At 41.1% G+C, this 72,089-nt stretch overlaps 1 protein-coding gene and 1 pseudogene across 1 annotated transcript; one reads left to right on the top strand and one right to left on the bottom strand.

Moving 5' to 3' along the window:
* Positions 1-1,767: 1,767 nt before the first annotated feature.
* On the bottom strand, positions 1,768-3,864 carry LOC132649908 (PWWP domain-containing DNA repair factor 4-like; annotated as a pseudogene).
* A 43,525-nt stretch (positions 3,865-47,389) lies between these two features.
* Positions 47,390-49,486, top strand: LOC132649907 (PWWP domain-containing DNA repair factor 4-like). The gene has a single exon (XM_060374690.1). The coding sequence runs from the start codon at positions 47,390-47,392 to the stop codon at positions 49,484-49,486; it is 2,097 nt and encodes a 698-aa protein (XP_060230673.1).
* Positions 49,487-72,089: the final 22,603 nt, after the last annotated feature.

Below are 72,089 nucleotides of genomic sequence, written 5' to 3'. Positions count from 1 at the left end.
GTACATTGTCATTTTTATTTGCACCTGAACGTGAAGCCAGAATACATTAGAAGTCTTCCTCATTTTCTGTCCACGTTAAGGTTTTTTTATGTTGTTTTATTATTGTTTCTACAAGATCTCTCACAGAACAAGAAGCTTGCCAATGCAGCTATACTGGCTGGTTGGCAAGCCTCAGTGTTCTTGTCTTTGTCCCCCCACTACTGGGAATACAAGCATCTGTGTCATTCTTGCACTTTTGCACAGGGAACAGCCCACTGGATGCACAAAGGAATGGCACTAATTAGTATCAAGGCCTAATGTTCACCATTCTCCAGTGCAACAGGAAGGGAACAGGTATCATGTATTCAGGGACATAGGCTGGAGGACAAATGGACATTTACAGGGATTTGGCAGAAAACTAGGAGACAGTGCACTCAGGTACTTATACAGTTGTACTTCGTGGTCTAAAGAGGGACTGATTCATGTGTACCTAGAATACACATCAAGGACTATGATCCAAGAGGGGGAAACAGGACAGTCTGGGAGGTATGGCAAGCCTGCTTCTCATCAATGCACCCAACTTGTCAGTGACTCCAAGGAATGAAAGGCCGCTCTCCCCTTTCTGGCCAACACCAGAAGTCTTTGATCTCAGGAATGTGAGAAAAGCAGAGATAGTAGTGTCTGCTGCTGCAGACAGTCAGCCCATGAGATTGGCAGACCTTTCTCATTAAGAGAAAGTAGTCTCTGTGGGACTGGAGAATGGCTGAGAATATAAAGTGTATCCTGCATGGGGTGAAAACATGAGTTCACCATCCAGTACTCATTTAAAAGAAAATATATGGACAGGCCTGTTTAATCTGTGCACTGGGGTGACAGAAACAGGAGGATAGAAAGAGCTGCCTGGATACCCCTTCTAGCACAATCAGTGAGCAACAGGTTCAATCAGAGATCCTGTCTCAAAAAGCAGAGAGAATAAGTGAAGAGACACCAGGTTTTGACCTATGACATCTACACACTTGTGCACACATACAGAAAGAGAGGGAGGAAGGCAGGGAGGGAAAGAGAGAGAAAGGGAAGAAGGAGGTTGCAGAAAGATGAGAGAGAGAAAGAGTAGAGAGGGAAGAATAGAGAGAGGGAGGGAGAGAGAGAGAAAGAGGGAGAGAGAAGCTGTAAGGTGCAATACACTATGTTCTTCAAAATCAGAATATCTCCAGGATCACATTCACTTCCTTTCTCTGACTTAAACCAACTGCCTCAGTACACATGTCTGTTCCTTTTCTTCATTGTGAGTGAGTGAAGAAGGGAGCAATGGAGAAATTAGTGGAAGCTAAGGTGGCCCCATCCATAGCACCCTAGAGAAACAAGGACAGGAATTGTGGGGAAGTCAGAGACAGGGTGTCGTCAGGAACATGATGTGCTGGCTGGGTACGTGGGGAAACTGCAGAGAGGGCAAGGCTATGTCTAGCTAGCCAATGCTCCACTCAGCGCTGGAAAGGTTCTAGGGAGGTGCAACCACAGGACATGGGCACACCTAGGCACAGGCCAAAGAGGGCTGGCCTGGCCTGAAGCTAACAGAATCTGTCTGTCTGTACAGCCCATCTAGACATCTGCACTGTCAAGCAGTAAAGAAAATATTTATTTCAAGGTGGGGAAAGAAACACTCAGCGAGCTGTTGTCTCAGTGCCCAAAGTACACCCCACAGTCTCCCAGATGTTCCTCTTTGGAGTTGCTTCCGGTCTCCTCTCTTGGGAGTTGCAGGGGTGATGGCTCATAGCAGTGAGCACCCTTCTAAGGAATGGGTGCATGAGGGGCCCTGGCAGCCCAAGTACTGGCTGCTGACCTCTTCCGGGCTGCCTTTAAGAGGTTCTTTTCAAAGAGCTCTTTCTCACGGTAGTGCACTGGTGGGCCATGCAGGTACTTCTCTTCTGCCTCCTTGTAGCTGAGCTCATCCAGGGCAGCGATGGAGCAGATGATTGCTTCTGGAAGAAGAACCTCCATGGTAAACCGCACTTTATCTCCTCTAGTCAGGGAGAGCAGAGCCTCATCTGCTTCCTTGCATATTTCTTGCAAATGCCTGGCCACAAGATGCAACTGGTCATCATCCTCCAGGTAGGTCTCAATACAGACGACTTCCCCCCTTGATTTCCAAAGATTGTCCACCCACCTGGACGGTTTTCTGCCCTGCACAATCTCCCGCAGGTGCTGGTCGGCCCCCTTTCTCTTCACTATGAAGTCCACGAGCTTCTGGTTGGCTCTGTCCCAAGCAGCCCTCATACGGTCAGGCAGAAGTTTCTTGAGGGGCCCTTTCCCACCCGGGGCAGTCTCCTCTTCCCAATCTTCCAGGTCTACATAGCTCACCTTAGGGAAATCAATGTGCAGGTCTCCTTGCTGGACGGCCCTCCTTAGCGGGTAACTGACTTGGGCGGTATAATAGTCCATAAAGGAGCCCAGGTAGGCGCCACTGGCCAGGCCCTCTCTGTAGTGGTCGATCACTGTGAGGCACCAGCTGATGCCCTGGCTGTACACTCTGCTGGCTCTTCTTATGAGTGATATTTTTTCTCCACAGTCCAGATGTTTCAACTTCTGGAGAGGGACACAGACACCCTTGTGCTCAAACTGCATGTTAGCTTCCATCAACAGCACCCTCGCCATCTTGTCATTTTGGCTGACACTCTTTACCACTGCTGGCCAGAAAGGAAGGTCTTGAAATTTGAACCAGACCAACATTCCTCGTTCAATGGTATTCTGTTGCTGGGCAGAAGCCACCTTGGCAGCTTGGCCTGCTTCTTGAATATTGGAACCCCGGTTCTTGAACCTGGTCTTAGTCACCTTTGAGTGAGCACAAGGTTCCTGTTCTGGCACCCTACAATGTGGACTCGGCACATGGATCTTCCTTTTCCTGCTAGCAATGCGGAAATATCTTCGCAACCTCTGGACTGGAGGCATGCAAGCTGCCGATGCCCAGTTTGCAGCTGGTTTCAGGGTGCCCGGGCCATGGTCCTCCTTGTTCTCAGGGATGGCAGTCTTCCTTTGGACTCCAGTAGCCTGGGTGTGTATGTCAGCAAAACGTGCTTGTTGCTTGAGGGCTTTGGGCGAGGACCAGATGCACCTCAGTGACCCAGAGGCAACCTGCTGCTCTTTCTTAGCCTGGACACTCTGTGTGGAGGCCGGGGCAGTCAAAGATGTGGGCTTGGAGGTCTTCAGCTTTTTCCTCCATGCATTACCACCAGAATTTCCTTCAGGCGTTGGGTGACGTAGTCGTACTCTGAGGCCTCTTAGGACATTCTGTTTCATCTCAAAGTGTGGAGGCCCAACAGCAGTGTGTGCCTGGGCTTTTCCACCTTTCACTGTGGGCACTTTCTGTGAGCCCATTGGCAACGCAGGACCCAGGGGTTGTCCCTGCTTTCCAGGACTCCTCTGGGAGAGCTCTTGGCCTTTCTGGTTTTGCTTTTGGAAGCACAGGCGCACACGCAGCCGAAAGCGAGGACGTCATTTGGAGTTGGCCTGCTCTTTTGGAACCTTTTGAGGAGCTGTTCTTGTGCTGGTTCTTTGGCCACCTTTCCTTCCACCTTGCAAACAGCCTCCCTCCCCCAGGATATCGAGAGCCACCTTGAGGGCTCTTCTGTATGCTCTGGTCTGCTTTGGTGAGCCATTGCCCTGTGACTCCTGCCCTGCCATGGAGGCAAGGTTCACAATTTCAGACTTGGTTAGTGGCCTTGCTTTGGTGCTCCTCACTCTTGTCTTCTCCCCCATAGGCAAGATTTGCACCTCCAGGAAAGGTGCCCCTCTCCTCTTACTATGGGCTGATGTCCTGGGTCTGGACAACACCCTTGCAGGCCACAGCTGACCCTTCCAGCCACACAGCACATACTCTGCAGAGTTCATGATGACAGTACTGTGGGTCTGTGCTGATCACTACAGGATGAGCACCTTGGTTATGGTGGGCACAGTGACTGCCTGGCAGTTGTCTCTGGCCAGGCTCTCTTGCCTGTGCTACTGGCCTCCTTCCAGATTCTGGTGGAGGAGCTGGAGCTGACTTCCCTCAGGGTTATGTGGGCTTCCCCTGCATGGTGGGAGAAGGAAGCAGAGTTGCATTAGGAAGGAAATAAATAGGCTTTAGCCAGCATGGACACATCAACGTGGTCAGGTGAGGCAAGGGTAATCAAGGGAGCTCACAAAGCCTGTTCTACAGATGTGGGAGAAGATATGCAAAAGGTCCAGAGCAGATGGGAAACAGTTGTAATAATGTTGTTCCCCACCCCAAATCTGGAGTGTTTAACTTTGTCCCAGAGAGGTGGATGTCATTAAAAGGGCTGTGCATTTTCTTGCCCACCCTGGGATTCTTTTGCCAAGGAAGCCTCATTGTTCTCTTTGCTATGGAGCTAGTCCTGCTCTGCCAACCCCAGGATGGCTATGGACAACCTAGTGCATGAGTGTTCCATTCTTGTGTGATTCTAAGTTGAACAGCAAGTCGGTGGGGAACTCTTCATGGTGATTCGCATAACATGGTAAGAGAAAATGGCTGTTTTCATAGCTTCTGGCTACCCCACCAGCCCACCACCAATCTTTCAGCTTAGTTCTGTTTCCATTGTGGACCTCACTATGGCATCAAGTGTCTACAGGGCACACTTGGCGAGATCCCCAAAGAGAAGGTACTTCTTCACTAAACAGACATGCTTACTAATTAATTGGAAGACTCAGTGATTTCAGATGGCAAGCAACAGGGTTATATGACATGACAGGGAGACAAGTGTCTCTGTTGGAACTGTGCACCCTCCTGCTGCAATGTCAAGCCTATGGTAGACCCTGCACACCCATATCTGCCTGTGATGAGCACTATTCATCCAAGAGAGTACGACCAATGACCTCTCCTGTCTCCAATCTCTGTGCCCTAATGTTAATCCATAAAGTCTTAGACAGGAAATTAAAGTAGGTACTTGATGATATGGATGGTCACATGTCCATCCCTAGGTCTCCTGATATTCAATCTCATCTGTATTGTAGCTCTCCTCTTCATGTTCCTCCATATTGAGCCTCTCAATAGCCCTTTCCCCTTAGGCTTCTCAGTGTAATCTCAATCCTTTTTTCTCCTCTCTGTCCATTTTTGTCGATCCCTCTGCCTCTCTGTGTGTGTGTTCATGGTGGTAGCTAATCTGCTCTTGACAGCTTCTTCCTTGAGTCAGCCAGTTTCCTATCAGCAGTGTGCATGTCACCCATGCCTGATCCTCAAGAGGCTGTGCTTGCTCAGAAGAACTACAACACAGAGGAAGAACTGTGAAGGGCTCACATGCCAACCATGTTCACTGCTCATTCTAGGATGCAAATTTGATTCGTGACATTACCAGGGCACCATGAGACAAAGTGAGGCAGAACACTGTGAACTTAGGGCTCCTGTGACACAGATGTTCTTGGGAACTCACATTACAACAGGTTCCCTCTGTGAGTGTGGCCATACAGAGCATAGGGACCCCAGATCTTATACTAGGAATTCCTTAGCTTACAGAAGTAGGGGGTGGAGAGCAATGACATTCTCCTCAATTCCTCAGTCCTTTCCTTCCTACCCCTGTATCCATGAAATGCGGTGGTACACACTAGCCCACTTTCACAATGTAAATGTGTAGTATCTCTCCTCTTGCATTCCCTTCCAAGCCTTACTGAATTCAAATCAGATCTCACAGTGCATAAAGTGGCTATCTACATAAAAGAGGCTAGATGTTTCTCAGGCCACACCTGCTGGATGATGCAATAATAAATGTGGAAGTATGGAGTTCAATTTAGAGATCACCAACAGGTACCCTTCCTCTGATGAGGCTGTGTCATCTAACATGGTTAGCAGGCTTCCTCTGATTCAGCTCCTTTGGAATCCTAGACCCTGGGACACAGATGTCTCCTGAGAACACAGAGGAAAATATAACTCCCTCAGGTACCTTAGGCTGTCTTCTGCTGGATCTTCCTTGAACTGGCCCTCTGGCCAGGTTGACTGAGCACCATCAGGTCCAAACACGTCCCCACCATCCAGGCACCATGACTCATAGTGTGCCCTTAGAAACCTCAGATATGTGAGTTATACTTACAAAATGCACCCTTTTTACACTGCACAGGCCTGCACAATGTTCAGCTTCCCTCAGGCAGTACATTCTCAGACTCACATACTTCAGTTAGAAATCATATCTGGAAATACAAAGTGTGTGTTCAAGCCCACAAACCATGCTATTCAGGCATCATCTGTAACCCAGACATAGAGAGATGTGCATGCACTCATATCAGTCCACACTCCCGCACCCACACCCCCAATGTGTAATCTGTCTTTGTATGTCTGTTGCTCCAGGGCATATAAAAGTCCTTGCCCTTCCTACAGACTGCTTAAATGTTATCACTATTGCCACCTGCCTCCACTGTTTCAGGCATCACCTGCCTCCAGACCACTACTTTCAACCAATGGTTTGCTGAAATTTCTGTGATAGTTACCTTTCTGGCAAAAACAGTGCTACTCTTTTCCAGAGGCACAAAGAGAAGAGGTAGAATACTGAAATCCCTGTCTCAGCACATGCTTCAGCCCTGGGACCAAAGGCCTTTGATCAAGAACTTGCACATAATTGCTGTATGTGAAGTCTATTCACATTTTCTCCAAATGGGAACAATGGCTTCCCTTCCTGTGGCAAGACAGACACATGGGTTAAAGGAAGTCTGATGAGAGGGTGCAAGAAGGGTACTGTGTATATTGGTCACACACAGGACCAGAGATACACAGAGGGATCCTGATGTGCTGGTGGGTCATGGGGAAACCATGACTGAACACTCTGTAATTCCCAGCTGGTTCTTTTTTATTTTATTTTATTTTTTTACTATTAATTACACTTTATTCATTTTGTATTCCCCCATAAGCCCCTCCCTCCTCCCCTCCTGATCCCACCCTCCCTCCCCCTTCCTCATGCATGCCCTTCCCCAAGTCCACTGATAGGGAGGTCCTCTTCTCCTTCCTTTAACCCAACTCAGAGCACTGTAAAGTCTCAGACACAGACACATACTAATGCCTGTTGTGGGAACAAAGTCTGGCCTCTCCTCGGGTATTCATGACACCTGATGTTTTACCTCAGTCTGCCCAAATGCCATTAGTAGCCAGTATTAGAGGCAGCTATCTTTTGTAGGCCCTTCTTACTTCCAGTGGCAGATATCCAGGCCCAGGGTCTCACCACTTCCTATAAACAATCTTCCAATGAAACTGCAGGTCAGCACCCACCTCCCACTCATAAGCCTCCACCCCAGCCCCAAAGGGAGGCCCAGATACACCTCTGCCTTAAATGCCTTCCAACTTCTATCTAAGACAACAAACACCACAACTATCTAGGCATTAAGGTGCTGCCACACAGATGCAGTCATTCTGTCAAGCACACAAGTGACAATCATCGCCAAAGAGAGAAAAGGTATCAATTTACATGTGTTGGGGAACTCTGCTTTCAAGGCCTGAAGTGATAAAGCTGGCACCAAAGGGTTGTCACCTGAGGACAAAGAGACAAGGCAGGGTCCTTTGGGCTTCACTTCAAACAGTAGTAGTGACAACAACTCCTGTCCCATGAACAAGCACACAGGCTCCCAAGGCACACCCAGAGGTTCAGCTCACAGAGTCACTCAGGTTGGCTGAAGGCACCTACCTACATGATTCCTGTGGTTGTCTACTGATCTCACCTCTCCAGTCTGTGAGTATCCTTCACAAATGCATCTGTAACCAGGAAAGAATGGCTTGTCCTCGTTGTCATGGCAACCACAGTGTCATAGAAAAAGTTCTCACCAAGTAGTCAATTCTCTGTGGAAACTAGGAAGTACTAATCCACCCAGGAGGCTGACTGTTCACATACATCTCTGCCACCTAGTTCCCCCACCGACCCCTGCAGCTGCAGGCGTGAAAGAAAATAAGCATGCACACACTATAGAAGATGTCTCTGTCACCCCAGGGTACAGGGCCTTTAAGCACAGAGGCTCTGGGAGAAGGCAAGAGAAGAGATGGCAGCTGCCAATGTATTTCAGTTGTCCACACAAGAGAGGACTCAGAAACAGTTAGTGTAGTATCTGCTTGTAGAAAATGAATTCAAGAGCTGAAATACTTATCTGGTGCTCTTATGGAAAAACTATCTGTTATTTTAAAGGGATGAATTATAACTAGAATCGTTAAGGACATTTTAGTGTAGGTAGTATTCGCATTTGATGTTTTTTACAAACCTTGCCTTTGAGCAGGTAAGCTATTTATAAGCATCATTGTTATAAGAAAGTCTTATGAATTTCAAATCATATATCTTGAGGAATTTGGCTTGTATCAACATGGGAAACAATGAATAAATCTTTGATACTTATAATGTTTCAAGACACTAAATCATTTTCAACTTACTGTTACACTTCTTTTTCAACTTAGAGTTACACTTCTTTATGTGACTGTGGTTAATTTGTACCTGAGGCTGATTGGAGCACTGACTTCTAATTCTCAACCATTTCTTCTGTTAGCTTGTTCAACATAGCTCAGTCACAAATCAGCAAAGTAATAAAATGATTTGACTTTTATATCTGGAAGCAGGGTGTGGAAAGACCACCACTACTCTGCACTTCTTGTCTGAAAAGATGAATTACTTTCCTTCTCTGCTCATCCCGAAGAAAAGCTCTTGTACTTTAGAACCAGAGAGTCTGTGTTAAAATAGCGGGTTAAGCATCTTTTGTTAGTTTAAATTTAATGCCACTTACTAAGATTTTCACCAAGAAAATAGATATAATATACTACAGAAACAGCTCCTCGTTACCTAAGTTCTAAGCAGCTGCTTAACTTGTATTCTTTCGCTTTCCATGACAACAGGCTTTATATTGTGTTCTGGTCAGAATTTAAATTGATGAATTAAAAGGAAATCTCAACAACTGGAACATACATATTAGAATTTTTCCAGTAGGTCTTTATAATTTTTAATGATAAATTAACTCATCTGACATTCCAATTAACTTCACGATGGTCAAGACAATTTGAAATCTGAAATATGAAGAGCGTTTTCAATTGCATTCTACAGTACATTTTGTCTTTTTTCTGTTGGTAGGTAAGTGTTCTGATCAGACATTGAAAACTATTTATCTGTACTTTGTTCCAAGAAGATTAGAAAAATGGTTAACACAAAGTGTTTTCTCTGCATGTGTAGTATGTAAATGGTTTCACAATGCTTTTTGGGTTTTTCTGCTTCAGGACGCCACTAGAGAAAACAAGTCAGCAATTCACTGTCAAAACACATGCGGATGCTTTGTGGAGTAAAAATAGCCAGCATTTTAATTATGCATGATTTTTGAATACTGGTGATAGAAAATGATTTTTTTTGTTAAAAAAATTATACATGAACACTATGTTTACATTAATTCTCTTCCTTACATCCCTCTCCCTTCCAACTCATACTGTGATACTCTTTATAATTTATGAACTCTACTTATTAGTAAAACTATTTATCTGTCTATCTATCTATCTATCTATCTATCTATCTATCTATCTATCTTCCTATGTATATGCCTATCATCTATCTGTCTACATATTTGTCTTTCTATAATTGTACATATACATGTACACAAACACAAAATTCAATTAGTGTTCATTGTATAAACATGTCTTGGGAAAAATGCATTTGTTTTTTTCAGTTCCACCCAAGAAAATTTTGTTTACTACCCCAGCTTTTTGATGATAATATTTACTTATTTAAAACATTTTCTCTAATAATCCTGAATACATAAGCACAGTTGCTTGTACATTCTCCTTAAAATTATGCAAAACCAGAGTTTTCTAACAGAGTTCATATTCCTTGGACTTTCACAGTCTAGAAATATATTTTCTAAAGTCTAGAAAATACTTTTTATTGTATTTTTGTTTGTCTACATTGCAACTGTTGGGGGCAACATGATAATTGTGGTGACTACTGTCTGTAGCCCAGGACTTATAGATTGTTCCATGTACTCCTTCTTGGCATTCTTGTCCCTAGTGGATGCATTCTTCTCTTCAGTCACCATACCAAAGCTTGTGTACTCCCTATATGAGAAGAAACCTATCTCCTTTGAAGGATGCATGATGCAGCTCTTTGCTGAACACTCCCTTGCAGCAGTAGAAATGATTGTATTGACAGCCATGACCTATGGCCACTATGTAGCAACTTGTAAGCCCTTGTAGTATCTTTCCATCATGAACGGGAAAGTCTGTGACACACAGATGGAGATAGAATAGACAGGAGGATTCTTCATTTTATCATGCAAATTATTTTTGCTTTGCAAGTTACACTTCTATGGACTCAATGTCATTGATCACTTCATTTGTGATTTATTCCCATTACTGAAACTTGCCTGAACTAATACACATAGCTTCAGCCTTTTGGTGGTTGCCGAGAGTGGGTCTATCTGCATAATAATCTTTTCTATTTTGCTTGTATCCTAAGGTGTCATCCTGTGCTCTCTGAAAGCCTACAGTTGTGAAGGGCAATGGAAAACTGTCTCTACCTGTGGGTTCCACATTGCAGTTGTGATTTTGTTCTTTGTCCCATGCTTATTTGTATATGCACACCTAGCCCTCTGCTTTCTCCTCTGATAAAATGGTGGCGATATTTTACAACATTCTAACTCCCTTGTTCAATTTTATTATTTGCACTTTTAGAAATAAGGATATGAAAAATGCCCTGAAGAAAGCCTGGAAGAGATTCATGGTGGTTTCTGATGGAAAGTGAGAGATAAAACGATATCAGTAAAAAGCCCAAAATGATTTTGATAAAAAAGATTCTGTATTCTCCTTTTTATTGAATAAGTCATCTCTGTCACTAGCAGTACATCAGAAAGGGTCAGAAATGAAGTGTTCATGTTATTTTGCATACCAGTTCTTATCTGGCAACTCACACTTTTCAAATGTTTACTAGGGAGATTTGAAATTTGTCCTTGCTTAAATTGTAGTAATTTGAGAGAAAAATGGAAAGAAAATTTATGTATCTAGTTATTTACTTATTTATTGCACCCTGTGTATGAATTCATAGCTATTTACAATTTGAATGACTCCTGGAAATAACCAACGTTCAGGAAACACAGAAAGCAGAAGATTCTCAAAAAACTCTGTTGTAGATGTTTCTGTGTCATGTGATGTCAGCCTTTAGTCTGAGCTTATCACAGCAGGTGTATGTTATAAGCACCATGTTGAATTTATTGAGGGATATAATTTGGTTAAATCAACTGTTTATGTTCCTCTAGTGACAGATGAAATGCTTTTTCATACTGATTTGGTATGGGAATGGACTGGGGAAGACTCCATAAGGAAATCAGCAGTGATTATTTTTTATTCAAGTGTCAAGAAAGAGAACACTTTAGCAAATCTTATACTAGCAACATAAGGGAAAGTAGTGACTTGATTTTCCACATTACCATAGTGACAAGATAGCTAGACCTTTAAAATACAAAAATATCAGTTTTATTTTTATTTTTTTTCAAGGCTATTTATTTTATTTTTTTTATTATTAGTTACATTTTTAACTCTGTATCCCAGCTGTACCTGCTCCCTCATTCCTTCCCCAAACCCTCCTTCTCTTTCTCATCTCCTCCCTGCCCCTTTCCAAGTCCACTGATTGGGGAGGGCCTCTTCCCCTTTCATGTGATCCTTTTTTATCAGGTATCTTCAGAACTGGCTATAAAGTCCTTCTCTGTGGCCTAGCAGGACTGTTCCTCCCTTGGGTGGTGGGGAGGTCAAAGAGCCTGCCATTGAGTTCCTGTCAGAAATAGTCTCCGATCCCCTTCCCATGGTAAACCAGTTGGTTACTGAGCTACCACAGGTATCATCCGCACAGAGGTTCTAGGTTATATCATACATGGTCCTTAGTGGAGTGGCAGTTTCAGAAAAGACCCCTGTGCCCAGATATATTTAGTCCTTGTGGAGCTCCTTTTCTTTCCACCCTCTGCGGTAGGCTCCTGTCCTGTTATTTGTTTTCTCTTATGTCCAATGCACCTCCCATTTGTCTTTCTAAGTGAGGATTGATCATCTTACCCCAGGTCCTCTTTCTTGTTTATCTTATTTAGGTGTATAGATTTCATTATGTTTATCATGTCTTATAGGACTATATGAGTGAGTATATACCATTTGTGTCTTGCTCCTTCTGGGATACCTCACTCAGAATGATCCTTTCTAGATCCCACCATTTGCCTGCAAATTTCATGATTTCCTCGTTTTTGGTTGCTGAGTAGTATTCCATTGTGTAAAAATACCACAATTTCCGTATCCATTCCTCTGTTGATAGACATCTGGGTTGTTTCCAGGTTCTGGCTATTACAAATAAAGCTGCTACAAATATAGTTGAGCAAATGTCCTTGTTGTGTACTTCAGCAAATTTTGCATATATGCCTAGGAGTAGTATTGCTGAGTCATGAGGAAGCACTATTCCTAAATGTCTGAGAAAGTGCCAGATTGACTTCCAAAGTGGTTGTACCACTTTACATTCCCACCAGCAATGGAGGAGCGTTCCCTTTCTCCACAACCTCTCCAGCAAGTGTTGTCACTTGAGTTTTTGATCTTAGCCATTCTTATGGGTGTAAGGTGAAATCTCAGGGTCTTTTTGATTTGCATCTGCCTGATGGCTAAGGATATTGAGCATCTCTTTAAGTATTTCTCTGCCATTCTGTATTCCTCTACAGAGAAGTCTCTGTTTAGCTCCGTACCCCATATTTTAATTGGATTACTTGATTTATGCTTTTTACCTTCTTTAGTTCTTTGTATATGCTGGATATCAGCCCTCTGTCAGATATAGGGTTGGTGAAGATACTTTCCCAGTCTATAAGCTGTTGCTTTGTTCTGATGACAGCGTCTTTTGCTTTACAGAAGCTTTTCAGTTTTATGAGGTTCCATTTATAGATTGTTGTTCTTATATCCTGTGCTGTTGGTGTTCTGTTCAGGAATGTGTCTCCTGTGCCAAAGAGTTCTAGGCTGTTCCCCACTTTTTTTTCTAACTGATTTAGAGCATCTGGTTTTATGTTGAGGTCTTTCATCCACTTGGACTTTGGTTTTGTGCTCGGTGATAGATATGGTCTCTTTTCATTTTTCTGCATGTAGACATCCAGTTGGACCAGCATCTTTTGGTGAAGATGTTGTCTTTTTTCCATTGAATGGTTTTGGCTTCTTTGTCGAAAATCAAGTATTCATAGGGGTGTGGGTATATTTTTGGGTTTATTTTCGCTTTCATTGATCTTCTTTTCTGTTTCTATGCCAGTACCATGCAATTTTTATTACTATTGCTCTGTAGTACAGCTTGAGATAGGGGATAGTGATACTTCCAGATGATCCGTTGTTGCACAGAAACGTTTTGGAGATTCTGGGTCTTTTGTTCCCCCATATGAAGCTGAGAATCTTTCTTCAAGGTCTGTAAGAACTGAGTTGGTAATTTGATGGGAATTGCATTGAATCTGTAGAATGCTTTTGGCAGGATGGCCATTTTCTCTTTGTTAATCCTACCAATCCATGATCTTTCCATCTTTTGATATTTTCTTCAATTTCTTTCTTCAGAGACTTAAAATTTTTTTAAACAGGTTGATCACTTGCTTGGTTAGAGTCACCCCAAGGTATTTTATGTTAATAGTGGCTATTGTGAAGGGTGTTGTTTCCCTGATTTCTTTCTCTGCTCTTTTGTCTTTGGTATACAGAAGGGCTTCTGATTTTCATGAGTTGATTTTTTATCAAGCCATTTTGCTGAAGGTGTTTATCAGCTGAAGGAGTTCTCTGGTTGAATTTTTGGGTTCATTCATATATACTATCATATCGTCTGCAAATAGTGACACTTTGACCTCTTTATTTCCAATTTGTATCCCCTTTATCTCCTTTAGTTGTTTTATTGCTCTAGCTAGGACTTCAAGTAGTATGGGTGGGCAGCCTTGTTTTGTCCCTGATTTCAGTGGTTAGATTTAAGTTTCTCTCCATTGAGTTTGATGTTGGCTATAGTCTTGCTGTATATTGCCTTTACTATGTTTAGGTATGTGCCTTGTATCCCTGATCTCTCCAAGACTTTAAACATGAATGGGTGTTGGGTTTTGTCAAATGCTTTTTCAGCATCTAAGGAGATGATCATGTGGTTTTTCTCCTTCAGTTGGTTTATGTGTTGGATTACATTGATGGATTTCTCTATGTTAAACCACCCTTGCATGCATGGATTGAAGCCTACTTGGTCATGTTGGATGATATCTTGTGATGTGTTCATGAATTTGGTTTGCCAGTATTTTATTGAGCATTTTTGCATCAATGTTCATAAGCGAGATAGGTCTGAAGTTCACTTTTTCTGTTGGGTCTTTTTGTGGTTTAGGTATCAAGATGACTGTGGCTTCATAGTATGAGTGTGGGAATGTTCCTCTGTTTCTATTTTGTGAAATAGTTTAGAGAGAATTGGAGTTAGCACTTCCTTGAAGGACTGGTAGAATTCTGCACTAAATCCATCTGGCCCAGGGCTTTTTTTGGAAGGGAGAGTGTTGATGACTGCTTCTATTTCCTTGGGGGATATAGGACTATTCAGTCTTTCTCCCTGATCTTGACTTAATTTTGGTAGATGGATTCTATCTAGAAAATTGTCCATTTCTTTTAGATTTTGGAATTTGTGTCATATAGTCTTTTGTAGTAAGATCTAATGATTGTTTGGTTTTCCTCAGTGTCTGTAGTTATGTCCCCCTTTTCATTTCTGATTTTGCTGATTTGGATAGTTTCTCTGTCTTTTAGTTAGTTTGGCTAAAGGTTTGTCTATCTTGCTGATTTTCTCAAAGAACCAGCTCTTGGTTTCATTGCTTCTAATAGTTTTATTTGTTTCTAATTGATTGATTTCTGCCCCGAGTTTGATTATTTCCAGCCTTCTGCTCCTCTTAGGTGCATTTGCTTCTTTTTTTTCTAGGACTTTCAGTTGACCATTAAGTTGCTTGTATGTGATGTCACAAATTTCTTCTTGAAGGCACTTACTTATTCCTCTGAGCACTGCCTTCATTGTGTCCCATAAATTATGGTATGTTTTACCTTCATTTTCATTGAATTCTAGCAAGTTTTTAATTTCTTTCTTTATTTTTTCCTTAACCCAGCTTTCATTGAGCAGCAAGTTGTTCAGTTTCCATATGTTTGTAGGCTTTCTTCTAATTCCATTGTTGTTGAGGTGTAGCTTTAGTCCATCTTGGTCAGATAGTATGCAGGGGATCATTTCAGTCTTCCTGTATCTTTTGAGGCTTAGTTTGTGACCAACTATATGGTCTATTTTGGAGAAGGTTCCATGAAGTGCTGAAAAGAAGGTATACTCTTTTGAGTTTGGGTGGAAAGTTCTGTAGACATCTATTAGTTCCATTTGCTTTAGGACCTCTGTAAGTGCCTTTATTTCCTTATTAGGTTTCTGTCTAGATGATCTGTCCCTTGGTGAAAGTGGGGTGTTCAAGTCTCCCACTATCAAGGTGTTGGGATCAATGTTTGATTTCAGTTTTAGTAATGTTTCGTTTATGAATGTAGGTGCTCTTGTATTTAGGGCATAGATGTTCAGAATTGTGATGTCCTCTTGGTGGATTTTTCCTTTGATGAGAATGTAGTGCCCCTCATCACCTTTTTTGATTAATTTTGGTTGAAAGTTTATTTTATTAGATTTTAGGATAGCTACCCCAGCTTGTTTTCTGGGTCTGTGTGCTTGAAAGACATTTTTTTCCAACCCTTTATTCTGAGGTAATGTTTATCTTTGTTGCAGAGGTGCATTTCTTGGATGCAGCAGAATTTTGGATTCTGTTTTTGCACTCATTCTGTTAGTCTGTGTGTTTTTATTGGAGAGTTGAGTCCAATGTTGATAGATAATAATGACCAATAAATGTTAGTTTCTTTTGTATTGGAGTCAATGGTCTTACTGTGTTTCATTGCTTGTTTTCTTTTCCTTTTTTGTTGGTATATTATCTGTGTACCATGTTTTCTTGGATGAAGTTGTTTTCATTCGATTGGAGTTTTCCAATCCAATCTTCTGTATCTTCTGTATCTTCTGTAGGGCTGGTTTGCTGTGTAGATATTGCATAAATTTAGTTTTGTCATGGAATATAGTGTTTTCCCCATCTATGTTGATTGAAAGCTTTGCAGGGTATAGTAGTCTGGGTTGACATTTGTGATTTCTTAGAGTCTCCATGACACTTGTCCAGGCTCTTCTGACTTTCATAGTTGCTAATGAGAATTACGGTGTGATTCTGATAGTTCTACCTTCATATGTTACTTGACCTTTTTCCCTTGCTGCATTTAATATCTTTTCTTTGTTCTGTAGATTTAGTGTTTTGACTATGATGTGACATGATGTGTTTCTTTTCTGGTCTATTCTATTTGTTGTATTTTAGGCCTCTTGTATATTTATGGACATCTCTTTCTTTAAATTGGGAAAATTTTCTTTTATGATTTTCTTTTTTATTTAACTTTTATTAATTGCGCTTTATTCATTTTGTATCCCCCATAAACCTCTCCCTCCTCCCCTCCCAATACCACCCTCCCTCCCCTTTCTGCATGCATGCCCTTCCCCAAGACCACTGAGAGGGGTGGTTCTCCTCTCCTTCTTTCTGATCTTAGTCTATCAGTTCTCATCAGAAGTGGCTGCATTGTCATCTTTTGTGGCCTGGTAAAGCTGCTCCCCCCTCAGAGGGAGGTGGTCAAAGAGCAGGCCAATCAGATTATGTCAGAGGCAGTCCCTCTTCCCATTAATATGAAACTCACTTGGACACTGAACTGCCAAGGGCTACATCTGTGCAGGAGTTCTAGGTTATCTCCATGAATAGTCCTCGGTTGGAATATGAGTCTCTGGGAAGTTCCCTGTGTTCAAATTTTCTTGTTCTGTTGTTCTCCTTGTGAAATTCCTGTCCTCTCCAGCTCTTACTATTTCCCACTTCTTACATAAATGATTTTCTTGAAAATATTTTCTGGACCTTGGAGCCTGGTGTCTTCTATTTCATCAATCCCTATTATTCTTAGAGTTTGTTTTTTCATGGTGTCCTTGATTTCTTGGATATTTTGTGTTTGGGACTTTTCTGATTTTACTTTTTCTTTGAGATAAATATCAATTTCTATGAGTGCATCTTCAGGTCCAGAGATTCTCTCTTCCATATCTTGTATTCTGTTGGTGATGCTTACGTAACTTTGTGGTTCCTGATCTTTTCTCCAAGTTCTCCAGCTGCAGGGTTTTCTCAGTTTGTGTTTTCTTTATTGAATCTAATTCTGTTTTCATGCCTTGCACCATTTCCTTCATCTGTTTGAATGTGGATTCCTGTCTCTCTATGATAGTCTCTATTTTTTTGTTCATTTCCTTTCTATATGCCACTCATTTTATCTCTACTTGTGCCTCTATTTGTTCGGCTATGTTTGCCTGTGTTTCTTTAAGAATTTTGTCTATTTCTTCTTTCTTTACCTCCAATTGACTGGCCAAGTCTTTGAAAGATTTGTTCATTTCATCTTTAGCTGACTGAATTTGCATGGTTATTGTTCTGAGAGATTTGTTTGTTTACTCTTTATGAGCCTCAAATAGTTGGGTAAGCATAGCTTTAAAGTCATTTTCCTGTGCTTCTGTTGGAGTGGAGTATCTGTCAATTTGGGGGGTTGCTGGTGAAGTCATGATGTCTTGATTTATGTTGGATGTGTTCTTTCACCTACCCCTGGCCATTGGCTTATCTGAAACCTTCCCTGTTTGTTTTTGGGTTCTGCAGTTCAGACTGATATTGTCTCTCTTTGGTGTCTTTAGAGTTCTTCAGGAAGGTAAAAGAGGTCCCGTGTCCTCAGTGTGTGCTGAAGACTAGCTATACAGTGTGGGAGAAAAGTATGCAGGCACAAACTGGGCAAATGCAGGCATGCACGTGTATGTGTGTTTCTCTACATTTGTGTGTGTGTGTGTGTGTGTGTGTGTGTAAGTGTGCATGGAAGTGTGTCTCGGGGGACAGAGTGATAGATAATGTTGAACCCTTGAGTGTGTGGGATGGACTCTACACTGTATATGTAGCAGGCGCTAGTGATGGTCACGGCACAATTTCTGGTATTAACTGCCTTAACTCCTCAATTGGACCCACAGAGCAGGGGCTTCAATGTCCCAAGTGACCCTCTGTTTCCCAAAGTGTGTATGTGGGTGGGAGGGGTTCGATGCCTGACTTCTGTTTTAGAAGGCCCCGGATCTGGGGCTCTGCAGATTCTCAAGGGTGTACTCAGTCTTGGGCACGTCACTTGGCAGGGATCAGGGTATCCGAGCTCTCTGCTCTCTGGTTTGTCCCTGCTTGTTTGGTGTGCTCTGCCAGCTCAGTGCTGCTGCCACTGCCAGGTTAGGAGGTCCCGCTGCAGCTGGAGATCTCAAGGTGGTCACATCAGCAGAGATCAGGGTAACCAGGCTCTCTGTTCTCTGGTTTGGCCCTGGTTGATCTTAAGCTGGAGGGTTGATGTGCCCCTCCAACTCAGTACTGCTCCGCTGCCAGGTTAGGAAGTCCCACTGTAGCCTCAGACTCGGTTGCCAGTCCAGATACTTTCTGGGAAGTCCTGGGGGCTCTCCACTGTGCTCTCCAAGCTTGGAAGGCCCAGCGCCTGTTGTGCCTAGTTTGTATGATGTTTATGCCTGGTTTTGGTGAGTATATAGTGTATTCTCTGTCACTGTGGGGTTGGAAGAGCCTTACCGTCAGTGATAGCTATCCTGTGGAGCCAGTATGGCGGCTAGCCAACCTGGGCCCTGGGAGGATAGTGCTGCCCTGCAAGTCTGGGACTTCAAGACTGGTACCGCTGGCAGTTGTCACTAAAGGGCTAGGAGCTCAGCCTCAGCCACTGCAGACCCCAGGCAGTTAGGTATGTGCTGAGAATCGCGATGAGTCCACTGTGCAAAGGAAGAGGGAGGTCTGGGAAAGGGGAGTGCCAGGAGATCAAAGGATTGTTTCTCTCCTTCCCCAATCAAGTTCCTGGGTGACACGAGACCAAAGTATTCATTTCATATGATGTTCCCTGTTGTTTAGAAAGCCTCACCATTGTTTTCCTGGGTTCAGAGATCCTTCCACTCACCAACTCAGACGTTCAGCTCTTCCACAGTTCAGAAGCTGTGTGCTAGTCGCCATCTTGCTATTATTAATATTATTATTATTATTTTAATTTTAATTTCTCTAATTCCCTTAATAACTGAACTTGTTCCCTTTCTAATTAAACTTTCTCTAAGAGAACAGTAATATCTTCCTGCAGTAGTCCAGTTTCTCCTGCACAGGTGGGAGAGAAAGCCATGGGGCAAAGGACATAGGCAGCTAGTCTGAATTATGAGACTTGGCAGTTTCTTCCTCTGACTCTGTTTCATCCTCACTATCTAGCTCTTAAATTATTTTCTGCTCTCAAATTACACAAATCTGTTTGAACTCCTTTATGAACGTTTAAAATAAACTTAGAAGTAATTTTATTTATTAATTACAGTTTATTCACATTGTATCCCCCCATAAGCACCTCCCTCCTTGCCTTCCTGGTCCCACCCTCCCTCCACCTTCTTCACGCATGCCCCTCCCCAAGTCCACTGATAGGGGAGGTACTCCTCTCCTTCCTTCTGATCTTAATCTCTCAGATCACATCAGGAATGGGGGCATTGTCATCTTCTGTGGCCTGGTAAGGCTGCTCTCCCCTCAGGGGGAGGTGATCAAAGAACAGGCCTATCAGATTATGTCAGAGGCAGTCACTCTTCCCATTACTATGTAACCCACTTGGACACTACACTGCCATGGACTACATCAGTGCAGGGGTTCTAGGTTATCTCCATGCATGGTACTTGGTTGGAGTATGAGTTTCTGGGAAGACTGCTGTGTTCAAATTTTTCTGGTTCTGTTGCTCTCCTTGTGGGGATCCTGTCCTCTCCAGATCTTCCTATTTCCAACTTCTTACATAAGATTCCCTGCACTTTGCCCAACAGTTGACCATAAGTCACAGTGTCTACTTAGATAGTCTGCAGGGCAGAGCCTTTCAGAAGCCCTCTGTGGCAGGTTCCTAGCTTGTTTCCTGTTTTCTTCTTCTGATGTCTATCCTCTTTGCCTTTCTGGATGGCGATTGAGCGTTTTAGTCAGGGTCCTCCCTCTTGATTAGTTTCTTTACATGTGCAGGTTTTAGTAGGATTATCCTATGTTATATGTCTCTATGAGTGAGTATATACCCTGTGTGTCTTCCAGCTTCTGGGACAGCTCACTCAGGATGATCCTTTCCAGGTCCCACCATTTACCTGCAAATTTCATGATTTCCTTATTTTTCATTGCAGAGTAATACTCCATTGTATAGAGGTACCACAATTTCTGCATCAATTCTTCACTTGAGAGGCATCTGGGCTGTTTCCAGCTTCTGGCTATTACAAATAAAGCTGCTACAAACATGGTTGAGCAAATGTCTTTATTGTGTACTTGAGCCCCTTTTGGATATTTACATAGGAGTGCTATGGCTGGATCTTGAGGAAGCATTATTCCTAGTTGTCTGAGAAAGCACCAGATTGATTTCCAGAGTGGTTGTACAAGTTAACATTGCCACCAGCAGTGGAGGAGGGTTCCCCTTTCTCCACAACTCTCCAGAATGTGTTGTCACTTGAGATTTTTATCTTGGCCATTCTGATGGGTGTAAGGTGAAATCTCAGAGTAGTTTTGATTTGCATTTCCCTAATTGCTAATGGCGCTGAGTATTTCTTTAAGTGTTTCTCTGCATTCAATATTCCTCTACAGAGACTTCTCTGTTTAACTCTGTTCCCCATTTTTTCAATTGGATTACTTGGTTTGCTGTTTTTCAGCTTCTTTAGTTCTTTATATATAGTGGATATTAGCCCTCTGTCAGATAAAGGGTTGGTGAAGATTCTTTCCCAGTCTGTAGGCAGTGGTTTTGTTTTGATGATGGTGCTTTTTGCTTTACAAAAGATTTTCAATTTCATGAGGTCCCATTTATTGATTGTTGTTCTTAGAGCCTGTGATGTTGGTGTTCTGTTCAGGAAGTTGTCTCCTGTGCCAATGAGTTCAAGTTTATTCACCACTTTTTTTTTTCTAACCAATTTAATGTGTCGGTTTTATGTTGAGGTCTTTGATCCACTTGGAATTCAGTTAAGTGCAGGGAGATATGTATGGATCTATTTTTATTTTTTTACATATAGACATTCAGTTAGACCAGCACCATTTGTTGAAGATGCTATCTTTCTTCCATTGCATGATTTTGGCATCTTTGTCAAAGATCAGTTGTCCATAAGTGTGTGGGTTTATTTCTAGGTACTCTGTTTGTTTCCATTAATTGACCATTTTGTTTCTATGCCAGTACCATGCAGTTTTTGTAACTGTTGTTCTATAGTACAGCTTAAGATCAGGGATGGAAATGCCTACAGAAGATCCTTTATTGTAGAGGATTTTTTAGCAATTCTGGGTTTCTTGTTATTTCATACAAAGTTGAGAATTTTTCTTTCTAGGTCTGTAAAGAATTGTGTTGGTAATTTGATGGGAATTGCATTGAATCTGTAGATTGCTTTTGGTAAGATGGCCATTGTTACTATATTAATCCTGCCAAGCCATGAGCATGGGAGATCTTTCCATCTTCTGATATCTTCTTCTATTTCTTTCTTCAGAGACTTAATTTTTTTTTTTCATACAAGTCTTTGACTTGCTTGGTTAAGATTACTCCAAGGTAGTTTATGTCATTTGTGGCTATTGTGAAGGGTGTTGTTTCCCTGATTTCATTCGCAGCCCTTTTGTCTTTTGCATACAGGAGGGCTACTGATTTCTTTTATTTAATTTTATATCTGGCCACTTTGCTGAATGTGTTTATCAGCTGTAGGTGTTCCCTGGTAGAGTTTTTGGGGTCACTCAGGTATACTATCATTTCTTCTGCAAATAGTGATACTTTGACTTATTCCTTTCCAATTTGTATCCCTTTGACCTCCTTCAACTGTCTTATTGCTCTAGCAAGGACTTCCTGAACTATCTTGAATAGATATAGAGTGAGTGGACAGCCTTGTTTTGTCCCTGATTTCAGTGTGATTGCTTTATGTTTCTCTCCGTTCATTTGATGTTGGCTATAGGTTTGCTATATATCACCTTTAGATATGTGCCTTGTATACCTGATCTCGCCAATACTTTAAACATGAATGGATATTGGATTTTGTCAAATGCTTTTTCAACATCTAGGGAGATTATCATGTGTTTTTTTTTTTCTTTCAGGTTGTTAATATGGTGGATGACATTGATGGATTTCTCTATATTGAACCACAACCTGCATACCTGGGATGAAGCCTACTTGGTCATAGTGGATGGTATCTTTGATGTGTTCTTGTATTTAGTTTGCAACTATTTTGTTGAGTATTTTTGCATCAATGTTCATAAGGGAGATTGGCCTGAAATTCTCTTTCTCTGTTGGGTCATTGTGAGGTTTAGGTACCAAGGTGACTGTGGCTCCATAAATTGAGTTTGGTAGTGTTCCTTCTGTTTCTATTTTGTGGAATATTTTGAAGAGAACTGGAGTAAGCCCTTCTTTGAAGGTCTGGTAGAATTCTGCGCTGAAACAATCTGGTCCTGGACTTTTATTGAATGGGAGACTTTAGATGACTGCTTCTCTTTCATTGGGGGATATAGGGCTATTTAATTGATTACCTGTTCCTGACTCAGCTTTGGTGGGTTAAGTCGATCAAGATAATTGTCCATTTCATTTAGATTTTCAAATTTTATGGCATATAGACTTTTGAATTCATTCCTAATGATTATTTGGATTTCCTCTGTATCTGTGGCTATGTCCCCTATTTCATTTCTGATTTTGTTGATTTGGATGGTGTCTCTCTGCCTTTTAGTTAGCTTGGCCAAGGGTTTGTCTATCTTGTTGATTTTCTCAAAGAACCAGCTCTTGGTTTCATTGATTTTTTGAATTGTTTTGTTTGTTTCTAATTTATTGATTTCAGCCCTGTGTTTGATTATTTCCAGCCATCTACTCCTTTTTGGTGTGTCTGCTTCTTCTTTTTCTAAGGTTTTTAAGTGAGCCATTAATTTGTTTGAATGAGCTGTCTCGATTTTCTTCTTGAAGGCACTTAGTGTTATGAACTTTCCTCTTAGCACTGCTTTCATTGTGTCCCACAAGTTTGGGTATGTTGTGTCTTCATTTTCATTGTGTTCTAGAAAGAATTTAATTTCTTTCTTTATTTCTTCCCTGACCCAGCTGTCATTTAGTAGCAAGTTGTTCAGTTTCCATGTGTGTGTATGCTTTTTGCTATTTCTGTTGTTGAGGTCCAGCTTTATTCCATGGTGATCAGACAGGATACAAGGGATTATTTCAATCTTGTTGTATCTCTTGAGGCTTGTTTTGTGACCAACTATGTGTTCTATTCTGGAGAAGGTTCCATGAGGTGCTGAGAAGAGGTTAAAATTTTTTGTGTTTGGGTGTAATGTTCTATAAATGTCTGTTAGGTCCATTTGATTCCTGACCTCTGTCAGACACATTGTTTCTTTGTTTAATTTCTGTTTTGTTGATCTGTCCTTTGTTGAGAGTGGGGTGTTGAAGTCTCCCACTATTAATGTGTGGGGATCTACATGTGGTTTAAGTTTTATTAATGTTTCTTTTACAAATGTGGGTGCCCTTGTATTTGGGGAATAGATGTTCAAGATTGTGATGTCTTCTTGGTGGAATTTTTCCTTGATGTGTATGAAGTGTCCTTCCCCATCTCTTTTTATTAATTTTGGTTGAAAGTCTATTTTATCAGATATTAGAATGGCTACTCCTGCTTGCTTCTTGGGTCCATTTTCTTCGAAAGTCGTCTTCCAACCCTTTTTCCTGAGGTGAATGTCTCTCCTTGTGACTTAGGTATGTTTCTTCTATGCAACAGGATTGCTGGGTTTTGTTTATGCATCCATTCTGTTAGTCTGTGTCTTTTTATTGGAGAGTTGAGTCCATTGATATTGAGAGAGATTAATGACGAGTGGCTGTTAGATCCTTTGATTTTGATATTGGGTGCTGTCATAAGGTTGTATGCTTGGTTGCTTTTTGTTTTACTGTAGAGAAGTTAATTATTTCCTGTGTTTCCTTGAAAGTAGCTACTTTTTTGGGTTGTATTTTCCCTTCTAGTGTCTTCTGTAACGATGGATTTGTGTGCAGGTATTGTTGAAATTTGTTTTTGTTATTGAATATCTTATTTTCTCCGTCTATGAGGACTGAGAATTTTGCTGGGTATAGTAACCTGGGCTGACATCTGTGTTCTCTTAGGGTGTGCATGATATCAGTCCAGGCCCTTCTGGCTTTCATAGTCTCTGTTGAGAAGTCAGGTGTGATTCTAGTGGGTTTGCCATTATATGTTACTTGGCCTTTTTCCCTTGCAGCTTTTAGTATCTTTTGTTTGTTCTGTATATTTACTGTTTTGATTATTATGTGGAGGGAGGATTTTCCTTTCTGGTCTAATTTATTGAGTGTTCTGTAGACCTCTTGTATTCTTATTGGCCTCTCCATTAAGTTGGGGGAATTTTCTGTAATGATTTTGTCTTTTTTTTTTTTTTTTTTTTTTTTTCCACAGCTGAGGACCGAAACCATGGCTTTGTGCTTGCTAGGCAAGCGCTCTACCACTGAGCTAAATCCCCAACCCCCAATGATTTTGTTGAAGATATTTTCTGGGCCTTGGAGCAGGGAATCTTCTTTTTCTTCTATTCCTATTATTATTATGTTTTGCCTTTTTATGATGTCTTGAATTTCAGGTATACAAGGCACAGACCGTTTCCTGTCTGTGTCAGGAATTTTTTAGATTTAACATTTTCTTTGACAGATACATCTATTTCTTCCATTGTATCTTCCACACCTGTGATTCTTTCTTCCATCTCTTATAGTCCACTGGTTATGCTAACCTCTGCTGTTCCTGTTTTCTTCCCTAAATTCTTTCACCAAGCAATTTCCTCCATTTGTGTTTTCTTTAATTTTTCCAATTCTATTTTTAGATCTTGAGCCATTTTGTTGATTTCCTTCACCTGTCTGACTCTGTTGTCCTGTTTTTCCATCAAACCTTTCAGCTGTTTGTTTGAACAAACCTTTTTTTCTTTTATTTCATTCAGTGATTTAAGCATTTCCTTTCTAAATGCCATATACTGTTTGGCTGTAACTTCCTCTATTTCTTTACAGATGGCCATATTCTTTTTGAGTTTATCTTCCTCTAGGTCTTTACGTATTTTATTTGTTTCCTGTGTTAGCATCTTCATGAGGATAGTTGTTAGGTCATCTTCTTAGATTTCAGTTATGCTGGGGTGTCCAGGGCTACTTGCCCCTGGATAACTGGGTTCTGGAGATGCCATATTACTCTGTCTTTTGTTGGTTGAGTTTTTATGCTGGCCTCTACCCATTGGGCTATCTTATATGTTTGGGGTTAGTTTCTGGTGGTTCCTGGGGATCTTGTGGTGGAGAGAATCCCCTTGGCAGAAAGCTGATTTTTCTTGAAGGAAGTCTTCTCAGCTTTTTGGTGATAGTCACTGGATGGCTGGCATTTTTCAGGAGTTTCTGCTGTTCTCCTCAGGGATAGAGACCTGAGTGGTAACTGTGGTATTTGTTAGTCAAGAGGGTTCTCCTCTCACCCAGGGAAATCCTGAAGACAGCTGCCCTGCTTCTGGGTTTCTTGCTGTAAATTTAATGATGTGCTGCTGTGACCTGTGTGTCCTGTGGTTTGGTCAGTTTTGTTAGGGATAATTAGTTGTCCCTTGGAGCCATGTCTGGGATTTGATCTCAGGGATTCCGGGCTTTTGTAGGTCTGAGGTTGGGGCTCTGTGTCCCAGTTCCAAGTGGTAATCTGTAGTATGGGGGTATCACTTTCCTGGTAACAGCTGGCTATCTGGTGCACAGCAGGTCCCTGGGTTGGGCCAGTCTGTGGGACCTATTCCAGGGATATACTGGGTGGCCTAAGTTTGTCCTCTTTGCTTAGCTACCTGTGAGGATTTCTCCTGACATTGACTCCCAGTCTCTGTTGCCCTGGGGCACACAGTTGGAGAGCCGGCGCGTAGCAACTGTTTGTGCCTGCTGCTGGAGCCCAGTTCAGTGATGGCGGCTCAGACCAGCTGGTCTGTGAGACTTTTTCCAGGGCAGGACTGGATGATTTAAGTCAGTACAGTTTCCTTCTCTGTGGATTCTCTCGCGACAGGGGCTCTCAGTCTCTTTTTTGCCCTGGGGCACACAGCTCAGTCTGTGCCAGATAGCTGGAGCACAGAAACTGTGCCTGTGTCTGGAGCACAGCTCAGTGATGGTGGCTCCCACCTGCTGGTCTTTGAGAGTTTTTCCAGGGATAGACTGGGTAACCTAAGTCAGAACCGTTTCCTCCCTTCCTTGTGGATTCTCTCGCTACAGGGACTCCCGGTCTGTGGTGTTTTTCTGTGCCCACCAATCAACCTGGGAAGGTGATCAGGACACGCAGGCATGTGGCTCTGGTCTGGGGACCTAGTGCCTATGCGACCCGGGATCTCTTCCGGGTTCTGGCTGGGTGACCTGAGAGTGGTCCCAACTGATTCCCACACCGTGGGGGTTTCCTCTCACTTGGCTGTTCTAATTTTTCCAAGCAACAATTTAGCTTGTGAGATAAAATTTTTCATTTTATCACCCTCATGCCTAGGATCCAGCACATCTCTAATTAGAGTCCACAGAGAAAAAGTTATAACAGGTACTTTTTCAGGACCATTAGTAGCATATTATTCTTGCAATCTTTTCCCTACCCTCTCCCAAGTTTCTAGATTTAAGTAACTTCAACTGTGAAGACAAACTTCATTTACAAACTAAAGGGGATAAGAATGTTTCTCCCAATTCCTCTTGTTTAGTAGCATTGACTTTAAAGTCCTCATAAATAACTCCCTGCTACTGCTCTGCCCCATGAATGCGCTGCCTGCCCACCTTGTCTTTCTCTCTGCAATGGGCGGTTGTCACAAAGCTCTTTTTTTTACTTAGGCATCTGTAGCTCCAAAAACCAGTGTTTCTCACTTTTGCCCCTCGATTTCAAGGTCCCTGTTCGGGCGCCAACTGGCCCGTCCTGCGGGCTAGTTGAACAGGGTCCACCTGAAAGAGGGAGTGGAAATTGGGGGACAGAGACTCAAAGAATGGAGACAAGACAGATTCCTGATCAAGTCTCTGTTTCCTGAATGTGCAAACAACACTTAAAAAGCAAAGGGTACAAGCAATTTTTTTTTTCACAGTAGCAAAACATCTATGCCACCTGGCAAGGCATGCAGGAATTCACTCAAGGTTACACAAAGCTTGCTGTTTGGTTCCCAAGGTTGCAGGGAGCTTGCTATCTACTTCTCAGGCTCAGAGCACCCTGCCAGGAGAGACCGCCAGGGACAGCCTCTGAAAAGTAGAACTATGGATAAGACCCTCATCTGCCAAGTCCAGGAGACAAAATTCCAATTACAAGACCCCTTCATTACCTCTGAGAAGAACCCATTATTCAGAAATGTTTGCTTTCTACGTGAACAAATTGCTACATTACCTTTTATTTCCAAGAGAAACTCAGTGAAACATCTCAAGAAAGCCTGTCTAGAAAACTACAAACTTACTTCACTAAGATATAAGGTATATCAGGAAATAATAGGAGTTAGCTAGTAAGTGAAGTAATGAGTCTGATGAAAACTTCAGTATGAGAGTGATTTCTGCATGTTTTCACAAAGGTTGTCAGGATATGAGTCTAGAGAGTAAGAAACTGACATGACAAATCCCACCATGACGAGAAAGGTTATTACTCTGTTTCTATTGTTTGCACCTAGAAAACAAAGGGATAAGTCTCGATTCTCTATACCTCAGACTCTGATTTTATTTAGAAATAGAGTCCCTACAGAGATAATAATGCTAAAACAGTCCTTAGAATGAACCCCTGTATAAAGGGAAATTAAGGAACAGAGATAGACACATATGAAGGAATGTCATATAAAATGACAGACTTAAGTGGTATTTTATGAACCAAAGAACTTGCACATATGCCAACAAACTCCCAGGCTCTAGGAGGAACATGGCAGATTCATTTCAGAGTCCTGATCAGGAACCTGCCCCACTGGTAGTGTAATCTCAAACTTTGGTCCTCAAAACTGTGAGAAAAAATTTCTATTCAGTATGCCACTGAGTTGGTGGTACTTAAAGGGCTATACTAGAATACTCACTGGAAAAATTCCTCTGAGATCCTGAGGAAAATGGCACTTGCTATCACATAGAGGAGAATGGTCATAATATTTTTATATTCTGGCTGTAAGAAAGTAATAGCAATTTGGTAAAGTAAAACAACATGGATTTATTATGTCAGATTCACATAGTCTTGATGAAACATTTTAGCAGAGACCAAGTTCTAGTTTTATTTGTTGTGATTTGCACAGCCTGTTCAAATTCCTTCCATGTACCTCTTTGGAAACATTAAAAACCATACCGTTCATTAAATAAAAATGCATACATTAAGTACAACTTACTTGTAAAACCCAAACACAAATTCATATTGCAACTGGTGTTTAAAATCATAACTTTTACTCTTGCAAACATATAATTGAAATAATTTCCTAAAAACCAAGGAAAATTAACCATAATTTCATTCAATAATATGTCTGTTAAAGACACAATCAACTAAGGAGTGCTGGGAGTGGTAGAAATAGTCTTATTCAAAGAAGAGTATTATCAACTGGTTACCCAATACCAAATGGTCACCCTTGGATACATAAGTGCAATTTACTTTATACAGAGTAGATTATATTTATGTATTTAGGAATATATATGTATATATTTATATCATATATATATATATGTATAAACACACACACAATGCATTTTACCACAACTAATGAAAAAAAGGGCCATGAATTTGTAGGAGAACAAAAGTGGTATATTGGAGAATTTAGAGAGAAGAAATGGAAAGGGGGTGGTGTAATTATAATCTCAAACAACAAGATAAATAATTAAAAGAAAACAATATCATTAAATAAAATGAAATAAAAATCTCAAATGAAAAAATTACATGATATTAAAACATTAGATATTATTAGCCTGATGAGAAACCTGGGAGCATGTTTTGACACTATAGGAGATGCATCTTATGAGGTATTTGAAATAGATGCATCTAAGTTGATCCCATTTATAATGAGAAAAAGACAAAATTGGTTTTTATTAATATATTACAATCCTTTATAGTTAGAAAAACTATCAATATATAAAAACGTGTAAAGATTTATTTTCTGTGTAGACCGTGGTAAATATTTTAGAGGGTTTTGCCCTTAACATATATCCTGTAGTACAGTGTGTTCCGAATATAAACAATTTAAAATTTTTTTTAAAGTACACCTGAAAATTGAAACACAATTAGCTAAAATCACATGAGTTTATTTTTGATAGATTGCTTCAGGAATATCCTTAAGAATTCTCTGTGGGATTGCACCCAAGTCCGCCAGAGCCCGTAAACTTTCCTCTGCTTAACTCCAGCTTCTCCAGAAGATTTGACCTCTGCTGGTCTGGTCTTGAACATTTATTGACACAGAGAAGGAAGGAAGGCAACAAACCCAGATGCATATGACGTTTTTCATATGAATTTGACATGCCTCTCATTCTCATTCTTAGTCCTCACAGAGTAAGTTATAAAGATAATATTTATTTTAACTACAATTTCATAGCAATATATAGAGCATAGTGATTATTTTACTTCATATTTTACCTATTGAAATATTTACTTGTTATTTTGTTTTAAAGTATATATTTTTATTAATTACATTTTATTCACATTTTATCTCCCCTGGAGCTCTCTCCTTCTTTCCCTCCCAATTACATCCTCTCACACCCTTCTCCACCCATGCCCCTCCCCTAATCCACTGATAGGGGAAGTCTTCCTCTCCTTCCTTCTGATCTTAGGCTATCATATCTCATCAGGAGTGGCTGCAATGTCTTCCTCTATAGCCTGGTATAGCTGTTACCCTCTCACGGGGAGGTGATCAAAGAGCCGGCCAATCAGTTCATGTCAGCGAGAGTCTCTCTTCCCATTCCTATTGAACCCAGTTGAACACTGAGGTGCCATGGGCTACATCTGGGCAGGGGTTCTAGGTTATCTCCATGAATGTTTGATGGTTGGAGTATCAGTCTCAGAAAAGATCCCTGTGCCCAGAATGTTTGGTTCTGTTGCTCTTCTTGTGGAGCTCCTGTTCTCTTCAAGACTTATTATCTCCCCCTTCTTTCATAAGAATCCCTGTACTCTGTTAGTCTGTGTCTTTTTATTGGAGAGTTGAGTCCATTCTTGCTGAGAGAAATTAATGACCAGCGGCTGTTAGATGCTTTCATTTTTCTGTTGGTTGTGTTTCTGTGATTGGTTACTTTTAGTTTTTCTGTATTGAGTTTAGTTATTTCCTGTGTTTTCCTGAATGTAGTTAGCTTTCTTGGGTTGTATTTTCCTTCTGATATTTTCTGTAATGCTAGATTTATGTGAAGGTACTGTTTAAGGTTTTTTTTTTGTTGTTGTTGTTGTTTGTTTGTTTTTTACACTGAATGTCTTTTTTTCTCCATCTACGATGACTGAGAGTTTTGTCTGGGCTGACATCTGTGTTCTCTTAGGGTCTGCATGATATCTGTCCAGGTCCTTCTGGTTTTAATAGTCTCTGTTGAGAAGTCAGGTGTGATTCTGATGGGTTTGACATTATATGTTATTTGACCTTTTTCCCTTGCAGCTTTTAGTATTTTTTTCTTTCTTCTGTACACTTACTGTTTTGATTATTATGTGGCAGGAGGGTTTTCTTTTCTGGCCTAATTTATTAGATGTTCTGTAGGTCTCTTGTATGCTTATTGGCCTCTCCTTTAAATTGGGGAATTTATTTTCTCTGATTTTGTTGAAAATATTTTCTAGGCATTGGAGAAAGAAATATTTTCTACTATTCCTATTATTCTTAGGTTTTGTCTTTTCATGTTTTCTTGGATCTCTTCAACATTCCACTCTCACCAAGGGACAAACCAGCTACACAGAAATTAAATAGGGAATAATAACCCTTGCAGAAGTTCTAAACCAAATGGGCCTAATAGATGGCTACAAAACTTTTCACCCAAACCCAAAAGAATATACCTTCTTCTGAGGACCTCATGGAACCTTCTCCAAAATAGACAATATAGTTGATTACAAAGCCAGCCTCAAAAGACACAAGATTGAAATAATCCCTTGTATCTTATCTGATTACCAGGGACTATAGCTGTATCACAACAACAGCAGAGTAATCAAAAGCCTACACACACATGGAAACTGAACAACTCACTACTCAATGGCAGCTGGGGTAGGGAAGAAATCAAAGACTACCTAGAATTCAATGAAAATGAAGGCACAACATACCCAAACATATGGTACACAATGGAAGCAGTGTTAATATGAAAGTTGATAGCACTAAGGGCCTTTAAGAGGAAATCCGAAATATCTCATTCAAGCAACTTAGTGGCTCACCAGAAAGCCCAAGGAAAAAAAAAGAATCAGAGCCTCCCAAGAGGAGTAGACGACTGGAAATAATCAAACTCAAGGCTGAAATCAATAAATTAGAAAGAAATGAAACAATTCAAAGAATCAATGAAACCAAGAGCTGGTTCTTTGAGAAACTTAACAAGATAGACAAACACTTAGCCAAACTAACTAAAAGGCAGAGACACTATCCAAATCAACAAAATCAGAAATGAAAAGGGGGACATAACAACAGACTGAGGAAATCCAAAAAAAATCATTATCTCTTACTTTAAAACCCTATATGCCACAAAATTTGAAAATCAAACTTAAATAGACAATTTTCTTGATCGAGAATATTTAACAAAGCTGAATCAAGACCAGGTAAGTAAATTAAATAACCCTCTATCTCCTAAGGAAATAGAAGCTGTCATCAAATCTCCCATTCATTAAACGTCCAGGGCCTGATGGTTTCAATGCAGAATTCTATGAGACCTTCAAAGAAGAGCTAACACCAATACTCTTCAAATTATTCCACAAAATAGAAACAGAAGGAACATTACCAAACTCATTCTATAAGGCCACAGTCACTTTGAAACCTAAACCTCACAAATGTCCAACAAAGAATGAGGATTTCAGTCCAACCTCCCTTATGAACATTGATGTAAGAATACTCAGCAAAATACTTGCAAACCGAGTCAAAGAATACATCAATGATATCATCCATTGTGACCAAGTTGGCTTCATCTCAGTTATGCAGGGGTGGTTAAGTATATGGAAAACCATCAATGTAATCCACCATATAAACAAACTGAAAAAAAAAAAAAACATATTATCATCTCCTTAGATGCTGAAAAAAGCATTTGATAAAATTCAACATTCATTTATGTTTAAAGTCCTGGAGAGATCAAGCATACAAGGCACTTACCTAAACATAGTAAACACAATATACAGCAAGCCTATAGCCAACATCAAACTAAATGGAGAGAAATTCATATCAATCTCACTGAAATCAGGGACAAGGCATGACTGTCCATTCTCTCCATATCTCTTCAAGATAGTTCTTGAAGTCCTTGCTAGGGCAATGAGACAATTAAAGGAGACCAAGGGGATTCAGTTTGGAAAGGAAAATTCTAGGTAATATTGACTTTAAAAATGATATTTTGTTACTAAAAATAAAATTACTTTGAATAGTGCTTTATGTTTTACTTAGTAATTGACAAGAATAAAATACCTTGGAAAGTTGGTTGAATTTTCTACTTGCTCTTAAAATGGCCTTTTATTTTTTTATATTTTATTTTTATTAATTACAGTTTATTCACTTTATATCCCACATGTGCCCCCCCCTCTTTCCCGTCATAATTCTACCCTCCTTCTCTCTTTTCCATCCATGCTGATCCCCCAGTCCACCGATAGGGGAGGTCTGCTACCCTTCCATTTGACCCTAGTCTATTGGATCTCATCAGGAGTGGCTGCATCGTCTTCCTCTATGGACTGGTAAGGTTGCACCACCCAGAGGGGTTGGTGATCAAATAGCTAGCCGCTGAGTTCATGTCAGAGACAGTGCCTGTTCCTGCAACTAGGAACACACTTGGACACTGAGCTGCCATAGGCTGCATTTGCACAGTGGTTCTAGGTTATCTCCATGAATGGTTCTTGGTTGGAGTATCAGTCTCAGAAAACACCCTTATGTCCAGATTTTTTGGTTCTGTTGCTCTTCTTGTAGAGTTCCTATCCCTTCCAGGATTTCTATCTCTGGCTTCTTTCATAAGATTCCCTACACTCTGCCCAAAGTTTGGCTATGAGTCTCAACATTTCCTTCAGTACCTGGCTGGGTAAAGTCTTTCAGTAGCCCTCTGTGGTGGGCTCCTGTCCTATTACCTGTTTTATCGCTCTTCCAATCTATATTACCTTTGCCTTCCTGCATGAGGATTGATCATCTTAGCCAGGGTCCTCCTCCTTAACTGGCTTCTTTGAGTGTATAGATTTTAGTATGTCAATCCTATATTACATGTCTAATATCCACTTATGAGTGAGTATATACATTGTGTGTCTTTCTCTTTCTGGAGTACCTCACTCAGGATGATCTTTTTAGATCCCACCATTTGTCTACAAATTTCGTGATTTCCTTGTTTATAATTGCTGAGTAGTATTCCATTGTGTAAATGTATCACAATTTCTGTACCCATTCCTTAGCTTATGGGCATAAAATGGTCTTTTAAATCCAGTGCAAAATTCAGCTGAAAAAATCCTCATTTAGGTCCTTTCAGAATCTATTTGGAATTGTGCATTCCCTAATTTGTGTTTTATATTTTAAAATGCTAGATCCACTGCAGTTAGAATAACAGTTTTGAATATTTTTCTTAAATTGGTAATGAGGACATCAAGTGAGTTCCAGCTACCAGGTGCTCAGTGATTGCATTCACAATATTTTTGTACTGTGAAATTAATTTTTCAGTAATTTTTCAATAAGGGTCATACTCAAAACTATGCAACACAGAAAATTATTTGAGATTTTTTTTAATTATTCTGGGATAATTCATAACCAATGCTGTCAAAACACAAAACAAATTAACTTTTTTTCATTAATGTCAAGACATTAGAGCCTAACTTTCTTTAGTAACTCCTGTTCAAATGCTACACTCCCGGGAAATACTCTTTTCCATAGGCCATTTTAACCCCAGCTGTGCTGATTTCCAGTTCATTTTTGCTTTACTAGCCTTTCGGCTTTATAAACTCACACTTGCAGTTTGCAGGACGATTTCTAGTGCCTCCTCAGAAAATCACTTCTCATTACTCATTTCACCTGCATTTACGTACTAAGTGTGTCTCCTTCAAGAACATGGACTGTTCTTTCTTGTTCCCCAATACTGTCTCCAACATCAAACATATTTTTAAAAAAGCATCTTGTTGAATTACATATTAGACAGAAGTTTTATTTTAGGGGAGTGGAGCCAAGATGGTGACTAGCACCCACAGTTCTGAGTTGCAGAAGAGCTGAGTGCCTAAGTTGGTGAGTGGAAGGATTTCTGAAGCCAGAAAAATGACGGTGAGGCTTTCTAAAAGACAGGGAACATCACACAAGGTGAGAACTTTGGTCTCTGGTCACTTGTGGACTTGTTTGGGGAAGGAGAGAAATGATCCTTTGATCTCCGACTCTCCCCTTTCTTAGACAATCCTCCTCCTTGGCACAGCCGGCTCAGTGAGATTCTCAGCTCAGAGCTCACTGCCTGGGGTCTGCAGCAGCTGAGGTGGGGTTCCTAGCACCGTAGCTGCAACTGCCAGCTGTACCTGTTTTGGAGTCCCATATCTGTGGCACCATCCTCCCAAGGTCCCAGATCTACTAGCCACCACACTGGCTCTGCAGGGTCTCTCAGCCACTGACTTTATGGACCTTTGTGACAGATAATATGCTATAGACCCACCAAAGCCCACAGACCTGCCATACGAGCTAGGCACACCCAGGTGCTCTGCCTCCCAGACCTGGAGAGCACAGTGGAGGGCCCCCAGGACCTCCCAGAAGGCCTCTGGACCAGTATCCCAGTCTCCACCTATAGCTGTACTTCTTAATCTGGAGGCAGAAACAGCAGCACTGAGCTGGCGGAGTGCCTCAGTCCTCCTGAATAAGACCAAGCAGGGCCAAACCAGAGAATATATAGTCCAGATACCCCGATCCTTGCCGATGTGACCTGCTTGAGAGTGAGTGCACCCTTGAGTGTCTGCAGAGCCCCAGATCCAGGGTCCTTCTAAACTAGAAGCCAGGCATCAGACCCTTCCCACCCACATACCCACTGTGGGAAACAGAGGGTCATTTGGGACATTGAAGCCCCTGCTCTGTGGGTCCAAATGAGGAGTTAAGGCAGATAACACCAGAAATTATGCCATGACCATCACCTGTGCCTGCTACATGTACAGTGCATGCACAAGTAACCCCATAGTAGCCTTCAAGGCAGAGGCCTTCCCACACAGTCAAAGGTTCAACATTCTCTATCACTATGTCCCTCAAGGCACAATTCCATGGACACACACACACACACACACACACACACACACACACACACCTGCATTTGCCCTTTTGTGCCCTCAGACTTTCCTCCCACAGGCACAGATAATGCACCAACAAACAGGCTGAGGCCATGAGACCTCTCTTACCTTCCTGAAGAACTCTCCAGAGAAAGACAGTACCAGTCTGAATTGCAGAATCCAAAAACAAACAGGGAAGATTTCAGGTAAGCCAATGGCCTGGGGTAGGCAAAAAAAACACATCCAACATAAATCAGGACATCATGTCTTCACCAGCAATTCCCAAAATTGATGGATACTCCAATTCATCGGAAGCATAGGAAAATGACTTTAAAGATATGTTTACCCAATTATTTGAGGCTCATAAAGAGGAAACAAACAAATTTCTCAGAGCAATAGCCATGTAAATTCAGACAGTTAAAGAGGAAATGAACAAATCTATCAAATATTTGGCCAGTCAATTGGAGGCAAAGGAAAAGGAAATTCTTAAAGAAACACAGGCAAATATGTCAAACAAATAGAGGCACAAGCAGAGATACAATTAGTGGCATATAGAGAGGAAATGAACAAAACATAGAGAACATCGTACAGAGACAGGAATCCACATTTAAACAGATGAACTAAATGGTGCAAAGCATGAAAACAAAATGAGAGTCAATAAAAAAAAAAAAAAAAAAAAAAAAAAAAAAACACAAACTGAGAAAACCTGGAGCTGGAGAACTTAGAGAAAAGATTAAGAACCACAAAGGTAAGCATCACCAACAGAATACAAGAGAAGGAAGAAAGAATATCTGGTGCTGAAGATACACTCACAGAAATTGATATTTCTGGCAAAGGAAAAGTAAAATCAGAAAAGTCCCAAACACAAAATATCCAAGAAATAAAGGATGCCATGAAAAGATGAAATATAAGAATAATAGCAATCGATGAAAAAAAAAAATACTCTAGGCTCTATGGTCCAGAAAATATTTTCAAGAAAGTCATAGAAGAGCCAAACTAACTAAAATGCAGAGAGAAACTATCCAAATCAGCAAAATTAGAAATGAAAAGGAGGACATAACTACAGACAATGAGGAAATACAAGCAATCATTAGGTCATACTACAAAAGCCTATATGCCAAAAAGTTCAAAAATCTAAAACAAATGAACAATTTCCTTGACAGATTCCATCTACCAAAATTAAGTCAAAACCAGGTAGAAAGACTGAACAGCCCTATATCCAACAAGTAAATTGAAGCAGCCATCAACAGCCTCCCTTCCAAAAAAAGCCAAGGGCCAGATGGTTTGAGTGAAGAATTCTACCAGACCTTCAAAGAAGTGCTAACTCCAATCCTCTCCAAATTATTCCACAAAATAGAAACAGAAGGAACATTACCAAACTCATTCTGTGAAGCCACAGTCACCTTGATACCTAAACCACACAAAGACCCAACAGAAAAAGAGAACTTCAGACCTATCTCTCTTATGAACATTGATGCAAAAATACTCAATAAAATACTTGCAAACTGAGTGCAAGAACACATCAAAAATATCATCAACCATGACGAAATAGGTTTCATCCCAGCATGCAGGGGTGGTTCAATATATGGAAATCCATCAATGTAATCCATCATATAAAGAAACTGAAGGAGAAAAATCACATGGTCATTTCCCTAGATGTCAAAAAAGCATTTGACAAAGTCCAACACCCATTCATGTTTAAAGTCTTGGAGAGATCAGGGATACAAGGAACATACCTAAACAAAGTAAAGGCAATATACAACAAGCCTATAGCTAACATCAAACTCAATGGAGAGAAACTTAAATCAATCCCACTGAAATCAGGGACAAGGCAAGACTGCCCATTGTCTCCATATCTCTTCAACATAGTACTTGAAGTCGTAGCTAGAGCAATAAGACAAGTAAGGGAGATCAAGGCAATATAAATCGAAAAGGAAGTCAAAGTTTCACTATTTGCATATGATATGATAGTATTCCTGAGTCACCCCAAATACTCAACCAAAGAATTCCTTCAGCTGATCAACACCCTGAACAAAGTGGCTGGATTCAAAATCAAGTACAAAAAATCAGAAGCCTTCCTGTATAGCCAAGACAAAAGGGCTAAGAAAGAAACCAGGGAAACAACACCCTTCACAATAGTCACTAATAACATAAAATACTTTGGGGTGAGTCTAACCAAGCAGGTGAAAGATATGTTTGAAAAAAAAAAAAAAAAAAAAAAAAAACTTCAAGTCTCTGAAGAAAGAAATTGAAGAAGACATCAGAAAATGGAAAGATCCCCCATGCTCATGGATCAATAGGATTAACATAGTGAAAATGGCCATCCTGCCAAAGGCAATCTACAGATTTAATGGAATTCCCATCAAAATACCAACACAATTCTTTACAGACCTTGAAAGAAAGATTCTCAACTTCATATGGAGAAACAAAAACCCAGAATCTGCAAAGCGATTCTGTACAACAACAGGTCATTTGGAGGTGTCTCCATCCCCAAACTCAAGCTGTACTACAGAGCAATAGTAATAAAAACTGCATGGTACTGGCATAGAAACAGGAATGAAGATCAATGGACCCGAAAAGAAGACCCAGAAATAAATCCACACAGCTATGAATACTTGATTTTCGATGAAGAATCCAAAACCATTCAATGGAAAAAAAGACAGCATCTTCAACAAATGGTGCTGGTCCAACTGGATGTCTACATGCAGAAAAATGAAAATAAATCCTTGTCTATCACCCTGCACAAAACTAAAGTCCAAGTGAATCAAAGACCTCCACATAAAACCAGATACTCTAAATCGGTTATAAAAAAAATGGGGGACAGCCTAAAACTCATTGGCATAGGAGACAACTTCCTGAACAGACACCAACAGCACAGGCTCTAAGAGCAACAATCAATAAACGGGACCTCATGAATTTTAAAAGTTTCTGTAAAGCCAAAGACACTGTCGTCAGAACAAAACTATAGCCTACAGACTGGGAAAAAATCTTCACCAAACCTATATCTGACAAAGGGCTGATATCCAGCATATACAAAGAACTAAAGAAGTTAAAAACAATAAATCAAGGAATCCAATTAAAAATGGGGTACAGAGCTAAACAGAAAATTCTTTGTAGAGGAATATAGAATGGCAAAGAAACACTTAAAGATATGCTCAACATCCTTAGGCATCAGGGAGATGCAAACCGAAATGACCATATGATTTCAACCTTACACCCATCAAAATGGCTAAGGTCAATACCTCTAGTGACAACACATGCTGGAGAGGGTGTAGAGAAAGGAGAACCCTCTTCCATTGCTGGTGGGAATATAAACTGGTACAACCACTTTGGAAGTCAATCTGGCGCTTTCTCAGACAATTAGGAATAGTGCTTCATCAAGACTCAGCTATACCACTTCAAGGCATATACACAAAATTTCCTCAAGTACACAACAATTTGCTCAACCATGTTTGTAGCAGATTTATTTGTAATAGCCAGAACCTGGAAACAACCCAGATGTCCATCAACAGAGGAATGGATACAGAAATTGTGGTGTTTTTGCACAATGGAATACTATCAGCAATCAAAAAAGAAGAAATCAAGAAATTTGCAGGCAAATGGTAGGATCTAGAAAGGATCATTCTGAGTGAGCTCTTCCAGAAGGAGCAAGATACACATGGTATATACTCACTCATATAGTCCTATAAAATATGATAAACATAATGAAATCTATACACCTAAATAAGATAAACAAGAAAGAGGACCCAGGGTAAGATGATCAATCCTCACTTAGAAAGACAAATGGGAGGTACATAGGACATAAGAGACAACAAGTAACAGGACAGGAGCCTACCGCAGAGGGTCCCTGAGAGACTCAACCTAGCAGTGTATCAAAGCAGATACTAAGACTCATAAACAAACCTTCGGCAGGGTACAGGGAATCATAGGAAAGAAGGGGGAGTTTGTATGACATGGAAAGGATTGGAGATCCACAAGGACTAAATATATCTGGGCACAGGGGTCTTTTCTGAAACTGACACTCCACCAAGGACCATGTATTGAATAACCTAGAACCTCTGTGCGGATGATACCTGTGGTAGCTCAGTAACCAACTGGTTTACCATGGGAAGGGGAACAGAGACTATTTCTGACAGGAACTCAATGGCAGGCTCTTTGACCTCCCCACCACCCAAGGGAGGAGCAGTCCTGCTAGGCCACAGAGAAGGACTATGTAGCCAGTTCTGAAGATACCTGATAAAACAGGATCAGATGAAAGGGGAGGAGGCCCTCCCCAATCAGTGGACTTGGAAAGGGCCAGGGAGGAGATGAGTCAGGGAGGGGGGGTTTGGGGAAAGAATGAGGAAGCAGATACAGCTGCGATACAGAGTTAAAAAAATGTAACTAATAATAAAAAAAATAAAATAAATAGCCTTGAAAAAAAATAAAAATAAAACTGCCATTTTTGTATTTTAAAGGTCTAGCTATCTTGTCACTATGGTAATGTGGAAAATCAAGTCACTCCTTTCCCTTATGTTGCTATTATAAGATTGGCTCAAGTGTTCTCTTTCTTGACACTTGAATAAAAAATAATCACTGCTGATTTCCTTATGGAGTCTTCCCCAGTCCATTCCCATACCAAATCAGTATGAAAAAGCATTTCATCTGTCATTAGAGGAACATAAACAGTTGATTTAACCAAATTATATCCCTCAATAAATTCAACATGGTGCTTATAACATACACCTGCTGTGATAAGCTCAGACTAAAGGCTGACATCACATGACACAGAAATATCTAAAACAGATTTTTTTGAGAATCTTCTGCTTTCTGTGTTTCCTGAACGTTGGTTATTTCCAGGAGTCATTCAAATTGTAAATTGCTATGAATTCATGCACAGGGTGGAATAAGTAAGTAAATAACTAGATACATAAATTTTCTTTCCATTTTCTCTTAAATTACTACAATTTAAGCAAGGACAAATTTCAAATCTCCCTAGTAAACATTTGAAAAGTGTGAGTTGCCAGATAAGAACTGGTATGCAAAATAACATGAACACTTCATTTCTGACCCTTTCTGATGTACTGCTAGTGACAGAGATGACTTATTCAATAAAAAGGAGAATGCAGAATCTTTTTTATAAAAATCATTTTGGGCTTTTTACTGATATCGTTTTATCTCTCACTTTCCATCAGAAACCACCATGAATCTCTTCCAGGCTTTCTTCAGGGCATTTTTCATATCCTTATTTCTACAAGTGCAAATAATAAAATTGAACAAGGGTGTTAGACTGTTGTAAAATATCGCCACCATTTTATCAGAGGAGAAAGCAGAGGGCTAGGTGTGCATATACAAATAAGCATGGGACAAAGAACAAAATCACAACTGCAATGTGGAACCCACAGGTAGAGACAGTTTTCCATTGCCCTTCACAACTGTAGGCTTTCAGAGAGCACAGGATGACACCTTAGGATACAAGCAAAATAGAAAAGATTATTATGCAGATAGACCCACTCTCGGCAACCACCAAAAGGCTGAAGCTATGTGTATTAGTTCAGGCAAGTTTCAGTAATGGGAATAAATCACAAATGAAGTGATCAATGACATTGAGTCCATAGAAGTGTAACTTGCAAAGCAAAAATAATTTGCATGATAAAATGAAGAATCCTCCTGTCTATTCTATCTCCATCTGTGTGTCACAGACTTTCCCGTTCATGATGGAAAGATACTACAAGGGCTTACAAGTTGCTACATAGTGGCCATAGGTCATGGCTGTCAATACAATCATTTCTACTGCTGCAAGGGAGTGTTCAGCAAAGAGCTGCATCATGCATCCTTCAAAGGAGATAGGTTTCTTCTCATATAGGGAGTACACAAGCTTTGGTATGGTGACTGAAGAGAAGAATGCATCCACTAGGGACAAGAATGCCAAGAAGGAGTACATGGAACAATCTATAAGTCCTGGGCTACAGACAGTAGTCACCACAATTATCATGTTGCCCCCAACAGTTGCAATGTAGACAAACAAAAATACAATAAAAAGTATTTTCTAGACTTTAGAAAATATATTTCTAGACTGTGAAAGTCCAAGGAATATGAACTCTGTTAGAAAACTCTGGTTTTGCATAATTTTAAGGAGAATGTACAAGCAACTGTGCTTATGTATTCAGGATTATTAGAGAAAATGTTTTAAATAAGTAAATATTATCATCAAAAAGCTGGGGTAGTAAACAAAATTTTCTTGGGTGGAACTGAAAAAAACAAATGCATTTTTCCCAAGACATGTTTATACAATGAACACTAATTGAATTTTGTGTTTGTGTACATGTATATGTACAATTATAGAAAGACAAATATGTAGACAGATAGATGATAGGCATATACATAGGCAGATAGATAGATAGATAGATAGATAGATAGATAGATAGATAGATAGATAGATAGACAGATAAATAGTTTTACTAATAAGTAGAGTTCATAAATTATAAAGAGTATCACAGTATGAGTTGGAAGGGAGAGGGATGTAAGGAAGAGAATTAATGTAAACATAGTGTTCATGTATAATTTTTTTAACAAAAAAAATCATTTTCTATCACCAGTATTCAAAAATCATGCATAATTAAAATGCTGGCTATTTTTACTCCACAAAGCATCCGCATGTGTTTTGACAGTGAATTGCTGACTTGTTTTCTCTAGTGGCGTCCTGAAGCAGAAAAACCCAAAAAGCATTGTGAAACCATTTACATACTACACATGCAGAGAAAACACTTTGTGTTAACCATTTTTCTAATCTTCTTGGAACAAAGTACAGATAAATAGTTTTCAATGTCTGATCAGAACACTTACCTACCAACAGAAAAAAGACAAAATGTACTGTAGAATGCAATTGAAAACGCTCTTCATATTTCAGATTTCAAATTGTCTTGACCATCGTGAAGTTAATTGGAATGTCAGATGAGTTAATTTATCATTAAAAATTATAAAGACCTACTGGAAAAATTCTAATATGTATGTTCCAGTTGTTGAGATTTCCTTTTAATTCATCAATTTAAATTCTGACCAGAACACAATATAAAGCCTGTTGTCATGGAAAGCGAAAGAATACAAGTTAAGCAGCTGCTTAGAACTTAGGTAACGAGGAGCTGTTTCTGTAGTATATTATATCTATTTTCTTGGTGAAAATCTTAGTAAGTGGCATTAAATTTAAACTAACAAAAGATGCTTAACCCGCTATTTTAACACAGACTCTCTGGTTCTAAAGTACAAGAGCTTTTCTTCGGGATGAGCAGAGAAGGAAAGTAATTCATCTTTTCAGACAAGAAGTGCAGAGTAGTGGTGGTCTTTCCACACCCTGCTTCCAGATATAAAAGTCAAATCATTTTATTACTTTGCTGATTTGTGACTGAGCTATGTTGAACAAGCTAACAGAAGAAATGGTTGAGAATTAGAAGTCAGTGCTCCAATCAGCCTCAGGTACAAATTAACCACAGTCACATAAAGAAGTGTAACTCTAAGTTGAAAAAGAAGTGTAACAGTAAGTTGAAAATGATTTAGTGTCTTGAAACATTATAAGTATCAAAGATTTATTCATTGTTTCCCATGTTGATACAAGCCAAATTCCTCAAGATATATGATTTGAAATTCATAAGACTTTCTTATAACAATGATGCTTATAAATAGCTTACCTGCTCAAAGGCAAGGTTTGTAAAAAACATCAAATGCGAATACTACCTACACTAAAATGTCCTTAACGATTCTAGTTATAATTCATCCCTTTAAAATAACAGATAGTTTTTCCATAAGAGCACCAGATAAGTATTTCAGCTCTTGAATTCATTTTCTACAAGCAGATACTACACTAACTGTTTCTGAGTCCTCTCTTGTGTGGACAACTGAAATACATTGGCAGCTGCCATCTCTTCTCTTGCCTTCTCCCAGAGCCTCTGTGCTTAAAGGCCCTGTACCCTGGGGTGACAGAGACATCTTCTATAGTGTGTGCATGCTTATTTTCTTTCACGCCTGCAGCTGCAGGGGTCGGTGGGGGAACTAGGTGGCAGAGATGTATGTGAACAGTCAGCCTCCTGGGTGGATTAGTACTTACTAGTTTCCACAGAGAATTGACTACTTGGTGAGAACTTTTTCTATGACACTGTGGTTGCCATGACAACGAGGACAAGCCATTCTTTCCTGGTTACAGATGCATTTGTGAAGGATACTCACAGACTGGAGAGGTGAGATCAGTAGACAACCACAGGAATCATGTAGGTAGGTGCCTTCAGCCAACCTGAGTGACTCTGTGAGCTGAACCTCTGGGTGTGCCTTGGGAGCCTGTGTGCTTGTTCATGGGACAGGAGTTGTTGTCACTACTACTGTTTGAAGTGAAGCCCAAAGGACCCTGCCTTGTCTCTTTGTCCTCAGGTGACAACCCTTTGGTGCCAGCTTTATCACTTCAGGCCTTGAAAGCAGAGTTCCCCAACACATGTAAATTGATACCTTTTCTCTCTTTGGCGATGATTGTCACTTGTGTGCTTGACAGAATGACTGCATCTGTGTGGCAGCACCTTAATGCCTAGATAGTTGTGGTGTTTGTTGTCTTAGATAGAAGTTGGAAGGCATTTAAGGCAGAGGTGTATCTGGGCCTCCCTTTGGGGCTGGGGTGGAGGCTTATGAGTGGGAGGTGGGTGCTGACCTGCAGTTTCATTGGAAGATTGTTTATAGGAAGTGGTGAGACCCTGGGCCTGGATATCTGCCACTGGAAGTAAGAAGGGCCTACAAAAGATAGCTGCCTCTAATACTGGCTACTAATGGCATTTGGGCAGACTGAGGTAAAACATCAGGTGTCATGAATACCCGAGGAGAGGCCAGACTTTGTTCCCACAACAGGCATTAGTATGTGTCTGTGTCTGAGACTTTACAGTGCTCTGAGTTGGGTTAAAGGAAGGAGAAGAGGACCTCCCTATCAGTGGACTTGGGGAAGGGCATGCATGAGGAAGGGGGAGGGAGGGTGGGATCAGGAGGGGAGGAGGGAGGGGCTTATGGGGGAATACAAAATGAATAAAGTGTAATTAATAGTAAAAAAATAAAATAAAATAAAAAAGAACCAGCTGGGAATTACAGAGTGTTCAGTCATGGTTTCCCCATGACCCACCAGCACATCAGGATCCCTCTGTGTATCTCTGGTCCTGTGTGTGACCAATATACACAGTACCCTTCTTGCACCCTCTCATCAGACTTCCTTTAACCCATGTGTCTGTCTTGCCACAGGAAGGGAAGCCATTGTTCCCATTTGGAGAAAATGTGAATAGACTTCACATACAGCAATTATGTGCAAGTTCTTGATAAAAGGCCTTTGGTCCCAGGGCTGAAGCATGTGCTGAGACAGGGATTTCAGTATTCTACCTCTTCTCTTTGTGCCTCTGGAAAAGAGTAGCACTGTTTTTGCCAGAAAGGTAACTATCACAGAAATTTCAGCAAACCATTGGTTGAAAGTAGTGGTCTGGAGGCAGGTGATGCCTGAAACAGTGGAGGCAGGTGGCAATAGTGATAACATTTAAGCAGTCTGTAGGAAGGGCAAGGACTTTTATATGCCCTGGAGCAACAGACATACAAAGACAGATTACACATTGGGGGTGTGGGTGCGGGAGTGTGGACTGATATGAGTGCATGCACATCTCTCTATGTCTGGGTTACAGATGATGCCTGAATAGCATGGTTTGTGGGCTTGAACACACACTTTGTATTTCCAGATATGATTTCTAACTGAAGTATGTGAGTCTGAGAATGTACTGCCTGAGGGAAGCTGAACATTGTGCAGGCCTGTGCAGTGTAAAAAGGGTGCATTTTGTAAGTATAACTCACATATCTGAGGTTTCTAAGGGCACACTATGAGTCATGGTGCCTGGATGGTGGGGACGTGTTTGGACCTGATGGTGCTCAGTCAACCTGGCCAGAGGGCCAGTTCAAGGAAGATCCAGCAGAAGACAGCCTAAGGTACCTGAGGGAGTTATATTTTCCTCTGTGTTCTCAGGAGACATCTGTGTCCCAGGGTCTAGGATTCCAAAGGAGCTGAATCAGAGGAAGCCTGCTAACCATGTTAGATGACACAGCCTCATCAGAGGAAGGGTACCTGTTGGTGATCTCTAAATTGAACTCCATACTTCCACATTTATTATTGCATCATCCAGCAGGTGTGGCCTGAGAAACATCTAGCCTCTTTTATGTAGATAGCCACTTTATGCACTATGAGATCTGATTTGAATTCAGTAAGGCTTGGAAGGGAATGCAAGAGGAGAGATACTACACATTTACATTGTGAAAGTGGGCTAGTGTGTACCACCGCATTTCATGGATACAGGGGTAGGAAGGAAAGGACTGAGGAATTGAGGAGAATGTCATTGCTCTCCACCCCCTACTTCTGTAAGCTAAGGAATTCCTAGTATAAGATCTGGGGTCCCTATGCTCTGTATGGCCACACTCACAGAGGGAACCTGTTGTAATGTGAGTTCCCAAGAACATCTGTGTCACAGGAGCCCTAAGTTCACAGTGTTCTGCCTCACTTTGTCTCATGGTGCCCTGGTAATGTCACGAATCAAATTTGCATCCTAGAATGAGCAGTGAACATGTTTGGCATGTGAGCCCTTCACAGTTCTTCCTCTGTGTTGTAGTTCTTCTGAGCAAGCACAGCCTCTTGAGGATCAGGCATGGGTGACATGCACACTGCTGATAGGAAACTGGCTGACTCAAGGAAGAAGCTGTCAAGAGCAGATTAGCTACCACCATGAACACACACACAGAGAGGCAGAGGGATCGACAAAAATGGACAGAGAGGAGAAAAAAGGATTGAGATTACACTGAGAAGCCTAAGGGGAAAGGGCTATTGAGAGGCTCAATATGGAGGAACATGAAGAGGAGAGCTACAATACAGATGAGATTGAATATCAGGAGACCTAGGGATGGACATGTGACCATCCATATCATCAAGTACCTACTTTAATTTCCTGTCTAAGACTTTATGGATTAACATTAGGGCACAGAGATTGGAGACAGGAGAGGTCATTGGTCGTACTCTCTTGGATGAATAGTGCTCATCACAGGCAGATATGGGTGTGCAGGGTCTACCATAGGCTTGACATTGCAGCAGGAGGGTGCACAGTTCCAACAGAGACACTTGTCTCCCTGTCATGTCATATAACCCTGTTGCTTGCCATCTGAAATCACTGAGTCTTCCAATTAATTAGTAAGCATGTCTGTTTAGTGAAGAAGTACCTTCTCTTTGGGGATCTCGCCAAGTGTGCCCTGTAGACACTTGATGCCATAGTGAGGTCCACAATGGAAACAGAACTAAGCTGAAAGATTGGTGGTGGGCTGGTGGGGTAGCCAGAAGCTATGAAAACAGCCATTTTCTCTTACCATGTTATGCGAATCACCATGAAGAGTTCCCCACCGACTTGCTGTTCAACTTAGAATCACACAAGAATGGAACACTCATGCACTAGGTTGTCCATAGCCATCCTGGGGTTGGCAGAGCAGGACTAGCTCCATAGCAAAGAGAACAATGAGGCTTCCTTGGCAAAAGAATCCCAGGGTGGGCAAGAAAATGCACAGCCCTTTTAATGACATCCACCTCTCTGGGACAAAGTTAAACACTCCAGATTTGGGGTGGGGAACAACATTATTACAACTGTTTCCCATCTGCTCTGGACCTTTTGCATATCTTCTCCCACATCTGTAGAACAGGCTTTGTGAGCTCCCTTGATTACCCTTGCCTCACCTGACCACGTTGATGTGTCCATGCTGGCTAAAGCCTATTTATTTCCTTCCTAATGCAACTCTGCTTCCTTCTCCCACCATGCAGGGGAAGCCCACATAACCCTGAGGGAAGTCAGCTCCAGCTCCTCCACCAGAATCTGGAAGGAGGCCAGTAGCACAGGCAAGAGAGCCTGGCCAGAGACAACTGCCAGGCAGTCACTGTGCCCACCATAACCAAGGTGCTCATCCTGTAGTGATCAGCACAGACCCACAGTACTGTCATCATGAACTCTGCAGAGTATGTGCTGTGTGGCTGGAAGGGTCAGCTGTGGCCTGCAAGGGTGTTGTCCAGACCCAGGACATCAGCCCATAGTAAGAGGAGAGGGGCACCTTTCCTGGAGGTGCAAATCTTGCCTATGGGGGAGAAGACAAGAGTGAGGAGCACCAAAGCAAGGCCACTAACCAAGTCTGAAATTGTGAACCTTGCCTCCATGGCAGGGCAGGAGTCACAGGGCAATGGCTCACCAAAGCAGACCAGAGCATACAGAAGAGCCCTCAAGGTGGCTCTCGATATCCTGGGGGAGGGAGGCTGTTTGCAAGGTGGAAGGAAAGGTGGCCAAAGAACCAGCACAAGAACAGCTCCTCAAAAGGTTCCAAAAGAGCAGGCCAACTCCAAACGACGTCCTCGCTTTCGGCTGCGTGTGCGCCTGTGCTTCCAAAAGCAAAACCAGAAAGGCCAAGAGCTCTCCCAGAGGAGTCCTGGAAAGCAGGGACAACCCCTGGGTCCTGCGTTGCCAATGGGCTCACAGAAAGTGCCCACAGTGAAAGGTGGAAAAGCCCAGGCACACACTGCTGTTGGGCCTCCACACTTTGAGATGAAACAGAATGTCCTAAGAGGCCTCAGAGTACGACTACGTCACCCAACGCCTGAAGGAAATTCTGGTGGTAATGCATGGAGGAAAAAGCTGAAGACCTCCAAGCCCACATCTTTGACTGCCCCGGCCTCCACACAGAGTGTCCAGGCTAAGAAAGAGCAGCAGGTTGCCTCTGGGTCACTGAGGTGCATCTGGTCCTCGCCCAAAGCCCTCAAGCAACAAGCACGTTTTGCTGACATACATACCCAGGCTACTGGAGTCCAAAGGAAGACTGCCATCCCTGAGAACAAGGAGGACCATGGCCCGGGCACCCTGAAACCAGCTGCAAACTGGGCATCGGCAGCTTGCATGCCTCCAGTCCAGAGGTTGCGAAGATATTTCCGCATTGCTAGCAGGAAAAGGAAGATCCATGTGCCGAGTCCACATTGTAGGGTGCCAGAACAGGAACCTTGTGCTCACTCAAAGGTGACTAAGACCAGGTTCAAGAACCGGGGTTCCAATATTCAAGAAGCAGGCCAAGCTGCCAAGGTGGCTTCTGCCCAGCAACAGAATACCATTGAACGAGGAATGTTGGTCTGGTTCAAATTTCAAGACCTTCCTTTCTGGCCAGCAGTGGTAAAGAGTGTCAGCCAAAATGACAAGATGGCGAGGGTGCTGTTGATGGAAGCTAACATGCAGTTTGAGCACAAGGGTGTCTGTGTCCCTCTCCAGAAGTTGAAACATCTGGACTGTGGAGAAAAAATATCACTCATAAGAAGAGCCAGCAGAGTGTACAGCCAGGGCATCAGCTGGTGCCTCACAGTGATCGACCACTACAGAGAGGGCCTGGCCAGTGGCGCCTACCTGGGCTCCTTTATGGACTATTATACCGCCCAAGTCAGTTACCCGCTAAGGAGGGCCGTCCAGCAAGGAGACCTGCACATTGATTTCCCTAAGGTGAGCTATGTAGACCTGGAAGATTGGGAAGAGGAGACTGCCCCGGGTGGGAAAGGGCCCCTCAAGAAACTTCTGCCTGACCGTATGAGGGCTGCTTGGGACAGAGCCAACCAGAAGCTCGTGGACTTCATAGTGAAGAGAAAGGGGGCCGACCAGCACCTGCGGGAGATTGTGCAGGGCAGAAAACCGTCCAGGTGGGTGGACAATCTTTGGAAATCAAGGGGGGAAGTCGTCTGTATTGAGACCTACCTGGAGGATGATGACCAGTTGCATCTTGTGGCCAGGCATTTGCAAGAAATATGCAAGGAAGCAGATGAGGCTCTGCTCTCCCTGACTAGAGGAGATAAAGTGCGGTTTACCATGGAGGTTCTTCTTCCAGAAGCAATCATCTGCTCCATCGCTGCCCTGGATGAGCTCAGCTACAAAGAAGCAGAAGAGAAGTACCTGCATGGCCCACCAGTGCACTACCGTGAGAAAGAGCTCTTTGAAAAGAACCTCTTAAAGGCAGCCCGGAAGAGGTCAGCAGCCAGTACTTGGGCTGCCAGGGCCCCTCATGCACCCATTCCTTAGAAGGGTGCTCACTGCTATGAGCCATCACCCCTGCAACTCCCAAGAGAGGAGACCGGAAGCAACTCCAAAGAGGAACATCTGGGAGACTGTGGGGTGTACTTTGGGCACTGAGACAACAGCTCGCTGAGTGTTTCTTTCCCCACCTTGAAATAAATATTTTCTTTACTGCTTGACAGTGCAGATGTCTAGATGGGCTGTACAGACAGACAGATTCTGTTAGCTTCAGGCCAGGCCAGCCCTCTTTGGCCTGTGCCTAGGTGTGCCCATGTCCTGTGGTTGCACCTCCCTAGAACCTTTCCAGCGCTGAGTGGAGCATTGGCTAGCTAGACATAGCCTTGCCCTCTCTGCAGTTTCCCCACGTACCCAGCCAGCACATCATGTTCCTGACGACACCCTGTCTCTGACTTCCCCACAATTCCTGTCCTTGTTTCTCTAGGGTGCTATGGATGGGGCCACCTTAGCTTCCACTAATTTCTCCATTGCTCCCTTCTTCACTCACTCACAATGAAGAAAAGGAACAGACATGTGTACTGAGGCAGTTGGTTTAAGTCAGAGAAAGGAAGTGAATGTGATCCTGGAGATATTCTGATTTTGAAGAACATAGTGTATTGCACCTTACAGCTTCTCTCTCCCTCTTTCTCTCTCTCTCCCTCCCTCTCTCTATTCTTCCCTCTCTACTCTTTCTCTCTCTCATCTTTCTGCAACCTCCTTCTTCCCTTTCTCTCTCTTTCCCTCCCTGCCTTCCTCCCTCTCTTTCTGTATGTGTGCACAAGTGTGTAGATGTCATAGGTCAAAACCTGGTGTCTCTTCACTTATTCTCTCTGCTTTTTGAGACAGGATCTCTGATTGAACCTGTTGCTCACTGATTGTGCTAGAAGGGGTATCCAGGCAGCTCTTTCTATCCTCCTGTTTCTGTCACCCCAGTGCACAGATTAAACAGGCCTGTCCATATATTTTCTTTTAAATGAGTACTGGATGGTGAACTCATGTTTTCACCCCATGCAGGATACACTTTATATTCTCAGCCATTCTCCAGTCCCACAGAGACTACTTTCTCTTAATGAGAAAGGTCTGCCAATCTCATGGGCTGACTGTCTGCAGCAGCAGACACTACTATCTCTGCTTTTCTCACATTCCTGAGATCAAAGACTTCTGGTGTTGGCCAGAAAGGGGAGAGCGGCCTTTCATTCCTTGGAGTCACTGACAAGTTGGGTGCATTGATGAGAAGCAGGCTTGCCATACCTCCCAGACTGTCCTGTTTCCCCCTCTTGGATCATAGTCCTTGATGTGTATTCTAGGTACACATGAATCAGTCCCTCTTTAGACCACGAAGTACAACTGTATAAGTACCTGAGTGCACTGTCTCCTAGTTTTCTGCCAAATCCCTGTAAATGTCCATTTGTCCTCCAGCCTATGTCCCTGAATACATGATACCTGTTCCCTTCCTGTTGCACTGGAGAATGGTGAACATTAGGCCTTGATACTAATTAGTGCCATTCCTTTGTGCATCCAGTGGGCTGTTCCCTGTGCAAAAGTGCAAGAATGACACAGATGCTTGTATTCCCAGTAGTGGGGGGACAAAGACAAGAACACTGAGGCTTGCCAACCAGCCAGTATAGCTGCATTGGCAAGCTTCTTGTTCTGTGAGAGATCTTGTAGAAACAATAATAAAACAACATAAAAAAACCTTAACGTGGACAGAAAATGAGGAAGACTTCTAATGTATTCTGGCTTCACGTTCAGGTGCAAATAAAAATGACAATGTACACACACCAAAAATATCTTAAGTGAAGAAGACTTTTAAATGACATCACATTTTTTCTTTGCTATAAGCCATCTCTCTATGAAATCCTCCAAGACTGTATAATTCAATCCTCCTTGCTTTTTAAAAGTATATAAATCATTGACACCTCCTTATTCCTGCTTCTGACTCCATCTAGGATAGGAATTAATAACTCCAATCTGTTAATCGCTTTTCCAGGAGAAGCCAATGTCTACGCTCTTTTTCTTCTATATACCCAAGCACCATGCCATTGCAGTTCTCAGAGGCTTCATGTCAGACATAGTCTCTCCTGCATTGTCAGCCTCTTCTAGGACTTTAAATGCCACTACCCCTTTTGTATTATGTTCTGACAACAAAACCCTCTGTCCTCACCTTCTACCATTTCTGTGCCCTAAAAGTACTATTTCCCCTGCCTGCAGCATCCTCTTTCAAAGCTAAAAGTCGTTTCTTCCTTCTCAACTTACAAGTTAATTTTGTGCCACTTCTAATGTTTATTTTGAGCACTGACATGGAACAAGAGAACACACAATTCTCCTAGCTGCTATAATCTGCTCACTTTCCTGTTATCTCCTTATCTCCTGTTTCTCATCTTTCCTACCAGTATTTCTGTCTTGGTTTCTTGAGACACTGGAGTCCTCATAATTCCTTATTCAATTGGGAGTATACCAGAATTTTTGATCTTTTCTTTGCTTAACTCCTGAAGGTTTTTTGTTTTGTTTTGTTTTTGTGTTTGTTTGTTATCAGCACTAAAACCTCTGCCACCCACTCTCATGGTCACATTTCCACTACCTATTATCCATAACTGATGTTAAGGATCATGATCTCTCTCTCAGTTTGTGTTTTATTGCTGTGAAGAGACACCTTGACCACAGCACTCTGATAAAGAGACACATTTAATTTGTTTTGGTTTACAGTTTCAGAGGTTTAGTCCATGCTTGTCTTATTGGGAAGCATGTCAGCATGCAGGTAGACATGGTGTTGGAAATGGAGATAAGAGGTCTACATCTTGATTCATAGGCAGCAGAACGAAAATGTCCCCATGAGGCCCATCCTGAGTGTTTGAGACCTCAGTGCCCACCCCCTCAATGACACAGTTTCTCCATCAAGATCACACCTACTCCAACAAGGCCACACCTCCCAATAATACCACTTCCTATGGGCCAACCATTCAAACACATGAGTCTATTAGGAGTTATTTTTAAAGCACCACTCTCTCTGACCAACTCTTCTCTCCTTTGTTCATATGCTTGATCTCTCAGTACCTTCTTAATTCCAGCAAATTTCCTCTTAGCCCTTTCCTATGTCCTGATACCATTATAATCACTCCTTATATCATATACTGAGAGATTCCAACAAAACCATGTGACTAGGTGTCTTTTATATATGTTACCACTTATTTCAAATCACTTGTTTTTTGAAACAGATGATCAGTCCCACACCCTTATTCTGGTGCATTTATCCCTTCATAGTCTCCTCACTTCAAACCTTTCATACTCATCTCAGCTGATGATTCTACCTCCAGAGAGCAGGACTCTTTTTGACTCCCTTTTCCTACTCATCACTCACTCTATTGCTCTTGAATACAAAGGCTTCTTGGAAGATATTTTTTAAACCCATTGTATTAAAAGTTCCATCTCTACTCACCACTTCATTGGTCGTTTCCCAAATCACCACTGTCTCATCTCTCATTAAATTCAATATTAGTTCCCATGTCTCATCCTTCATATTCTTTATCTAACAGTCCAATGAATCATTCTGGCATTTCTTAAACTGCCATCACCTGGACTCAGAAACAATCCCTCCTCTTGTTTTTCTAAGTCAAACCACTCATTTTCATGCTCCTAATGTTCAGATCTGAACCTAATCATCTTTCAGACCCAGCTGTTTGGAACCTGGAGCCTCAATATTTTCCAGAAACTCTGTGGAAAAATAAATCTTGACTTTTTGAAAAAAAAAAAAAAAAAAGAATAAAGAAAAACTCTTAGAGAAGACCAGTGAACAGAATTTTCACAATCATTTTTGTCATTCATACAGACAATCAAATTTGAGAACTGCTGTGCTAGAGCATCTCAGTCAATCTCCTGTCTTGTGATGACCTTCTCTCTTATTGACCAGTATTTGCTGCTTTTCCTTCTGTGCCATCAGAAGTGCTGGGAGGATTTTGGTATTGTCCTTTCTATGACTCATAACAGGTTTTGTATTGTAAATGATTGTCCTTCTTCACCTACCTAAGGGCAACCCACAAGAGATGGATAAGGAATTGTCTTGTCCCTGATAGTTTAAGACTGGAAAGTGGCTTTTTGTATAATAAAGAGCTAAGAGCTAAGAGCTGGAGCTGAGGCTAAAAGAAAAAGAGTGGTTCTTCTGGGCAGGCAGGAGCACAGGAGATGTCAGATACAGTTTGATGGAGAAGGAACATAGAAAGGAGATGGAACAGAGCAGGGAGGTAAACAATGAAAACCAAATAGAGAGATAGATTCATGAGAAGTTGGGTTCAGTTAGTAGCTAGCTGAGAGACTGCCTTACAATAGCTTTAAACTATCTATATATCTCCATGTCTTAATTAAATCTCAAGTTAGGTCCTCAAAAACCTCCAATATTCTTGGCTTTAGATACTATCACTTGGAATTCTACTTGGCTGCCAGAAACAACAAACTCATCAAGAAGGCTTCTTAATCCCACGTAATGATACCCCCCCCCCGCCCAGCTCTTCAATGACTCATCAAATCATCCAATTCTGTTCTTGTCAGGGCATTTAACACAAATGCAATTAGAGTTTATATGGATTCCATGTTTATTTCTTGTGTACATTTCGTCATCAGAACAGAGGCTTTTATACTTACATCTTCATGTTGGAGACCTAGAAAATTCAAAGTCAATACAGTATGGCCTAATGGAATGTCTGAGTTAATACAAAGGAAATACAAGTATTATGCATCTCCATTGTCTTTTAAAAGTACCAACTTTCCCTTGCGTAATGGTAGACCAATCAAAAATATGGATATCTTTTCCTTATAGCAATTTGAGCCTTTTAGCATTCATCTCTCTCACAAGTAGTTCAACATGCCAGGAATGTTCCTATACCAATCATCACATGGTTTTAACATCTCCCCCATGATACTGTGACCCTGTCTCTCTTCTGTCTGTCCTCGGTTTCTCTAAACCACACTCCTAAATGATGCCCCTGCATACCAGGAGGCAATATGGAAGCATGTTATACCTCAATGTAATTTTCAAGTGAGTTTGACCAGGTTAAAGGAAATCTTCACACTAGATCTAAACGTCAAGGCAATTGTCCCACATCTGATAGGAAGTTATTAGCCTTCACTTCACTGGCATCACTCAGCCAGTGAATTGTTCTTGGAGAGAAATATAGTAACCATATTCCAGCTTGGACCTTTGCTCAGTGGCACTGCTAGAATTAAATGTTACACTCGTGGCAAAAGATGCCAACTCTTCTTATTCTTTACAAATGCTAACAGATACTCACTAATTGGAAGGCCTATACTCTACTGGAGATGCATCTAATTAGCTACCTTAACTTGATGTTTGCTTCTTTGTTTCTCTACTTCTTTATCTATGAATCAGGAAGTGTTGCCTCCACATTTCACATATTTGAAATAAAGGGATCAATGTAAGGTAAAAAGAAAAAAAGAATACTATATGTAAATAATCCACAAGAGTGCAGAAAAAATAGCCCTGTAGCTTGAGAAGGTAAAGAAAATGAACTAATGGCTCTTAGTCTTATCAGCTGTATCCAGAGGCTTCCCACAGGGCAGAGGGTAGAATTGTGACACAAAGAGAAGACAAATTAGTGGTACTTGGAAATTTTTTAATTGAGCCTAAGATTCCTTTAGATGTTCATTCCAGCTTAGTGAAAATTAGATTGCTGACCCGTAGGCTAAAGAATTTGAGGATGTGGCCTGAGTACAGTGGCCTGGTACCCTTCACCTAACTGGAGACAAGAATGTTACTCTGACATAATAAAACAAATAATACATAAGAAAAGCCAGGAAGTACAATGGATATTCTGACAACCAGCAGTTTCCAGTCAAGTGGTGGTCCCCAAACTACGGCCACACCACAAAGAATTGGAACCTGAATTTAAAAGGAAAGAATATGTTTGTCCTTGCCCAGGGGCAGCAAAATTAATGCAGAAACTAAAATAAAACACATTTGGAAACCTAAAGAATCAGTTGCTAGACACCACAAATCTGTTTTCTAATGAAAATGGATTAGAAAATCTGATTTCTGTGTGTTAATCTCCAGTGGCAAGCCTGGGAGCAGACAAGAGGAAGAACCCAAGGATCATAAGAAATAGAAGATGTCCATGGAACCCTCAAAGATTCAGACACACCTCCAAGACTCAGCTATGAACATCTCACAGTCTAAATAATTTAGGGGTTTTTCAACACACAGTAAATCTAATAGGGCTGGGAAGAACTTAGCTCAATGGATTATAAAACTTTCAGAAGGAATGCTGGTGATTTCACTGAGGAGAAATGCACGGGATAGAATAAAGCTGCAGAGAGTTGAGAATAGTTAGCATAACTGGCAAGTAACTGGATTGTGACTGCCTTCTAATCAGTGGCATGCCAGAGGCCATGCTTTGAACCACCAGGGCTTCCATTTTCCCCAGTACTCCAGCCTCTGCTTCCCCACCTTTGGAAGTCAGAACCTTCAGAAGGGTAGCTCCATCCTCTACCAGGATGAGCAATCCCCCAAATATCACACTGTTCTGACTGTATTACCTGTTCCCCAAACCTCATTCTCATTTCTAGATTAAAGGCCAGTCAGCCATAATCATGAGTCCATAGTGGCATGAGGACTTTCCCTCATCTCCTATGGGAATGGTATGGTCTGAATTCCAACCACTGAGAGCTAAGTCTCCACTTGTTCTGCCACAGCCACACTGACCTCTCCCATGATGCATCACTGATCACTGTGTCAGAAGACTATGTAGGTCCTCCTGCTCCTGAGTGTCTTCTCATGATGGTTCATGAAGTACTCCTTCTCAGGATAAAATCCATTACCTTTTCCTACACTCTCCAAGCAGTGGCTGCTTAGCCCCCGACTCCAACCCCATGCTGACTCCTAACAGGTCAATCATTACGTGTCATTAACATCACTAACATTGTCATTTCTCTGTTGTGGACATTTTTGTTTCAGATAGGTAAACATGCTTTTGTTATAATCCCAAGTGGCGGGTTTTGGTTTGTTCACAAATGTTAATTGTCTCATGTAGAGTGTGGTCTTGACAGATGAAATTAGCTGAATTCTGATGACTTTGAAGGATATAAATATGACAGCCTAGAGGGAAAAGGCATGGTGGCTTGGGGGAGATGGTGGAGGACAGCCTGCTGTATTTGCTGGTTTGCTGGTTACCTCGATATCTTGATTTCCTGACAACAGATATTGGTATTGCTTCCTAAAGTATCCAATGACCCCACCCAGCAGGAAGAAGTAAAGTGTAAAGTCCCCTTTTCCCTATAACCTTCTTTATCCCCTACCTGGTAATGGGGTGTTGGAACAGAGGTAAAAGCTTTGAAGAAATGCCAAATGAAGTAGCATTTGAAAAACTAGCAACCACACTGGTATGTCAGGGAAATGCCACAGCCCCCCTACAAGGTTAGGTTATCTTAGCTTTAACTTTTTAGGTGGTGGCACCTCATTTTAGAGGGAGGGACAAGGAGCTCATGTTTAATGGGTAGGGGTGGTAGAATCACCTTGTGAATTATGAATTGTGAAGGGATTGGTTCTCCATAGCACCACTGAGTTGCACTGCCCCCCCCCTTAGTCTTATTCTCTAGAAGGCCCGCTCTGCAGCCCAAGGTTTCAAAGGGAGCATAGTGCTCCTCCTATCAAGGGATATGCAAGGACCCTCAAACACACAGACCCACACACACACACACACACACACAAACACACACACACACACACAGACAATCTGTGAAAGTGGGCCTGGGCTCTGACCACTAGGGTTTGCTAGGGTACTATGCATCCAGGTGCATTTGGGAATGGACTTTGGGCATATATGCCCAGAGTCCAACAGGTCAGCACAGCTCAGCCATTTTGAGCCAAGCCAGCCTGTGAGCACAGCATGAACAGGACCAGACTGAGAAACCATTGAGGGTCCTCATCTCCTTGCTTCTGCACCTCAAGAGCTGAGCTGACCTACTCTGTAAACCTTGTGGAGTTCCATCTTAGGGAAAATGGACATGGCAGACTTTTTCCCTCTCACCCTGAATCAAGCAGTAACAAACATTTATATTATTTTTCTTTTTTTTTTTTTTAGTATATTACAGTACAGTTTTTATAATTTTTAATTTATCTTTTTAATTCTTTACTAATTACACTTTATTCACTTTGTATTCCCCCTGTGGTTCCTTCCCTCCTCCAGTCCCAATCCCTCCCTTCCAGCACCCTCTGCATGCATGCCCCTCCCCAAGTCCACAGATAGGGGAAGTCTTCTTTTCCTTCCTTCTGATCTTAGTCAATTAGGTGTCATCAGGAGTGGCTGCATTGTCTTCTTCTGTGGCCTGATAATGCTGTTTCCCCATCAGGGGGAGGTAATTAAAGAGCAGGTCAATCATTACGTGTCAGAGACTGTCCATGTTCCTACTACAATGGAACCTAATTGGATACTGAACTGCCATGGGCTACATCTGTGCAGGGGTTTTAGTCAGGAGCCTGACACAGAGGACCTTTGAAAGGCTCTGCGCTGCAGACTATCAATGCAGATGCTTAAACTTATGGGCAACCTTTGGACAGAGTGCAGGGACTCTTAAAAAAGAAGTGGGAAACAGTAAAATCTGGAGAGGACAGGAACTCCACAAGGAGAGCAACAGAACCAAAAAATCTGAGCACATGGGTCTTTCCTGAGACTGATACTCCAACCAGGGACTATGCATTGTGATAACCAAACATTTATTTTCTACCAAGAGATTTGATACAATAAAGGACCTCACCTCAAAATCAATGTACTCAATAAAAGATGCATTCATGGGTTTTATAAGAAGGACTTAGCAAAAGAAAAGTGATATATAATTGTGGAAAAGGTGTATGATTATAAAATTAGAGTAACATTAGGTCAAGTTTCAGAACAGGTTTTGTTTGTGTGTGAAGAATTAAAAGCAGAAAGTCTTTTGCACCAGATGTGAGAATCTTTGCCTTTGAATAGAGAAGCAAAGTGTTGCTTGAGTTTCTCAAGCCAATAATAAGTTAATCAAAAGTTTAACTACTTTATTGATGGATGGAAGATAAGCCTGAAACTTAGCAATACAATGTGCTTCATCCTCATCTCTTTCTAAATGAATTGGTTGAAATGAAAATATGTTTGTGTGCATTGCTATTATATTGCTTGGTCCCATGAGCCAAAGCTATCTACGGAAGCCAAAGCCAAAGCTATCTAGTGAAGACAAATGTATCTATGGAAGCCAAAGTCAATTAGTGAGCCAAGGCTATCTACGGAAGCCAAAGTCAAAGCTATCTAGTGGAGACAAAAGGTGTTTGTTAGGCCAAAGCCAAATAGTGAGCAAAGGTCATTTAGTGGAGACCTAAAGCTATTTAGTGAAAGTTATCTAGGACCCTAACTCTTGGGTGAGAGACTGTGAGGACATCCCTTTGTTAGAGCATCCATGAGAAAACATCCCTATGGTATCTTGCAGGCACCCTTTTTAACACATGAAAGCACTCTTCCTGTCTCCTGCAACAGCTAATTACCTTCCCCCTTTCCTGCCTTCTCCCTATATAAGTTGGGTAAAAATTTCTAATAAATGAAGCCTTGATTAGACAAACAGACTTGGCTTTCTTTCTTGTGTTTCTTGTTCTCCTCCCCAATTCCTTCCACTCTCCTCCCTTAGGAATCCACGTTCAAGCCCCGCTGGTCAGGGCCATAGCTTGGGTTTTGTCTTTTTTATTTTTGGTCTAATTTGTTGAAAAGATTTCGGTTGCTTTACGTAAGCTATTCACTTTCATGAGGCATATTTTACTGATTGTTGCTCTTAGAGCCTGCACTGTTGGCGTTCTGTTCTGGAAGTTATCTACTATGCCAGTGAGTTCAAGGTTTTCCCCAATTTTTCTGCTAAGAGACTTAGTATGTCTGGTTTTATGTTGAGGTCTTTGATCCACTTGGAGTGTTGTTTTGTGCAGGGTGAGAAAAATTAATCTGTTTGCTTTTTTCTACATGGAGACATCCAGTTGGACCAGCACCATTTGTTGATGATGCTGTCTTTTTTTCCATTGTATGGTTTTGGATTCTTTGTCAAAAATCAAGCATCCTCAGATGTGTGGTTTATTTCTGTGTCTTCTATTTAATTCCATATATCAGCCATTCTGTTTGTATGCCAGTACCATGCAGTTTTTATTAATATTGCTCTGTAGTATAGCTTGAAATCAGGGATGGAGATACTTCCAGATGACCAGTTGTTATACAAGAAGATATTTTTTAAATAATTTTTTATTTTTTATATTACTCACAGGTTATTTATTTTGTATCCCAGCTGTAGCCCCCTTCCTCATTCCCTCCGAATCCCATTCTCCTTCCATCATCTCTTCCGGCCCCTTTCCAAGTTCATTGATAGGGGAGGACATGCTCCCCTTCCATATTGACTCTAGCTTATCAGGACTGGCTGCAATGTCCTATTCTGTGGCCTGGCAAGTCTGCTTCTTCCTCGGCGGGGGGAGGGGGAAGTCAAAGAGTCAGCCATTCAGTTCATGTCAGAAATATGCCCTGTTCCCCTTACTAGCGAACCCTTGTAGACACTGAGAAGCCCTCCTGTATACCCAAGACAAAAGTACTGAGAAAGAAATGAGGGAAACAACACCCTTCACAATAGCCACTAATAACATCAAATACAGTATGGTGACTCTAACCAAACAGGTGAAAGCCCTGATTGAAAAAAATCTTCAAGTCTCTGAAGAAAGAAATATAAGGAGATATCAGAAAATGGAAAAATCTCTTGTGCTCATGAATCAGTAGGATTAACATAATGAAAATGGCCATTCTGCCAAAAGCAATCTACAGATTCAATGCAATTCCATCAAAATACCAACACAATTCTTTACAGACCATGAAAGAAAAATTCTCAACTTCCTATGGAAAAACAACAACAACAACAGAATTTCCAAAATGGTCCTGTACAACAACAGATTATCTGGAGGTATCTCCATGCCTGATCTCAAGCTATGTAACAGAGCAATAGTAATAAAAACTGCATGAGAATGGCATAGAAGCAGACAGGTGGATAAATGGAACCAAACAGAAGACCCAGAAATAAACCCACACACCTATGAATACTTGATTTTTGACAAAGAACCCGAAACCATTCAATGGAAAAAAGATAGCATCTTCAATAAATGGTGCTGGTCCAACTGGACGTCTACATGGAGAAAACGGAAAACATAGATCCATATTTATCACCCTGGACAAAACTAAAGTCCAAGTAGATCAAAGACCTCAACACTCAATATAAAACCAGATACACTAAATTAGTTAGAAGAAAACGTGGGGAAGACCCTAGAACTCACTGGCACAGGAGACAACTTCCTGAACAGAACACCATCAGTACAGGCTCTAAGAGCAACAATCAGTAAATGGGACCTCATGAAAAGAGGTCTGTAAAAGAAAGGACACTGTCATCAGAACAAAAGGACAGCATACAGGAAGTTTTAGCAATTCTGTGTATTTTTGTTTTTCCATATGGAATTGAGAACTGTTCTTTCATGTTCTGTATTATGTTGGTATTTTGAAGAAAATTGCATTGAATCTGTAGATTGCTCTTGGCAGGATGGCCTTTTTCACCATGTGAATCCTACCAATCCATGAGAATGGGAGATCTTTCCATCTTCTGGTATCTTCTTCAATTTATTTATTCAGAGACTTGAAGATTTTTTTCAAACAGGTCTTTCACTTGTTTGGTTATAGTCACACCAAAGTACTTTATTTTTTGAGTGGCTATTGTGAAGGATGTAGTTTCCCTAATTTTTTTCTCAGCCCTTTTGTCTTTCAATCAATAAATTGTACCTCATGAAACAGAAAAGCTTATGTAAATCAAAGAAAAAAACGACATTGTCATTGAACAAAACAAAAGCCTACTGACTGGAAAAAATGATCAAAACTTTAAAACGGACCAACAGCACAATGCTATTGTAGTCTCAGTAGGACCTTTTATTAATTACCTTGGGACAGGAACATAAAAGAGTATTCCATTGTTTCTCACCATGGTATTGTTTTAAACCTGAAGACAGGAAGGTTGTACAATTTCTTTTTTATTATGACCCTATTCAGGTTTGACCCTATTTGATTCAGTTACGGTTATATTTGTTTTGATTATGAGTAAATGTTGGAAAACAATTATTATTACTATTCTTTTTATAATGGCTAATATTTAATATAAAACAACACTGACAAAATATAAAAATAAAACCTCCATTCAAATTACAATTGGAGAATACATATTTATAAATTGACAACAAATCCAATCTGTATGAATAGTAGTAATACTGCCATTGTGAAGCCTGGAAATGATAATAACCTTGGCAGTTCTGTTGAAGCACAGAGGTTTAAAAAAAAATAACAGTCACGTAGGCATTACAATTTCACTTCTCAAATGTCAAAGTCCGTACTGATAGTTGGCTAAGGCTAAGTAAGATTCAGAATATCTCTATTTAAAGAACTTCAATAATAAATCAGCTTAAAAAAACAGTGTGTACAAATCACAGCATGTTCATAGATGCCTTGAATATAAATGTAAGAACTTCCTAGTAATACATAGATTTTGAATGAGGTGGAGATGTGGTACATTCTGAAAGATAGGAGGGGAAAAGAATCATCTCAGGAAGCTGTAATTGCAAAAAAATAAAAACAATAGATTTGGCAATGATTTATGAACAGTAAGGAAAGAGGTAAAGTGAATTAATGACAGAACTTGACCAGACAGGAGAATGAAGACAAAAACACCATCAAAGACTGACAAAATAATGAGCTTAGAGAATATTTTATTATATTTAGGAAATTGAGCCCTGTTTGCAGGAGTCATTTTCAGTAGCCCAATTCTGAAGCTTCTAGTCAAAATCAATTGGCTACAAGAAGTCATCATTGGGGCGTTGATAAACATCAATGTCTGGTGGTATACAAATGGTTTTGGCAGCAATTGATCCAAACAAATAAAGCATTGCCTCAGCCTTGGAGACCAAGGGGCCATGTTGGAAGAAGATATTGGCCACAGTGTGCCATGCATTTCTGGGGGAGTTCCATACCTTTGCACACACGCAGAGAAGAAGCTCACACTCTAAGGTTTCCGTGCTTAGGATCGATTTGAAGAATGCATCAAAATGAGCACTACCTGAATATAGTTTATGAGCTAGATAAATAATACCATTGAGAAATAACTGGCATATACCTCTTCATCTGTGATTGTCTGTAAATTACTGATTTTTAAATTATGATATACATTGAAAATAATTTCTATTAGGGACTCCTAATACAACCTTTAAAAACTTCTCTTCAAACTGAAGGCCTTTTCAGGCAGAGTCTGACATTAACAGGAGCAACTTTATTAAAGAGTGGTTAGGAAGACCCATCTGTTTAATGATCCCAGGGGACATCATAGGAAAAAAAATTATAATGCTTAAAAAGTTTCATTTTATGCCTCTAGTAGCCTTGGCAACTCATCTGTACTTAATGTATGTTTTTAAGAGTATATGAAAATTTTCTTTTTTCAAATTAATGACCGGGACAAATTGACATTTAAAATTCTTATGGTTGTGCTCTTCATAGTAACCAAATGTTTTCTGGCAGGACAATAGAATTTCTTTGAAATAATCAAAATATAAATTAAAATATAAACTCAAGATTGTTATGGGCTCTTAATTCATCTGTTTACCTCTTTATAACAACAAAAATGCAATATGTCACTCATTTCCTCATGCTACACAAATTACCCAGTTGGTTTACAAATACCTCAGCCCTTTTTCTTTCTGACACACAGAGAAAATTTTCTTGACTACATGTAGCATGTATGATGTCACCTCAGGTAACTGCCTGTTGCCATGTATTGCTGTCTATAAATTGCATTCATAAGAGACATATTTTAAAATGATTACGTTGTGTTTTTCATAGTAATCATAGTAACGTTTCATAGTAATGTTTTCTAACAGGATAATAGACTTGTTTTGAAATAATCAAAATATAATAAATAAATAATCAAAATATTATAAATAGTAAAAAGAATCTGAAATTGTTTCAGTTATTCAAACTGAAGTGATGTGCTGTTAAGTGTGAACATTTAGACTCATTGAGACAGTTCTTATCACCAGTTCTTATCCTTAAATAGTCTTAACATAGGCAAAAGAGTGTGTAAACGCTATGTAGAAAATAAAACCGTCCTTTCCAGGTCATATTAACTCCTCCTTCCTTTTTATGATTCCCTGCACTCTGCTGAAGGTTTGTTTATGAGTCTTAGTATCTGCTCTGATACACTGCTAGGTAGAGTGTTTCAGAGGCCCTCTGTGGTAATGTTCCTGTCCTGTTACTTTTTTTCTCCTACATCCACTGTCCATCCCATTTGTCTTTCTAAGTGAGGATTGATTATCTTGCCCAGGGTCCTCTTTCTTGTTTATCGTCTTTAGGTGTATAGATTTCATTATGTTTCTCCTATGTTATAGGTCTATATAAGTGAGTATATACCATGTGTGTCTTTCTGCTTTTGGGATACCTCACTCAGGATGATGGTTTCTAGGTCCCACCATTTGCCTGTAAATTTCATGATTTCCTCATTTTTAATTGCTGAGTAGTTTTTCATTGTGTAAAAGTACTACAATTTCTGTATCCATTCCTCAACTGAGGGACACCTGGGTTGTTTCCAGGTTCTGGCTATTACAAATAAAGCTGCTACAAACATGATTGAGCAAATGTCCTTGTTGTGTACTTGAGCATCTTTTGGATATATGCCTAGGAGTGTTATAGCTGGATCTTGAGGAAGCACTATTCTTAATGGTCTGAGAAAGCGGCAGATTGAGTTCCAAAGTGTTTGTACAAGTTTGCATTCCCACCAGTAATGGAGGAGGGTTCCCTTTCTCCACAACCTCTCCAGCAAGTGTTGTCACTTGAGTTTTTGATCTTAGTCATTCTTATGGGTGTAAGGTGAAATCTCAGGGTCTTTTTGATTTGCATCTCTCTGATGGCTAAGGACATTGAACAGTTCTTTAAATTTTCTCTGCCATTCTGTCTTCCTCTACTGAGAATTCTCTGTTTAGCTCTGCACCCCATTTTTTAAATGGATTGCTAGATTTGTTGCTATATAACTTCTTTAGTTCTTTATATATTCTGGATATCAGCCCTCTGTCTGACATACGGTTGGTGAAGATCATTTCCCAGTCTGTAGACTGTTGTTTTGAGAGGACAGGAGCTCCACAAGGACCAAATATATCTGGGAACAGGGGTCTTTTATGAGGGTGTTTCTCCAACCAAGGACCATGTATGGATATAACCTAGAATCTCTGCTGGGATGTAGCCCATAGTAGCTCCGTTTTCAAGTAGATACCCTATTAAGGGGAAGAGGGACTATTTCTATCAAGAACTCAATGGCAGGCTCTTTGACCTCCCCAACCCCCAAGGGTGGAGCAGTCCTGTTCGAACACAGAGGAGGACTTTGCAGCCAGCCCTGAAGATACCTGATAAACAGGGTCAGATAAAAGGGTAGGAGGTCCTCCCCTATCAGTGGACTTGGAAAGGGGCAGGGAGGAGATGAGGGAGGGAAGGTGGCATTGGGAGGGAATGAGGGAAGGTGATACAGCAGGGATACAAAGTTAATAAACTGTAACTAATATTAAAACATAAATTGTAATAAAAAAATTAAAAAGAAAAGAAAACCGTACAAATTTCTCCAAAGTTCTAACTGAGTACATTTTCTTTATGGATACTGCAATCCACAGTACAACATGAGGAATTCACCATATACATTATCATATCCTTGTATGGATATGATAACGTAAACAGGGAACAGACTCTACTTTCATTGTATTACGTTGTTTTTCCTGATTTAGATTTTAAAGGAAGAAATACCGCTGTAATAGTGGCCCGTATATTATTGGAGTAATCTACCACATTTTTTTAAAAAATGACAAATTAGATTTATGTCACATTCCATGAAATGAGTCCATATTTGACACTGGTAAAATGATAAGAACCTGAAGTCATTGGCCATGGGGAAAACCTCATGTGTGACATGGACCCATTACTGGACTTAACGTGTACTGACACTTACTTAATTGGCCTCACTGTAGTTGCCAGTAATAGAGTACTTCACATGATTGTGTTTATCCTTCTCCTAGTCTCCTTTGGAATCATTCTAAACTCCCTTAAGACTTATAATAAGGAAGGGAGGCACAAAACCCTGTCCAGCTGCAGCTCCCACATCATAGTGGTTGTCCTCTCATTCGTTCTCTGTATTTTCATGCACATTAGACCTGTCTCCAACTTACTATTGATAAGTCTTTGACTTTAGTTTATACAGTTTTTACTTCTATGTTGAATCCTTTAATATATACCCTGAAAAAATTCATAGATAAAAATTTGTATGAAAAAACTGATGTAAAACATTAACTATTGAAAAATTGAGAATGTTTTATTACTGAACACATACATACTAATTCCAAAGCTACAAATAGGCAATAAAGTAAGAAAGAATGATGCAATATCCCCAGGGAATTCTTTAGGTGGGCTTTACTTTATGCAAATCCACTGAAGAGCAGAATTAATTTTAGTCTGAGATTAGAATTAATCTAGTAGAAAATTGCTGAATATAAATAATCAAAGACAAAGATTTTTGCATATGAAATAGAATGAGACAACTAAGCTAATTTTGTAAAAATTTTAATTAATTTTACATAGGGTATAGAAAATCAGTTTATTCTTTCCTAAGTAGTCAACTAATTGGTATTTCAAAATTCATGATCATCTAAATCCATGAGAAATTAATGAGAACAATAGCTTGGTATATTTTTGGGGAATATGAGGTTTTCTAATATAATTATTTGTTATTTTATCTGCATGGCCGATTATTTTTTCTGTTCATCATCATTATTATTATTTACATTTTTTTTCACTTTCTATCCTGGAAGGAGCCACCACCCTCATCTCCTCCAGATCCCACCCTCCTCACACTTCCTTCCCTCTCCCTCTCCCCTAGTTCACTTATAGAGGAAGTCTTCTTTTCTTGCTGTCTGGTGTTAGCCTATCAGGTCCCATAAGGACTTCATGGATCCTCTTCATTAATGGATGGGTAGGTCTTTGATCCACTTGGACTTTAGTTTTGTGCAGGGTGATAAATGTGGATCTCTTTACATTTTTCTGCATGTAGACGTCCAGTTGGAACAGCACCATTTGTTGAAGATGTTGTCTTTTTTCCATTGAGTGGTTTTGGCTTCTTTGTCAAAAATCAAGTATTCGGGGGCAAGATGGCGGCGCTGGGAGGACTCTCATTCTGACCATCAGCACAGCAGGATCAGCACAGTGACAGCAATCAGAACTCGAGGCCATAAAACACAGTAATTGTGTTTCCCAGGTGAGAGGATACCCCACCGAGGATTCAATCAGCTTTTAACTCACCCAGCTAAACCGTGGAAGAGATCCCGGTTCCGCCAGACACTTGGCTGCCGGCCACCAGCCCCAGCCCCAGCCCAGAGCCACAAGCCAGTGTCTCTGGTCACGGTCCCAGACTGAACCATGTGCACCACACTATCAGAGACTGGAATTTTCAGTCGAGAGATAACCCAGGCTGCAGGAAACGATTGGGACCGACCTTGGGTCACCCAGACATCCCCTGGAAAAGACTCGGGTTCCACAGGCGCCCCAGGAGCCAGCCCGGAGCCACAGCCGGGGACATAGGCTCTAGAACAGAGCTTGCCTGCGTGCCTGATTCGCCGCCTGAGATAGAATTGTGGGCACCAGGGCACCAGCGAATGAGTTTCACTGTAAGGTGCAAACACACAGTCTGAGCATTCATCGAAAAGTTTGGATGATAGTCCAATGGTGTTTTTTCTTCTCAAGCATATGTTCAGCTGCTCAGGTCTAAACATGAATCATGGAGACTCCATCATTTTGTTTTCTGCCTTAAAACAGTGAACTTTGGTTCTGGGCTCTACTTGCTACTATTGGACTTTGGTACTTTAAGCCTGAGTTTCTGGAGGTCCTTTCAGTTGGGTTAAAATATTCTAGGATCTTAATTTCGGGTGGGGAATGTCTGAGGCCCCTGAATCAGAGGAAGACAATGTGAGTCCCTCCTTGGTCAAAAAGGCATATTGGAAGGCCATTTCATCAAAATGAGGAGATCTGAGTCCCTTTGGAAAAGCAGAGGCAATAGATTGGTATCCCCTTGGTCACACCAGAAGGATCTGAGGCCCAATTACATAGATCTAGTAATTCCACTCCCATGGAGGCATGTTTAGAAGGTTTGAAAAACTTAGGATATTGATGGAGTGTAGCTCTCTATTACCACAAGCAGGTGTGAAATCCCATTGCTCAGAAGAGGAATAGTTGAAATATACTTGGGGAGAGGGGATAGTCTAAAATCCACTTCATGAAAAGAGGATACTCTCAGACTTCTTTAGGTAGGTGAGGTAAATCCAATTGCCCTGTAGGCAGGAGAGGAATTCCTGCCTCCGGGGACAGGTAATAGATATAAGACCCTCTAAAGTAGGACGAGATGGGAGCTTCGCAGGAGTTGATGAAATAGCCTCAGCCTCTCTACATCATATACCTGCAGCCTTGCTGAACAAAGACTGAAGGTTGATTGATAGCTTGAAAGTATAGTAAGGTCTAGGCACTCACTGCTTCATCAGCTCGAAAACTGAAATCACAGTCTAGAACACACATCTTCTGAATGTCCATGACAGGCATGGCAGCAGTCTTAAAAGTCTTCTAAGAAGCCACAATGCAGTAGTCTCTGGATATGTCTCTTCCTGAAATATATGTCCACCCACACATTCCTCTGCAGGTAGGACAGGAGGTATCTGTCTGAAGGATCAGAATAAAGACAGTAGTTACCCTCATCTTGATATTCTTGTGTTTGGGATCTCAGTCCAGAGTGTTCTGAGATAGCTTTGTTCAAAACACTGCTTTCCAGGACACTCAAATTAGAAGTTGCAGCTATCAAATAAAGTGGTCATGTGGTGAATAAGCAGGATTTCCTTGATAACACAGGCCAAGTCTGGAGCATTCTTTATTGTAAATGTCTAAGTCTCTCTATATAATATTGGAAAAGCACCTAGACACATTTGGACAAAAGCAAAAAGACTGTTATGCCCTTCATCAAAGATGTAATATAGCAGAATCCATGGGAATAAGGAGAAATGTTGAAGCAACCTGGTCATAAGCAGAATTTCTGAGACATTTTGTGAAAAGTTGAATATCTACATCTATCAGTGCAAGTGGTAAAATCTCTGGCTATGTTCAATAAAATAAGAAAGACCATTTTCATTTGGACAAAAATTAAACACCTTGTGAAGCAGAGGAAGTTATGGTACTGCCTGATCAGCTTCTAATTCTTTTCCATTTTAGAATATCCACATATTTTGTGAGCTGTGTGGAAAGCCTGGTAACAGTCGCTGCATTTTTCAAAAGGTTGGATGGTTATCTTTAGTCCAAAAAGCCTTTGGTCAGATGAAATGATCCCAAGGCCCATTTCTTCAGAGCGGTAATGACTTACACTGTATATATCAGGAAGAAGGTTGGAAGGAATCCTAGACCGCTGGGAACAAAGCAGACATACATAGTCATTAGAGCAAGATCTATAGACACCTTAAGGATAGATGGTAGGCCTGAGTTCCCCTTGGGAAAAACAGGACATTTTCAGGTCTCTTTGGCCATAAGGAGGTTTTCTTGCTCCCTAAACAGAGGGAGCAAAACTAAGTCTGTCTTTCTGAGTAGAAGTGGAGTGTCCAAGGCCCCCATAGGCAGAGGGAGAGGCACAGAAGAACCTCTATGAGAGAAGGCATTTTCAGACCTCTTGGCTGCCAGAGGGTGCAAATGTGAGGACAACTAGAAAAAAGGGAGTAGTTCTGTTGTCCCTGTCATATGAGGTGTTGGATGTCAGACACAGTTAAGTAGAAGTTTAAGGTTTGAGCCTCCTTAATGACAAAGAGAATGACTGGAATCCTTCTTGGTTAGAGAGGGTAATTTTTTGAGGGGCTTTTTGACTGGAATGGAGTTTGGGGCCTTGGGCAGTTAAAGATGATTTCAGTCTCCCTCAGTAATATGGCTGAGATATTGGACCCTACTGGTTACAGAGAGAAATTGATGGTCTAAAGCAATGGTGTTCAGGAGTAGAAGACTAAAAAAAAAAAAACTTATAGTAGCAAAGTCACAAAGTCACAAAACCATTAACCTTAGGGATCCAGCCTACTTTGTGCAGTGGAAAAAGGACTTCATTAGAGTGCACATCTTCTGTCACACCATGGCAGGCCTAATGGCAATCCTAGCATTATTCATGAGTCAGGACTATCAGTCTCTAAGTCATCTTGAAGCTTATCATCATCTACATGGGTGCATGTACCTCTTCACTTTGGTGGCCAGAACGAAAGACAGACGACTTTTGTTTCAGGCTCCTTTAACTCAGAGCAGAGTAAACTGAAATCCCTCTGTGTTACACATGTATTTTCCTAGGGGCTATGGGTAGAGGGAAAGGATCTAAGAAGACTCACCATTAGAGGGATATATTTGAAGCCCACAGGCCTGTGGGGAATGGTCTGAGGATCCGTTGATACTGGTCCACTTTTCCTTGAGAAAAGTGGAAATTCTCAGATTCCTACAGTAAGAGCCAGTCGTTCTCATGACTCATCTTGGACACAGACAGAAGGTCAGGGGTACTACTTGTAAGAGCAGAAAGGCCTGAAGGCCACTTTAACCAAAGTGAAATTCTGATGTCCCTTCATTAGAGGGGTGTGTGTGAGAGAGATACCTTGAGAACAAGGGCAGTTTGAAGAGCCCATATTCAGAACTGAAATTTCTGTGGTCACCCTGAAGTACCTTGCTTAGAAAGGAAGTGCCTGGCCACGTTTAACACAAGAACAAGATCAAGACACCCCATTGTGCAAAGGAAAAAGACCTAGCTAATCAATGGGTAGTGGGAGGATGGTACAGCAATTGCATCATTTGCTTCCAACTCTTCTCACCAGTTCCCACTATTCATACATTACATGTATTCTTGTGATGAATACAAAAAACAATCAGAACACTCTTCTAACAGGATGAGTGGTTGTCTGAATTTTTATGCTTCTTCAAGGTTGGATTAATCTGTGCATATCTATAAATTAACGACAGGAGCATTGTTTTTCTGACAACCACTTGCTAGGCAGATGACATTAGTGTTAGAATTAGATATCTATATTCTGTCCTCTGATCTAAACCCAGAACTCTATGAGGTCACATTGGTTGCAATTGTTTGTCTGGCAATCTTGGTCAGAGGGATTGGTACTAAGGTATATGAGTTTGAAGTTCATGTGTAAGGTGCCCTTGGGAACAAAAGGATGTTCTTGGGCCTCCCATGGCCAGAGGCTATATTTGAAGCTGCTATGAGAACAAATGGAATAAAGGAGAATCTCTTGGCTAAAGAAGCCAAATCAGAACCCTGGTCATCACTATTGCATGGGCCAGACATGCTTAGGCAGGGATAACATCTCTGTAGTTATTGTGCTTGAAGGAGGTAATCATAGCTTCCTTTTGTACTACACTGGACTACATGTGAATGAAACTGATTCTTACTTCTACAGAGGGAGTGGCATATGGCTTACTTGATCTGAGGCCTCATTCATCAGAAGGGAAATGAGTTAATCCCCTGTTCAAAGAAACACAATGTTGTAGGGTCTTTCTCTAAAATTAGTACTTGAGACAAAGCAGTAAGTTTTGTCTAGGACTGAGGTCTGACATTCTCTTCAATGAAGTAAAAGGAGTGAGGTAACTTAGGAATAGAGGAAGAACTGGGCCCCTTGTGAGAAAGGGAAGAATTCTGAAACCTGGTTGGGCAAAGGTGTGGGTTTTCCAAAGGTATGGGATAGACTGGGGAAATGCCATCCAATATTCTGTTGAACATGAGTCTCCCTGCTACCTTATTCTGTGAAAAAAGGATCCCATCACTGTTCTTCAGCTTCCAACTTTTCTTTAAGGTGTATAATTTTCATATCTTGTGTTGAGTCTGAGAGAGTTCAGGCAACAACTTCAGCCTTCGTCAAACAGCCTGGGCAGCTGTCCCTAGCTAGCTTGCCTTCTTCAGTTTGTCTTCATGGGTCTGTATATGGGCAGCAACTATGGAGCCACTTGATTTCTGGTGATTAGATTGAAAAGCATTACCTAGGATCTTGTTTCTAATTCTACACATAGGACTTGGGGAGGGAAACAAAAGCATAGCAATGGGAAGCCACCAAGGTCAAAGGCTTGCATCTCTATTCTTTAGAGTATATACGTTGGTTGTAGGTAATTCAGAGACACAAGGGGATGCCTGAGGGTTCATGAAATAATACTACAAGGAATGGCACAGCATTATTCAGAGGACATGTCTAATGTTACCTTGGGAATAAAAGGAAAAGTGAATTTCCTTTTGTCAATTGTAGGTAATATCTAAAGCCACATTGTTAATGGAGGGAAGGACTGAGGCCTACTCTGACCCAGGGTAGTTGTCACGACCACTTAAATAAAAAAGAGATGTGTTGAGGTACCTTAGGGACAGGGGAGTTCTGAGAACCCCTTCTCAGAATGAGAAGTTCTGAGACCACTTTTGGCAAAGGAGAAATCATGAGTGTCTTGGTTCACAGGGTGGAGGTCCC

The sequence above is a fragment of the Meriones unguiculatus genome, chromosome X (assembly GCF_030254825.1).
Source record: "Meriones unguiculatus strain TT.TT164.6M chromosome X, Bangor_MerUng_6.1, whole genome shotgun sequence".
Classification (NCBI taxonomy): Eukaryota; Metazoa; Chordata; class Mammalia; order Rodentia; family Muridae; genus Meriones; species Meriones unguiculatus.
The sequence above is the reverse complement of the archived record's forward strand: the minus strand, read 5'-3'. Positions and strand labels throughout refer to the sequence as shown.

What these genes read in the sequence shown, in the direction of transcription:
- LOC132649907 (XM_060374690.1), top strand. Translation starts at nt 47,390, where the DNA reads ATGAACTCTGCAGAGTATGTGCTGTGTGGCTGGAAGGGTCAGCTGTGG.